The sequence below is a fragment of the Medicago sativa genome, chromosome 7 (assembly GCF_051527215.1).
Source record: "Medicago sativa cultivar Bolivia chromosome 7, Bolivia_mono, whole genome shotgun sequence".
In the NCBI taxonomy this organism is placed as follows: Eukaryota; Viridiplantae; Streptophyta; class Magnoliopsida; order Fabales; family Fabaceae; genus Medicago; species Medicago sativa.
This window is the reverse complement of record NC_140755.1, coordinates 72058496-72130584: the sequence shown is the minus strand read 5'-3', so window position 1 is coordinate 72130584 and position 72089 is coordinate 72058496. Positions and strand designations below refer to the sequence as shown.

Sequence of the window (72089 nt, the reverse complement as noted above, 5' to 3'; positions counted from 1 at the left end):
GGTTTAGGGTTTAAGGTTTGGGAGAGTTGATATTTAATGGTAGGTACCAATGAAGTACATTAGTTTCATGTGCTTATATATATTAAGCATTTGTCATCAACCTCTTCCGTGATTTAAGGTAGGTACCAAAAGTAATTTTTCCTTCGTACAGTATAACATATCCACATGAATATACGCTTTAATTTACAACCACGTGACATGGACCAATTTGTCTCGTGAGAGGCGAGACACACGAGTATCACGAAGTGCTTGGTACCAAAATGTGCATATTATGTTTCTTTCCCACAAACCTTTTTTTTAACTAGTCAAAATAGAATTTTTTTTTTTTTTTTGGTGTACTGAACCTCGGACCTTGCATATATTATATTATCCTACCAACTCATTTAAGCTCACAGGGACACAGACAAAGTAGAATATATGTTACCAACTACGAGCTTGTTTGTTATGGATTAAAATAAAAGTGATTTTCACGTAAAATTATTTAGCGATTATTTTGTAGAGATTGTATGAAAAATCAGAATCTATTTTGCTTTTTTTTTTTTTTGAAACCATTTTTAAAAAAAAAATAATAATTTGGTTTGTTTAGATACAGCTATATAAAAAGAATTTTTTGTTATAAAATTAGTTAAATCTTTTGACTCGTATTTTCTCTCCCCTATAAAAAAAAATCTAGTTTTTGATAATCTTAACAGCTTCTCGTTTGAAATTGTTTTTAGATTCTGATTTTTTTTTAAAAAGTTAAAACAAATGGATGCAATACTTTTAAAAGTGATTATTTAAAAAAAAAGATTATTTTCTTAAAAAAAAAAATATAACAAACGGGCTGTAAAAAGCATTCTACCTAACATAAGATGCACCAAAATAGAACACCAATTATGATAACCTAAAACAAGATTTACATGTTTTGTCTTAGCAACCAAAATGATAGTAGCTTTATTTTGTTCAAAAATTGATGAATTGTTTCTTCCTTATGATTGCAGGGGCGGACCCATCGTATGGTTGAGTGTGGTTATAGCCACACCAGATTATTACCCATTTTTTTATATAATAAACCTAAAAAAATCATTATATATAATATATGTTGTTAGTATATCCTTATATATACTGTTCACACAGCCTAGCGGTAGATTCTCTCTTAATATGAATAGTGTGTTCGCAGTTCAGCTCCTCCGCACCCCTCCCTTTAGCCTGTGTTTGGTTGAGGTGAAAAAGAGAAGAGAGAAGTTGGTGAGAGAGAAATTGAAGAGAGAATGCCAACTTCTCTTGTTTGGAAGACCAAAGAAATAGGGGAGAGATGCTAATTTGGTGTGGGTCCCACGCTTTTGATCTTCTCCCCAAACCTGCGAAGAAAGATGAGAGAAGTTTTACTTTTCAATTTTTTTCCATTTTTGCCCTTACCTTCTAAATTAGCGGATGGATGGCAAAATCATAATCAGTCTACACAACTTGTTCATGTGCTGGTTGGTGAGTCGGTGACATTTTCTATCTATTATTTGTTTCCTTTTCTTTGATACATGACAGGTATCATAATCAGATCTATGTGTTAAAGAGTGAGCTGAATTGTTGAAGCATGGGAGTATAGTGAGCTGATATTCATTTGATTTTAAATTTAAAAATACGTGGAGGTGGAGAATGGAATGGATAATTGAGGATTGAATTGGTGAGGATGCTGATGTAAGATTTTTCCTACACGTCATATAACTATGTACACGTGAGTATATATAGGATCGTTTCCACAGGGAGTTACGTTTAATCATAAGCATTTACACAATCGTTCACATTAAGGGTTTGGATATAATTTGTTTGTGTGTAACACTATATCCATGTTTGACACTAAAGTAAAAACGAGAGGGGATCGAACTATTTCGCTTACGGTATAAGATAACGAGCAAGCATAACAGCAGCAATCTCTCGATCAATTAACAGACTCTAGCTTTATAACCAATATTATTACAATCATTTCTACAACATCCTTCGTGTCCAAAGCGACATCGTTGTTTCCAAGTTATCGTTTAAACATTCGTGTCCAAATTCCTTAAACGATAACAAAGTCGATCGGATGACTTAATCGACCGTGTCCAGCCTGATTAAGTATCCGAAAGCATTAAAAGCTTGATTAAAAGTAATTATCAAAGGTTTACAAACTTGTCAAGAGTGATATAACATAAGATAGATTGTTATTCTAGTTCTAGATTCAAGGGTTTGTGTCCAAATCATCTTGAATCTCTTTGAAAGCATTAAAAGCAAGAATAACAACAATATTGAATCATTAAGCTAGAACCTTATATATTAAAAGATCAAAAGATTACATAATAGCTTGATAGTTACCTCAATACTACAAAGAAGGTGATAGTTACATATAGACATGTAAACTAATGCAAGGAAGGAAGGAAAGATGAAGATTCCATGCCAAGATCCTTGATGTCTCAATGAATCTAGGGTTGAATCTACTCCTTAATCACTTGCTTTGTGTTTCTCTCTATGAAATAGCTCTAACCTCTCTCTAGAAATGTATAAAATGTTTTAATGGAATAGTGAATAGTCCTAGAGAGAGGGAAAACTTGTATTTAAATGGGCTGAAAACGTGCAATCTCGCTTAAGCGAGCTGCATCTCGCGCAAGCGAGATGCCTAAATATCTAACAAAAACCAATGAAGTCTTGCCACGTAGCCCTGCTCCTTGATGAAGTTGTATCTCGCGTAAGCGAGTGGGACCTCGCGTAAGCGAAGTTGCTTGAAACTTAAACCGCCTTAGAATCCTGCTTGAGCGACATGGAAGCGAGATAGAAAGCGAGATGCTCATCTGTTCCCTGGAGAAATCTCGCGTAAGCGAGATGATCTCGCGTAAGCGAGATTCTAAAATTCACAAGCGACCCTGGAAGCGAGATGCAAGCGAAGGTTGAGCTTCTCCCTGGAGGAATCTCGCTTAAGCGAGATGACCTCGCGTAAGCGAGATCTGCTTGGTTCACACAACTTGAGTTTTGGTCCTTGCTTGTCATTTCCTGCATAAATTGGGTAGAATTAGGCATATAAAGCATAAATGGTATAATTACAACAATTGGTTGCTTTTCCATAGATAACTTGCATAACAAGTCACTAAAAATGCCTCTTTTAACACATGAAATATATTACTTTTGAGCACTTATCAAACTCTCCCCAACTTAGCTTTTTGTTTGTCCTCAAACAAAAGAATCAAAAGGAAACTCACAAGGCTTTGGACAAGCTTTCTAGCACACTACCAAACAATTCAAATCAAATAAAAATTTTCAAGTGGTGATTCAAATGTGAAAGCACCGGCAAGCATGAAGTTTCCCATTATTCCTAGCACAGCTATAAATATGAAACAAGTCCTAAACACAAAATACACATCATAAACTTCAAAGTATAAACATATCTATCTATGAACCACACCTAACACACTTCTTTGAAAGTAAATGCAATATAATGATAACAATGAATGAGGTAATGAACACACATCCAACAATCATGCTAACATCCTATTTAAGTTAGGTGTCCATCCAAATATCATCTCAAAAAGCATAAAAGCATGGATCAAAAGGTCTTGCAAGGGTTATAACTTGGCCGGGCTACAAAAGAAATGTCATATGTGGGGCAATTGATCAGAAAGCCTATCAAAGAGGAACATTTTTTTGTATCACAACTTGAAATCCATATACTTCCCTACCAAGAATTAAAACCTTTGGTGATTAACAATCAAACTTATAACCTTGACAACTTATTCTATTTTTGATTTTTCTCTTTCTTTTTCTTTTCTTTTCTTTTCAAATGTACAATTTTTTTTTCTTTGATTCAATGTTGTCAGGTTATTTTACAACTTCACCAGAACTTAACATATAATGCCTCCTTTTTCTCCCCAACTTGAATACAACAAAACTCTAATTGAATGTTCCCCTATCCTAAGGCAAGGGACAAAGTACAAAAAGGTTAAGGGTTCAACAAAGTAAAAATATCAAAGTCCTATAAGATTCAACCATGAACTGGATTTTTGAAAAATTTCAGGCAAATTCAACAAGCATTTTGCTTATGAATATTGACAGTTCATGTTTGAGGACTTGATTCATTAGGCTCAGATTGGGGTATCAGATACTCGCTCTTCTCACAGGTAGGCTTTATGTGGTCAAGTAGGTTACTCTCAAATCAAAAAGTGCCTTGATCCTTTCCATGCTTTCAAACAATTCAAAATAGTTATCAGATTTAACATAACTGAAACAAGTTAGACGATGATTATCGGTCTCCAGCATATATACAACAGATTGAAGCTACCTCACATTTAGGTTAAGTACTAAGTGGTTCAAAGATATTCATGTTTATGAAAAGACTTAAATGATCTATATTTTATGCACAGTACAAATTTCAAATTCATAGCAACACCTAGAATAACAGGAAACCAATACCTTGGCAATGCGCTTTCTCACAATTCATATCATTATCACTCACCTGCTTTTGCTCAATAATTGGCTCCAAAGAGCACTTTAAACTTTGATGTTCATGAGCATTATTTTTCTTTTGACTAAACACAAGCAAGATTAATCAAAAATTTCATCCAAAGCAATAAGTTAAAAACCAAACAACAAGCTAAGCTATTTAACCCAAAACGAAATTAAAATTAAACCAAAGTATTGAACACCCAAAACCGTGCTCAAAAAGTATAAGTTCAAAAGCGATAAAATTGTTCCAACATAAAAATAAAAACATAAACTAAAAAGTCAAAGAAGAAGTCAAAGTAAACTAAGCATCAAAAGAATGCGGTCAGTGTGCCGCATCATCATCCATATCATCCTGCTGAGATAAATGGACACTGGCTGTCCTCTCTGGATCATCATCGACACCATGCACACTAGCTGTCCCATGTACACTAGCTGTCCCATGTACACTAGCTGTCCTCACCGCATCACCCCCAATGTGGACACTGGCTGTCCTAGTAAAGTCATCAGCTGCTCCACCAAATGCTGCACCACTGCCCCCTCCTGGGTAGATTGGCCTGTCCCCAGGCCACATGCAAGAATCATAGTACTGTGCAGGAGTGAACATAAAACACCGGGGATCCATGTGAGCATCGTAAAGATGCGAGTAGATGCCCTGGTTGCTGCGGAAGATAGCAGCCTGCTGATCCATTATGTGATTCTCTCTCAGCTCCTGTGCCTGAGCTAACTGAAAGGCTTGCTGCTGCTGTGCCTGAGCTCTCTCAACTGCTCGCTGCTCATACTGAGCCATATATGCCTGAAAAGATGAAAAATCAAAAGTGGCTGACTGCTGAGGTGGTGGCATAGTCTGGTGAGGATCTTCATGCTCTGGAAAGTCCTCAGGTTGGGGTGCATCCTCAGGTTGGGGTACATCCTCAGGTTGGGGTACTTGAGAAGAAGAAGCAACACCCTTAGATAGTGCTCTAGAAATGTAACCCCGAATGTACTTGTCATCAATGGGAGATACCAGCTCTTCTGAAAAAGGCTCGGTGACTGGTACCTGATGGTGCCTAAGTAAGCCCATAATAAAGCCCGGAAAAGCGAGTCTGGTCTCTGGTCCTGCTACACCACCGAGAGCTACATGCTTCAGCTCTCTTGAAATAATTGCAGCCACATCCACTGCCCTTCCTTTGCAAATATGCCAAATCAGAGGAGGCATCACTTTCTTTGGAGTTGTGGTGACATGGCTTTTTGGCCAGACATTATGAACCAAGAACTTAAAAATAATACCAGCTTTTGGCCTCATATCAGAGAAAGCTGCCAAATTTCGGTTACCCGCTTTGGACTCAGTGTAAGTCCTTCCTGGGAGCAAAATTTCCCTCTCTATCTTACCAAGATTCCAATCAGCAGCTTCTTCTCTTTCCCCATAAGGACACAAGGCAGGTGTGTCAGGGTCATCGGACTCGGGTAAAGTGTAAGGTTTGCCTAGGTAATCATTAATAGCATCCCTATCGAAGCGGATGGTTTTTCCTCTCACCATGGTGGTATAGGAAAATGCAGCTTGCATTTCCTTAGCATCACAATCTGGTAAGGCATTTGCATAAAACTCACACAGAAGGTCCAGGTTGATTTTGGGGTACGGGTTAAGGAGTTTCTCCCATTTTCTCTCAGTGAAAACGGCTGCTATGTCAGCATACTCTCCCTCAGGGTTAATCCGGAAAATTTTATCATGCCAGGTTTTCTCTTTTTTCAGCTCGAGAAACCTGGCATAGGTTTTGTTGGATGTGTAAATGGTACGGTCCGGGTTTCTAGGTAAGGGTGCAGGACGGTTTACAACACCGGCTGAGGAAGCAGTGGTTTTACGTTTCTTGGTTGGTTGATTTTTAGGGGCCATCTGCAAAACAACCAGAAAAACCATATACAGTATAGCAACAATTGATCAGCACAGTATGGTATCAAATGGAAGTACACAGATTAGATTAACACAAAAGTCAGAAAGAACAAGAAGGCACTGGGCTATCTCGCTTGCAACTCGCTTAAGCGAGGTCAGAAGCGAGATATTGAAGAAAAATCTGGGCAAAAATATGAAGTCTCGCTTAAGCGAGAAAATTAGTTAAGAACTTCGCTTAAGCGAGATTCTCCAGAACCTGCGAAAATCAACCCCAATTCCAGAATTTTCAACCAAACCCACAATATTTTCAACCAAAATTCAACCTCAATCCTCTACTCATAAAACCAACTCATGAAAAGAAACCAAAATCAAGACTTGTGTTCAACATTAAATCAAAACCCTTATTTTCCAAAGATTCCAAAATGGGTCAAAATTTACACAATTGAATGTTGAATAAAAACAGTGATGATTTTGATTCATTTTCATTGTTATGAACCTAAGGAAACAGTCTCTAGTCACAAACACCTACATCTAACCCTAGCCATTCTAAATTTGCATAAAGCATGAATTTTGAAATTGAAAAGCATGGCACAAAAATATAAATCAAACCTGTTGAAATGATGATGAATGAAGCAAGCAAATGATGATGAATGAAGAAATATGCAAGTGCTTGACTATGGTTGAATTGGTTTTGATTTTAGGGTTAAAGTTTGTGAAGAAAAGAAAAGTTTAGAGAGAATGGAGAAAAGGAAAGTTGGAAAACGTAAATGAGGGGAAATGAGTGGATGGGGGAGTGGTTAAGGGGAGTTAATCCCCTTGGAAACCGTTACCATTTTTGAATAAAAAAAATTCATCTCGCTTGCGCGAAATAATCTCGCTTACGCGAGATTTCTCCAGAACCAACAATTCGAAAATGCAACAATATCGCTTAAGCGAGATTAACTTCGCTTGAGCGAGATTTCTCCAGATATGTTTCTTACTTTGCTCTGCAATGTTCATGATATTCTACATGCTATAAAACATAAAAATACTTACAAAACTGGGTGTGCCTCCCAGCAAGAGCTTGTTTTACGTCCTGAGCTTGACGCATTTTGAAGAAATCATGGCTCGATTAGTGAAATTGTCGTCAAACACCGATCAATTTCACCACCGAAGTAGGGCTTAAGCCTTTGCCCATTAACAGTCCAGTTGGCTTTGGTGACTGGGTCCTCAAGTTCGACAGCTCCGTACGGTTTGACCTCTTTAACCATGAAAGGTCCGGACCACTTAGACTTCAATTTGCCCGGAAACAACCTCAGTCTTGAATTGAAAAGTAATACCATTTGTCCCGGCATGAATTGTCTCAGAGTGATCTTCTTGTCATGATACTTCTTGGTCCTTTCTTTGTAGAGCTTTGAAGATTCATAAGCTTGATTTCTCAATTCTTCAAGCTCATGCATTTGAACTTTTCTTCTTTCACCGGCTTTCTCTTGATCGAAGTTTAGGAACTTCAATGCCCAAAAGGCTTTATGTTCGAGCTCGACCGGTAAGTGACAAGATTTGCCATAAACCATTTGGAAAGGAGTGAGGCCTATAGGAGACTTGTATGCAGTCCTATATGCCCACAAAGCTTCATCAAGTTTAGCCGACCAATCCTTCCGAGATGTAGAGACCGTCTTCTCAAGTATGCGTTTGACCTCCCGGTTAGAAACTTCGGCTTGTCCATTCGTTTGCGGATGATACGGTGATGCTACTTTGTGCTTGACTCCATAATGATCTAGGGCCTTGGCAAGTTGTGTGTTGCAAAAGTGTGACCCTCCATCACTAATGAGAACTCTTGGTGTACCAAACCGGGTGAAAATATTCTTCTTTAGGAACTTCACCACCGTCTTGCTATCGGCTTTAGGCGATGCTACGGCTTCCACCCACTTTGACACATAATCAACAGCGACCAAGATATACTCATTTGAATATGATGAAGGAAAAGGGCCAACAAAATCTATACCCCAACAATCAAACACTTCCACTTCAAGGATGAGTTGTAGAGGCATCTCATTTCTTTTTGACATTGATCCGGTTCTTTGGCATTCATCACAATACTTGCAATGTAAATTGGCATCTTTGAATAAAGTTGGCCAATAGAACCCGGATTGAAGTACCTTTGCGGCTGTTCTCTCCCCGTTGAAGTGACCTCCATAGGGCGAATTATGACATTGCCATAGGATCTTCTTTGCCTCTTCATCATCCACACACCTACGCAAGAGATTGTCCGCTCCAATTTTGAACAAATAAGGCTCATCCCACACAAAGTGGTTAGCATCATGAAGGAACTTCTTGCGTTGTTGCCATTCAAAATCTTCCGGAATGAACCCGGTTGCTTTGTAGTTCACCATGTCGGCAAACCACGGTCTCACATTGATTGCTAGCAACCGTTCATCTGGAAATTCTTCACGAACCTCCGGTTCATTCTTGGTTACCTCATTGTTTGTCAACCTTGAAAGGTGATCAGCTACAAGATTCTCCGTGCCTTTCTTATCCTTGATCTCTAAGTCAAACTCTTGAAGCAACAACATCCACCGGATGAGTCTAGGCTTTGAGTCGGACTTAGTAAGGAGATACTTGATAGCTGCATGGTCAGTATAAACAACAATTTTGGAACCTACAAAGTAAGAACGAAATTTCTCCATTGCATATACTATTGCAAGTAACTCTTTTTCAGTTGTGGCATAATTAATTTGTGCCTCATTTAAAACCTTACTTGCATAGTGAATAGCATGAAAAATTTTGTCCTTACGTTGACCCAAGACCGCACCAACAGCATAATCACTTGCATCACACATTAATTCAAAATTTAAATCCCAATTAGGAGCAATGATTATTGGTGCGGTGGTCAACTTTTCTTTTAAAGATTCAAATGCATCAAGACATTCATTATCAAAAACAAAAGACTTATCTTTGTTGAGCAAGTTGCTCATAGGCTTTGCGATCTTTGAGAAGTCTTTGATGAACCTCCGGTAGAAACCGGCATGACCAAGAAAACTCCGCACACCTTTGACATTTACCGGTGGAGGAAGCTTTCCTATGACATCAACCTTTGCTTGGTCTACCTCAATACCCTTAGCAGAAATCTTATGACCAAGGACAATACCCTCGGTAACCATGAAGTGACATTTCTCCCAATTGAGCACCAAGCTAGTTTCAATACACCGCTTCAGCACGGTATCCAAGCTATTCAAACACGTATCAAATGACGAACCGAAAACCGAGAAATCATCCATGAACACCTCCATGCATTTTCCAATAAGTTTGGAGAAGATTGCTTGAACACACCGTTGAAAAGTTGCGGGTGCATTACACAAGCCAAATGGCATTCTTCGATAAGCAAAAATACCAAAGGGGCAAGTGAAAGCCGTCTTCTCGTGATCATCTGGGTTCATGGCGATTTGATTGTAACCGGAGTAACCATCTAGGAAGCAATAAAAGGATTGACCGGAGAGTCTTTCAAGCATTTGGTCCATGAAGGGCAAGGGAAAGTGATCCTTCCTTGTTGCTTGATTGAGTCTTCTATAATCTATACACATCCTCCATCCGGTGACGGTTCTAGTTGGGATCAACTCATCTTTATCATTAGTGATCACCGTCATTCCTCCTTTCTTGGGAACTACTTGAACCGGGCTTACCCAAGCACTATCCGAGATAGGATAGATCATGCCGGCTTCAAGCAACTTCACTACTTCCTTTCGCACCACCTCTTTCATGTTTGGATTCAAGCGGCGTTGCGGTTGTGCTACCGGTTTAAAGTTTTCTTCCATCATGATCTTGTGCATACAATAAGATGGACTTATCCCTTTCAAGTCGGATAGCTTCCACCCTATTGCTTCCTTGTTGGCCTTGAGAACCTCTACCAACTTTGTTTCTTCATCGATGGACAAGGAGCTACTAATGATCACCGGTTTTGTACCATCTTTCTCAAGAAAAACATATTTCAAATTAGATGGTAAAACTTTTAATTCTACCTTGGTGTCATCAACTTTGGCTTCTTCCTTGGATTCTTCTTTCAAATCTTCAAGTATGGCTTGATTAGGAAGAACCTCCTTCAAGGAATCTAGCTCCTTTAAACACTCTTCAATGGCACTTGCTTCGTCTTCATCAATAGCATTGAGTGCATCCACCAAAGCACTCTCAAGGGGTGTTCTATTGTGCATTTGCTTCCGAGTAGTCAAGATGACTTCTTCGGTTGCATCCATTTTGAAACATGCACCCTTGTCTTTCGAGTACTTCAAAGCTTCTCGGATGTTGAAGGTAACCTCTTCATCATTTACCTTAACCTTCATGATGTTATCATCAAGATCAATCATCATCCGAGCCGTTTGCATGAAATTCCTTCCCATTAAGATAGGCACATCCTCATCTTCTTCGACATCCATAACCACAAAATCAGCCGGAAAAATAAATTTGTCCACTTTTACAAGAACATCTTCGGCCATACCTAATGGTTTTGCAAAGGATTTGTCGGCCAATTGCAACATCATCCTCGTCCGCTTTATACAAAGGTCACCAACTCTTTTGGCAACGGACAAAGGCATGAGATTGATGCTTGATCCAAGATCAAGTAGTGCTTTACCTACATGTGTTGTGCCAATAGCTACCGGTAGAGTGACTCTTCCCGGATCTTGCTCTTTCTTTGGCATTGTTCTTTGAATAATAGCACTACAATTGGCATCGATTTGGATCGTCTCTTCATCGTTGATTCTTCTTTTCTTGGAAAGGATATCTTTCATGAACTTCGCATAGACCGGCATTTGCTCCAAGGCTTCTGAGAATGGTATATCAATTTGCAACTTCTTGAAGAGTTCAAGAAACCTTGCGTATTGCCGCTCTTTGTCTTTCTTCGATGGAGCATGTGGGTATGGTAAGCGTTGAGCCACCACTTGCTTCTCAACTACTTGTTTCTTCCCTTTATCTTCCCCCACATCTTTATTCTTCCTCTCCATCTCCACTTGTACCTCTAGATCTCTTTTTTGATTTTTTTTCTTTTTCAACTAATGCTTCTTTATTCTTTATATACACTTCCTCCTCTATCTCTACCCTATCCTCCTCGAACTTCTCTTTGTCCTCCTCATTGACAACTTCATCATCCTTCTCTTCAACAACAATATCATCACCTACCCCTATACCTACTACTCTCCCACTCCTAGTAGCTATAGCTTTTGACTGCTATGCCTTGTTGTGCTCCTTAGGATTTGGTTGAGTGTTAGCGGTGAAAGCTCCACCTTGCGGAGGACCTTGAGCCATTTGTTGAGCTAACTGACCAACTTGCGTTTCAAGGCCTTTGATGGACGCGTCGGTGTTTTTCTGGTTAGCCATGGACACTTGCATGAATTGTTTCAAGATCTCCTCGGTGTTTTGGGAATTATTCGGTTGTTGGGGGTTATTTGGTGGTGGATTTTGGTATTGATTATTGAATGGTTGTTGGTAAGGTTGTTGGTAGTAGTTTGATGGTGGATATTGATAGTTATTGTTTTACGGTGTTCTCCAAGGTCTTTGTTGGTTTTGGTTGGCCGGATACCTTCCTTGGAAGTTGGAAGTACCCGGATTTTGTTGTGAGGTTCCGGCTTGTTGTGATTGGTTAGGCCTTTGTTGATTTCCCACATAGTTGACCTCTTCCCCTTCAAAAGAACCGGGCTCGGGACAATAACCGGTGGGATGATCCCCCGTACAAAGTCCACAAGTATAGACTTGAGCGGTTCCTCCTTCTTGCTTGAGAGATTCAAGAATTTGTTTAGGCAAAGCTTTCATCTCCTTTTGCATAGCTTCTAATTGTTGAGTGAGAAGCTTATTTTGAGCTAAGACCGCATCATTTGCTTCTAATTCCAGAATACCGACTTTCCTTTGATTAGGATTCCGGTTGTGAGAGGATTTTCTTGTGTTGAGAGCCATTTGATTAATGATTTTGACAGCTTCAGCTGGGTTTTTCAAAGCAATAGAACCTCCAGCACTTGCATCTAGCATCGTCTTGGACATGTCTTGTAGCCCTTGACGAAAAAGATATAGTTGCATTTGGCTATCAAAACCATGCTTTGGACAATTCCTTAGCAATGATTTATAGCGCTCCCAAGCTTCACAAAGAGTCTCACTTTGGCCTTGAGCAAAAGTTGTAATTGAAGTTTTAGCCTCAAGATGCCTATCCTCCGGAAAGAACCGTTCTTGAAATGCTTTCTCTAGCTCACCCCAATTTTCCATCAAAGAAGTTGGTTGATCAAGATACCACTCCTTAGCCTTCCCGATCAAAGAATGAGGGAACAATTGCACAAACACACCTTCTTCCTCATCTTCTTTCATACCAAGTGTACCAGCGGTAACATAGAAGTTGGTAAGATGTTTATATGGATCCTCATGATCCATACCGGTAAACTGGTTATGAGTTATCAAGTTTATCAACCCCGACTTCAGCTCAATTGATTTGGCATTACGATTGCCAAGATTAGCTAGCCTCCTCGGACTAATCCACATAGGTAGAGCATCATTATCATTTTCTTGAGCCATGACTACTTCTGGTTCACTCTTCGGAGATGAATGTGGTGAAGAATGTGAAGAATCACCAAGCGAAATAGTATGCACCGAACCTGACGGAGAAGGAATAAAAAGTAAAGATTCCGGCTGAGCCAGCCTGGCTAATCTCCTAGCTTCCTTTGCTTGCTTTCTAAGTAACCTAGCAGTTTTCTCAATTTCAGGATCAAATTGTAGGTCTTCTTTATCAACGGTACCTCGCATAAACAAAGTTCACCAAGACTATACCAGGTGGTTAGCATAAAAAAAATAATGAATGATATATGTGTATAAGTATATGCATGAAAGAATTTTGTGCAAAATTGACTTAACATGACAAAATTGTTTCGATACTTATGATAAAAATTTCCGTTACTCCCCGGCAACGGCGCCATTTTGATGTAAGATTTTTCCTACACGTCATATAACTATGTACACGTGAGTATATATAGGATCGTTTCCACAGGGAGTTACGTTTAATCATAAGCATTTACACAATCGTTCACATTAAGGGTTTGGATATAATTTGTTTGTGTGTAACACTATATCCATGTTTGACACTAAAGTAAAAACGAGAGGGGATCGAACTATTTCGCTTGCGGTATAAGATAACGAGCAAGCATAACAGCAGCAATCTCTCGATCAATTAACAGACTCTAGCTTTATAACCAATATTATTACAATCATTTCTACAACATCCTTCGTGTCCAAAGCGACATCGTTGTTTCCAAGTTATCGTTTAAACATTCGTGTCCAAATTCCTTAAACGATAACAAAGTCGATCGGATGACTTAATCGACCGTGTCCAGCCTGATTAAGTATCCGAAAGCATTAAAAGCTTGATTAAAAGTAATTATCAAAGGTTTACAAACTTGTCAAGAGTGATATAACATAAGATAGATTGTTATTCTAGTTCTAGATTCAAGGGTTTGTGTCCAAATCATCTTGAATCTCTTTGAAAGCATTAAAAGCAAGAATAACAACAATATTGAATCATTAAGCTAGAACCTTATATATTAAAAGATCAAAAGATTACATAATAGCTTGATAGTTACCTCAATACTACAAAGAAGGTGATAGTTACATATAGACATGTAAACTAATGCAAGGAAGGAAGGAAAGATGAAGATTCCATGCCAAGATCCTTGATGTCTCAATGAATCTAGGGTTGAATCTACTCCTTAATCACTTGCTTTGTGTTTCTCTCTATGAAATAGCTCTAACCTCTCTCTAGAAATGTATAAAATGTTTTAATGGAATAGTGAATAGTCCTAGAGAGAGGGAAAACTTGTATTTAAATGGGCTGAAAACGTGCAATCTCGCTTAAGCGAGCTGCATCTCGCGCAAGCGAGATGCCTAAATATCTAACAAAAACCAATGAAGTCTTGCCACGTAGCCCTGCTCCTTGATGAAGTTGTATCTCGCGTAAGCGAGTGGGACCTCGCGTAAGCGAAGTTGCTTGAAACTTAAACCGCCTTAGAATCCTGCTTGAGCGACATGGAAGCGAGATAGAAAGCGAGATGCTCATCTGTTCCCTGGAGAAATCTCGCGTAAGCGAGATTCTAAAATTCACAAGCGACCCTGGAAGCGAGATGCAAGCGAAGGTTGAGCTTCTCCCTGGAGGAATCTCGCTTAAGCGAGATGACCTCGCGTAAGCGAGATCTGCTTGGTTCACACAACTTGAGTTTTGGTCCTTGCTTGTCATTTCCTGCATAAATTGGGTAGAATTAGGCATATAAAGCATAAATGGTATAATTACAACAATTGGTTGCTTTTCCATAGATAACTTGCATAACAAGTCACTAAAAATGCCTCTTTTAACACATGAAATATATTACTTTTGAGCACTTATCAGATGCCGACATGCCGTTACGGTGGGGGAGTGTAAACAGTGCATTGTTGAATTTTCTTGTATTATTTTTTTAACGTGATTTGGGATTTAAAAAATCAGGGGTATTTTAGTATTTTCAAAAATAACCAACACTTCTCTCTTCTCTATTTCTTCTCTCTTTCTCTCATACCAAACCATACCTCAAATTTACTCTATTTCTCACTTTTTTCTCTCTTACTAACTTCTCTCTCACCTATTTCTCTCTTCACAACTTCTCTTCTAAACCAAACACACACTTAATGTTATTTTTAAAATATTAATATAAAATAGTTAATCATAAAATGTGGTTGATGGGAATCAAACCTTTAACCATTCGAACAGATTATACTCGCCTAAACCAATTTGTTGTACGGCTTAACATATCAAAATTTCATCTTATTAATATATTAATATATATAGTAATATAATTTGCATCATAGTTTAACTAGCCACATCAATATAAAATGTCTGGGTCCGCCCCTGTATGGTTGGGTTGAAGATTAAGTTATTCCTTGCTTTTCAAATTACCCATAGACATTGAGAACCAAATGACATGCAAAATAGAACACTCCAATTTAGAACCACTTGCTGAATGACCAAATTGAACAAAATGATCTAAAATACTCAAAGGGTGGTCTGAATCAAACTAAAACCATTGTCGAATAAAGTACCAAATAGCATTGAAAAAGTTACACTCCAAAAAAAATGGTTTGTTGTCTCAAAAGCGCTACAACCACTCACACAAGGCATTGATTCATGATTAATAATTTTCCTCCTAATCAAATTATCATTGGTAGGAATTTGATTTTAAAGAAGATTCCATACAAGTAACGAGATCTTTAGAAGAATCTCCTTATGCCAATTCAGCTCTGAAATAGGTGAAAAAAGCTCTCAGTTGAGTGGAAGAAGGCAACTGATAAGCTCAGCTGACTATATAATCAACAAGGTCTAACTGTCATTGCCACTGATCCACATTGTCGACCTGCAAAATAATGTTACGAAGTAAAGCCTTACATTCACCTAAAAACTCTTTCTCCCACGCAAACAACCTCTGCCTCCAATTTCAAGCCTATCTACCCTCATCCCAACCCAAAACATATTTGCCCACCGACCTCCACTGATTTCCAGTCAACTAAAAAATCCTCCCAAACTTGTCTCTGAAAGGAATACCCCTTAATCAAGGGTCCGTCCATGAAAAGGTATCATCTCTATTAACAACCTTCCTCTGAAAAATTGTATTCAAACTAACTACCCACACTTAAACAAACGCCATATGAATCCTCACCATATCCTTCCACCACACCGACACAACCATGCCACCCTCCTTCAGTCGCCCCCTCCTCACCATATCAAGCCCGCAACACTCTGTACCACATACCCCCATCAATCCACCATCAACCTCTAACACCATTTTCCTATCTGAGCCATATTAAACTCCCTCGTCCACCTAGAAATTTTTCTATGATCCTCACATCCTCTAGAAAAAAAAACATTTAAATATAGATTCAATGGAAGAGATAATATTTGTGGGAGCCTTGATAAAGGAAAGGAAGGAGACCAAAAGAGAAGACATGACAGACTTTAGAAAAACCAACCAACCACACCCAAAGATAACTTCATGCTTTTTCAACACAACAACCATTTTACAATTCATACAAGAGTCTACCTCTGCCAACCAAGAATTAACAACATTAACTCCGACCAGTATACTTTTATTAAAATGAGCTTTCAGCCTAGAAATAACCTAAAAAAGAATAAGGAAAACTCTTGTTGCTCTAACATATTATTAAAAATATAAATTACTGTAAAAAAAAAGAAATTAAGGATTTAATACTATATGATTATTTTACGAATATATCCAATCATGTGTTGTCACATCATTAAAACTCAAAAGTACAATAGGGTTTCACTACCGGTGTGACTTGGATAAACCTGATGAAAATCGGTGAACCAACGATTTTGGTGTCACTAGTTTTCATAAAAATCATAGCTACTTTTTTTATATCGGTATATGAAAATTTTCTTCCTGAGATATCAACACATAAATCAATGAGATTGAATGAGTATGATAGATTTCCTAATCGAGCACTTCAATAAATTATAATAGTTTTTTGAGGGAAATAAATTATAATAGTTAGGGAAATGTTAACTTGTGCCCTTAAGGCACAGGTTAATGAATCAAATATGGAAATGGTTTATTGGAAGATGTGCATTATATTTAATTTTTAATTTTTTTTAATGAGTTGAATGCACGCAATTTCAAAGAATATTTCTTCTTTTGGATTTCTTAACATGTGCCCTAAGGGCACAAGTTAACACTACCCTAATAGTTATTATTCTTCTTCTTATTGATATTATTATTATAACATATGCATACACATAAATGAAAAATTCTACAATTTTAATGTACAAACAGTACTATACTTTTCATTATAACAAACAATGTTCTCTTTTTTTTTTTGGCTTAAATTCACTATTCATCCACCTATTTTTAATTTTTTTTTTATGTTTTGGTCCTTGTATTTTAAAATTCATCTTTTTATTTGCCCTATTTCAATTCTTAATAACTTTTGAACCAAACTGCCCTTTATCTAGCTCAATACTCTCTTCATATTTCAGATTGTATATGGATTGAAGATACACCACCTTATATTTTTGCAGTCTTGGTTTTTGATTTATTTATAGACTTTTGTTAACGAAATTTTATTTAACGTCAAAAAAATAACTTTTGATTCTCCACCCTATTTTGAGGTCTTTGATGATGTGTGATGGTCGGTTTTATGCAAGTGTACTAAATCGTTTACCAAATAATAAAGTGTAAGTAGAGTATCGTATCCACATGAATGGTCATATAAATATTTTGTTACTGCTCTTGATGACAATAGCCGTTTTACTTGGATTATACTTTGCAAATCAAAATCTGAAGTGATCACTAATCTTGTGCGAAATTTCATTTATATGATAGAAAACCAATATGCTTTAAAACTAAAAAATGTTAGGACAAACAATGGCCATGAAACACCCAACAAACCCTGTTTTATCTTGGTTTTCGGGTGTCAAACATTGATTACGTTTGAACCTTTTAAACCGGTGATATCTTATTTTTTCTTGGGAAGGGAAAAAGTAAGCAAAACCCTTGAGAATCGAGGTCCGGGAGTTGTTTTCGCTACGGGAAGGTGTTAGGCACCCATAACGACTATAGTATCCTATAGGAACCGTCTTTAATTTCTACGTGCGCGCTTTATTTTTAAATGCTATTTTGAAAGGAAATATTAAGCCTAAGAGTTTCTAAGTGAAGAATTGGAGGGAGAAGAATGTTTTTGGATTTTTGTTTTAGTTGAATTGAAGGAATTTTGTTCCTTGCCTACGTACCCGTTTAAGGGATCAAATCCACCGTAGTTCTCTCTCAAAAAATGTTTTTGTTTTTGTTGGTTGATTTTAAGTTTGAAAATGGATTTTGAAGAATAGAAGGAGGCCTCAAGGGCATGAGATTAGGAAATTGTGAGGTTTGATTAGTGATTTGCAAAATGTGGTCTAAGTTTGATTATTTTCATTGAAATTTGATTAAGAAAATGGAAAAGAAAATGCAATGGGATGTTGGATCCCAAGGTTTATTTGGAAAAGCTTTGAGTGAAGTTGTTCATATTTTTTTGGAAAATAATTTTTCTAAGTATAAAGCCTAAACATACATCTAAACATACAATCCTAAACATACATCTAAACATGCATATTCTAGCTATAGTGATTGTGTGTGCATGTGTCGGTGCTTGTGTCGGTGTACATCATTAGAGTCCATTGTCCTTTACATCATACCCTAGATACATTCTATGGCCTCTTTGCCAAGAAAATTAAAAGCATGAAAGTAAAATATTACAAAAAAACTCCTAAATTTTTACATTCTAAGTCTTGGTACAAATTTCAAAGTGTAAGAAAATAAAAGGATGAAAATGTGAGATGGAAGATGAAATGCTCATGATGTATGAAATAATGAACAAATGGTTAGTAATATAAAGCAAAGAGTGGTAGAAGATGTAAACAAGAGAAGTACTAGGAACAAATGCAATGTTATCAAGCAAGGAAATAAAACCTAATCAAGAAAGAATGGTAAAATGTGCCTAATACTCATTACAATACCAAGGCAAGGCTATGTCCTATAATTCTCATGTTGTGACAAGCTTTTCAAAAGGTGTATTTCAGCCACAACATGAGAACTACAAAGCCATATCAAGCTCTTAAAGATTATGAATCATCATAAGCCTATTTTACCATTTATTCACATATTAAAGCATACACATAACTTGCATCCCAAGAAATCAATCAAATTGCATTCTCTAATCAGTAAAGAAAAGACCATTCAGAAGCTAACATGTTCACCAATTTGCAAACCAACATCCATATCAATTTAACAAAGTATCATACGAAACTATAGCAAACAAATCACAAGAAAAGTAAACAAAACACAAGCGACAAGTATACACATTTTTTTTACCAATTTTAAGATGTAAAACACTCACAAAAATACCAAAAACGCCTTGAAAACACACAAGAATTTTAGATGTTTCTATGAAAAGATTTTTTTGAGTCAAAAGAGGTGTGAAAAGCAAGAATAACGTGCAAAATAGCAGGAAACATGGAGGGGAAACATTCTGCGCAGAAGTCCAAACCTAGGCCCAAAAGGATATGGACCCTGGATCATCCAAACGCATCAGAAGCGTTGGATTGATCCAGGTCCAACTAAACCTAGATCTGATGGTGGAAAGGGAACTTAGAGCGAACCAGAATTGAACCGGTCCGGTTCAGCAGCCTTTATAAAGGCTGGACGACCGGTCCAATTCATTCTGCAACTATCTTTCTCTCTCTATGTTGTTCTAGTGAGAGAAGCTCTCACTTCTCTCTTCCTCTCTGTCGTCTTCTCCGACGGACACAACGGAGGAGGTGCGGTGGCTCGCCGGTGGCGCCGCCGCACCTGAGCACCTTTTCTAAAAACTTTACACCGTTGTGTTCGTCTTGACTCTCTCTCTACGATTCTGATACTGATTTTTCAAAATTAAGCATGGATTCGAACAGATCTACACTTGAACTTACGACTTAGGGTTTTGAAAATTTCTTCTGATTTCTTTGAAACTAAACCCTATCCTGGCTTATTTTACATGCTGATGATGAATTCATGCTTTAAATCGAAGAACAAACGGTGAACTTTCGTGATTTTTGAAATTAGGGTTTCGTTTTCACTTTTTCGAATCTTTTCGAAGTTTTCACTTCGATTCACCGTTCAAATTCACTTTTAATCCTTCGATGATGATGACAAACTAAACGAGAAGGATTTGCGTACTTACCTGAGTTGATTTGGAGATTCGGACGAACTTCTTCAGAAAACTTTGAATCTTGGATGTTCTTGATGCTTCTGGTAAGTTCTTGCGCAGAAACTGAAAATAAATCAGTTCTTCACCTCTTCTTCTTCACTGATCGAACTCAATCTTTGATTTCTTCGTCTTTCTCCACTGTGATCGTGTGGATTTGCTGCTTTGGTGGCGGATTCACACTGGAATTGCAGTGTTTCAAGTTCGATGATGAGGATTCAGTGATGAATCTCTGAGAACTTCATTGAATTCACCTCAATTCTTCATTCTGGTGAAGCTAGGGTTCATCAATGTTCTTTGTGTTCTTTGTTATTTCTGGCTTTTGATCGTAACTGAATAGAGAGAGAAAGAGAAAATCTGTTTCTGTGTGTTTGATGTGTTGGCAAATTGTGAATGGTGATTCTGACACATTGCAGTGAATGCTCCTTTTATAGGGAGCCATGTGGCCTTTGACCCTATGAGTGGCTGACACGTGGTATTGGACTGACTTGGACTGGATTCTGGACTTGTTGTTTGAGGGACTAATCTGCAATTTGCGAAAATTGGAGGACTGACCTGTAAAATAAAAAAACTTAAAAAGAAAAAAACCTGGACAAAAAGGACTATCTTGCAATATTTGGGACTTTGGGACTAAAGTGCAATTGACCAAAAACTTGAACGAAGTTTGACCTAAAAAACTTAAAATAAGATGAAATCACATGAAGGACCAAAGTGCAATTTTTAGGAACTTTAGGACTTAAAAAAATACTAAAAATAAAATTGGAATAAAAAATGGTATTTTGACTAAACGTAAAGTGAAACGTCTAAAATTTGACAAAACGGACTAAAACGAACCAATGGCCTAAATGAGGTACTTTAAAGTACCTCTCTGCCGAAATTTCGTGTGAAATGACCAAAATGCCCCTGGGGCTGAAAACGACTAAAAATGACTCAGATGCATTTGAAAAATGGATTTTTTAACAGAATTTGAAGCAAAGACTCATACAAGCAAGATAAGAAGACTCAGAGACAAATTTTAGGATTTGAACAGAGTTTTGACACTTGAAAAGACTAAAATGCCCCTAGGGGCAAAACTGACCTAAAATGACTTCAAATGCAACTTTTGAAATGGATTCTGACATAGAATGAAACAAAGACTTACTCACACTATTTGAAAGGACTCAAACAAAATTTTGAAAGACTGAGGGGAATTTGACACAGGAAATGACTAAAATACCCTTGCATGTGAATTTTGCAAATAACATTGAAATAAAATGCAGAGGGAGATGCAATTGATCAGAGACAGTTCAAATAGCTTATAATGTAAGAAAAGAAAAGTTGACTAGTATTTTTAGGTCCAAAATTAGGGTATAACAAACCCCACATACATTATTAAATTATAAATGCAACAATTATTCATATATCTTTAAGATGTTACTACTTCATTAATCCAAAACATGCATCGTCATGTAAATAAACAGCTGTGATGGAAATAACATCTCAAAACAAAATAAAGTCATCATATCAAATTAGATACATCATCAGTGTGAACACAAAGGTTCCTCAAACATAAATCTGAAACATAAATGAAATCCCCAACATCCTAATCAAAGCCTACTAGACACGACTCCGAAATCAAATCATAAAAAGGCTAGTAGGTGCCAAGCCGTCGTTGGAAACTCACACCGACTAAGCGTCATCAACCTGCACGTCTACACCACAAGGATGTAGGTGACCAAAAAGTCATTGAAGGGTAAGATATATGTTTAACATAAAGAATATATGAACTCATGCATAGTATATTAGGGTCACACATCATATAAATACACATATTCATTTCCTAACAATACTATAATCACATGTAATCTCATTCAATCAATTAAATTGATACAACAACTCTCAAATCATCATCACAAGGTGACTTTATCACCAAGTCGAATACATATCATTCACACTTCATCACCATCGTCATAATTACGCAATTACCTCACGAATGATGACATGTCATGTTGCGTTATTCTAAGCATATTTTTCAGTCTATTTTAGTAGGTTTTACCAGCAAAATAGACGAGTATTAGATCAATTGTCTATGATTTTGAGACATTTGTAATGTTTTCTATATTTGAGTCTGTAATTCTATTTTTCCCAAAACATAGCAATTTTAGGGGGTTCTTGATGTAATTCACGAAGAAATCAAGCAAATCAGGCAAAACAATACATCCGAAATGGGGCGCTAGGCGCCCAAAAGAAGGTCAGAAGCGCCCAAAGCACATACAGAGAGGCGCCAGGTGCCTGACGCTGCAAGGCACATGCGCCTAGCGCATGGCCCAGGTGCCTGGCGCGTGGTGACTTACGAAAAAAAGTCACTTTTTGTTAGTTTTGCGCCCCTGAAAGCCCCTGATTTTAGCCCAAGTTAGGTGGAAACTTTCCATATAAATACCGCCTTCCACATTCACAATTTCTCGTTCAGAACTGGAGCAGTTCAAGAGGAACGTGATTCTAGGAAGACAAGGAGGGGTTCTATCTTCTCATATCTTTTCTAGGGTATGCTTTTATCTTTTAGTATTTTTGTCTTAGTTATCATGTGTAACTAGATATTTATAGGTTAGGGTTCTAAGATGAACCTCTGTTTATTTTTGTTGGATATTTATTTAATTTAATGTCGTTTTATTTTACTTTATTTTCTGTTCGCTATTAAGTTTTATTAAGATTAATTTATTTTGGCGAAGTGCAACCCTAGATTAGGTACTTAGGTTGTGACAAGGCTTAATATTGTTATTACTATCTGGATACTTATATTTTGATATTTATATCCTTATACTAATAACTACCTATCTAGGAAGTAAATGATTAGTAAAGTAGACGAAAGATATCAAAAGCGAGTTAACCCTAGTAGTAAGTACTTAAGAGGTGACATTACTAATATTGAGTAAAATATGTTGGACATAGTATGTACCTAGTTTATTAATTAGGGAAAGAAGCACCAAGGGGAATAAACTTAGTAAGACCATTATCCTCGACCTCTAGGTAAGGTAGACGCTGATTGAGCTACCCGTTTGTAGAACTACTTAGGAGGGAAGGAGAGTATGCTGAATTTCTAAGATTCATAGATGGGCCGACCTATAGGAACATTGGCCTTCATTGCCTTTGGAAATTTTGGAACGTCAATTTAAGTCTATGTTTCAATTAACTTTGAATTAGCAAGACCCCGCACGTAATGATCGTCGTACGATTAGCAGGTGCAGCTAGCCATCGGAGAAATAGACCTAGATCAACTGAGATAGTAGAGACCCCGCACGTAAGGATCACCATGCGATCAGCAGGTGCAGCATGACAACCGACTGCGATAGAACGTCCCAACTGTCTCATCACTTTTATACTCTACTTAACATAACTAAACACGACATGACTATTATATAATATTCAGCAAAATAAATAGGGGGATTCAAAGAGTCCTAACCGTTGTTACTTTTTTGCAACCAAAAATAGGTAACTTGCTCTGTTGCAAACATATAAAAATATCTCTATCCCTTATCTCTTTTATTTTATATCGTCAACTTAAAATAAGTAACGCGAGCTATTTAGATGAAACGGCAATCCATGTGGAAACGATTTGGTACAGTTGCCTAATATGAGCGTCAAGTTTTTGACACCGTTGTCGGGGATTGTTGATATTTTCGACTAAGCAATTCAAATTACTTATTCATATTTGGTTTGGCCTGAAAACCTATTTTCATGCGTATTTTACGTTAAGGCCATTAAATTTTCCATTTTACCGACTTCTAAATAGGCTAAACGGACATTTAAGCCTATTAAAAGTCTATTTCAATGTAAGGCATGTCCATCATTATAAGGATTTAAAGACTTATTTCATTGTAAGACCTTAAAGCCTATTTAAATTGTCCACCAATTGAGTTTCATTTTTTATTTTTTAAAGGGAGTTCATTGTTTGAGTTGTTCCTTGATTTTTATGTTTAATATAAATTATATTTTAATATAAATTAAAAAATAAGTATAAGAGATATGCATAAACGGGCTGTCCTATCAGGCTTCTTAGGATTTTTTTTTACAGCCTATGCCTGACTATTTACTTAAATATGCTTTTTAAAAAATCTAAGCCTAACTTTTTTAATAAACATGCCAAATCAAGCCTAAACAAACTAGACCGTGGACCCCTATACGTCAACTTGGCCTATTTTCACTCTTAGTTGTACGAAGACATCTTCATAATAACACCCTAAAATGTAAAACTCAATCATTTATTCTCCTCTGTTGAGTTCTACAACTAAATTTTAATTTTATTAGACTATATACCAAACACGCATGTCATATTTAAGCATTTCTACACCATTTCACAAGTAAATGAAGACAACAACAAATTTATAATATATTTTACATGATTCTTCTTTAAATGTCGTTATATTGTCTTGAATTTGTTTGAGTAGCCCATGTACTCCTTTCTTTTTTATATATACATATATTTAAACTATTTGATACATAATTATATAATTTTAAATGACCATATAATATGCATTTTAAAAACATAAGTAAATGTTATCCCGGGGTTCGAATCTCAAATTCGTCACATATTCACCTTAAAAAAGTTAATTTCTAACCGCTATACTATTGGACCAAAAAATGTAAATTGTAAGATTGCACAGCTACAAATTTGGGATTTATATAAAAGTTTGTCTTTCATCGTCAACAATAATCAACAGTTGGATTATTAATGGATTAAATATCAATGCATCCCCATTTACATAAATATACCATTAAAAAAAATGTAAAATGCTTTCAAGGCTATCGAAGAAATAATAAGTTAGGAGAAATATATGAAAGTGTGAAAGAGGTTATAAAAGTAATACAATTATGATGAACAAAGAAAATCAAAGGCTTAGGGGTAATAGATCAATATTTTGTTTACCTTAATTAGTAATAAATCCCAGTAATATGACATTTCTTTTCAATGCACGTCATAACTATAAAATGGGGAACTGGAAACATCGTATAACAATCGGACTCCGAAGCACATTTTTCTGTAATGTAAAATAATAATAAATAAATGTTAATAAAAAATGGGTGGAAAATTGTGTAGAAGATAAACAAAACAAAAAAGAAGAGAATGAGCTTACTTTTACCGCTGACTACACCAAAACTTAGAGAAACAAAAAGGATTGCAATATAGACAAACTTGAGGATTTCTGCCATTTTTTTCACCTTTGTATTTAAAAAATATAAAATTGGTTTTTAATCTGTGTGTTTACCTTAATTATATAATTTATAATAATTATGGTTTTTCAAGAAATTCTTCAGTAAATTTCGAATAATTATTTGCACAAAAAATAGATGGATTATTAAATATCTAAAGTATATTGATGAATATTTTTGTCCCTTTTCCTTCAAAAGATTGTTGCCCCTTTAGCCCATGGAATAGATCTCACATAAAAATATTTGTAATTCGAATTCATTATTTTTTTACGAATCTTTTATTATTTTTCTTCTAGCCTTTCATAATAGACATCGGGAAAAAAAGAGGTGGCTTGTTTCAAATTAAATATTGCTTTTTAGCAACAAAAGAAAAATATATCATTACTTTAACATTGGTGGATAGACTGTTTTCTCTTACACGAAAATAAACTATTTTTTAACTTTAATCTGTCAAAAAGTACATATGATGATGTTAAAATGCACACCATCATGACCATCGTCATGTATTTAGGGCCTCTTGATTATAATGTGTTTAGAATATCTAGCAATACTCCTAGATGAGATTCATCCCTCTTGCATAACAAAAGAAATATCATTGAACCTCTTGATGAAATATATGATTCTAAAATTGTATGACCATGCCGAATTAAGTCAAGGATGACACAATCTATGTTTTGTGTTCAATATTATAAGGGCAAATAGGTAATTATACATATGATTGTTATCACAGATAAAGTTTCGTCAGATCATATGACAATCTCATCCATTGGGTGACAATGACATATTGCTAGATATTTATTGTTGTTTATAATATGTTATAATATTATTACCAACGTGACAGTAACCTACAGGGTAACACACATATGACACATAGATGAGAGAAAATAAATAAATAAATGAGGGAGACTTATTTATAAATTAATAGTGAGAACTTATTTGTAATTAAGTTAATAAATAAGATTAATTAATTAAATTATAGAACATAGTACATTGTAATGTACAATGCGTTTTAAGTGGAAATTAATACGAAATTAATACACCATATAGGCTACGGTGTGTCCAAGTGAGTCTATAAATAGAACTAACTTGTACAGAATTGGTGTACCATTTTATAAAACCATAAAATGCAAACTACAAACCCTAGTTCTCTCTGAACCTCAGATCGCTAGGCTAGCACCGGGAAACAAAGGAGATATGTTCGTGTGAACACGTAGAGGAACTACTACATTGCTTTGCTGTGATCAAGAAATTGTTTCTCCACTTCAAAAGGTAACAATATTTTCACTAATTTATGTCAAATTCTTAATGATCCATAGAAAGGAAGTCAAAATTTTATATTTTCGCTGCCTTTTTTGGTCATGATTTCCCTTCACTTACTAGTTACTATTATTAAAAAATGATAAACGAGTGATGTTCACACGTAAGACCCATTTAAGTACCCAAAAATTGATATCTCCTTTGTGGATACTCGTAAAGTTAGATATAAGAAACACACAAGCACGTGAAACTTTCATGTGTGTCATGAATATTTTATATCACCAGTTAGCAACACCTATAAGTTGGTCGGATGTGGTCTCCGATGGTTGTTGTTTTACAAATCCAATTCCAACCATCATTAAGTGTGCGATGGTCGGATTTAGACAAGTGCACCAAATCGTTTACCAAGTAATAAAGTGTAAGTAGAGTATCGTATTCACATGGATTGTCATTTCAACTAGGCAATTCACGTTACTTATTTAAAACAAAAATAAATAAATAAATAAATAAATAAATAAATGAACAATAAAATAAAAATAAAAGGGGGGAGTTTGGCAATTTGATTGGTTTGCTCAGAGTGAGAGTCTAAAAGTAACCTATTTTTTATTACAGAATGTTAGCGGCAGTTAGAATTCTTTGAATGCCCTTTATTTATTTGTTGGAATTATGTAATAGTCAAGTTATTCAAGGATTGATTAAATGTTTCCCATTTAAGTCATGAGTTTGTGGGATTTTGTTCCCTTCCAACTATCGAGTTGAAACCATTACACAGGAGTTTCTATGCACGTCAATGCTTAGGGCCGTCAATCATATGGGGGTGCACCTTCGTACGTAGATTTACGTGTGGTTGTTACTCTCTCAGAGGTAATTGAAGTATATATTTAAATAAAAGTTCTTAAATTCTCAATGGTCCTAAAAGTTCACTCATCTATGAATCTTAGAAGTATAGCATCATACTCTCCCTCTCGGTAGTTCTACAAACGGGCAACCATATCTCGTCTACCTTACCAAGGATGAAAGAAGAGTAAAATTATTATGTTATTTTCTAGGTTCATTTAATGTTGTTATTACACTTTCCTTAATTTGGGTGGTTAACACCATTTTCTTAGTTACTTCTTGATTCGGGTAGGTTTTCACCAAACATTAGGTATGTCACTTCCCTAATTACCGTCATCTCAGAGTTGCCTCACTACGGGTGAAATTATTAAGAATTTTCATTATAAAATTAAACAGATTCATAAAATAACTGAATAAAAAGTGTTAAATTAAATAGATCCAACAAAATAAAACAGAGGTTCATCTTATAACCCTACCCTAATAGGGTTTAGTTACTCATGGTAACTAGACAAATTATAAAAGAAATAAAACATGCCCTAGAGTCTTAAAGTGAGGAGAGAGACTCCCCCCTTTAAACTCATAGTGTTTGCCTTTCTCTTGAACTGCTTTGTTCTGAATGAAAAATTATGAATGAGAGAAGTTGTATTTATAGACTAAGTTTCCACCTGGGTTTGAGGCTAAAAATTGGGTTTTTCCACCAAAAAGTAGCAAACAACAGTTAATTCCCAAAATACAACACCCGGGCTCGCGCGGGTCACCCCCGGGGGTGCATGAGTGTATTTTTGCGCACTCGGGAGCGCCTGGATCACACCCGTGTGTGCACCGGCACTATTTTTCGCGTGTAATCACATGTTTCTTTGTCTTTTGGATGTTTTCTTCCATATAACTTGTCTTGGGACTTGGATTAGAATTTCTCCATCTTGTAATGTCTTCAGAGGTCTCTTGAATCTTCATTCATTGTCTTCCCAAATCTTCACAAAATGTTTTGCTTTGTCGATTTGCATGATTTTGCCTTGAATTACATCAAAAACACCATAGAATTGCTTGATTTCAGGAAAAATATAATTACATTACTCTAAATGAAAACATTACAAAATGTCCTGAAAACCATATTGTTCTAAATCTCCTCTAACTTTGATCAAAACTGAATAAAAATGATTGAAAAATTAATACACTAAGAATACGTAAGATGACACGTCATCAATGTGTCAAACTGAATTTTCTAGTTTTAGAAACCCGTTGGCCGACTCGCAGCCTCCCTTACCTTTTATTTTTCATCGAGTTTATCGGATTTTGGTCGAATTCGGTAAATCTACTCATCCTTAAACTGAACTAGCAATCATATTTATGGTGAACTAATATAAACATATCATGATTTTCTTAAAAGAATGTGAAGTTGGAGTTAACTAAAGAATTTTTTTAAGTACAAATAATCCAAACCTCCATTTTTTGTGTTCTTTTCCCTTTTAGTTGGTATAAGAGTTTCAGCCCCTTGACAGAACACTTAACTGTATTTTGTTAATAATACAAATACAAAATAGAGAAAGAGAGAAAACAACAAAGACGGCTAGAGTTTCATTAGAATAACAATAGCTTAAATTACAAAAGGATACTAGAGAATATATATATATATATATATATAAAACCTAATGGACATAGCTCAATAACATAGCTCAATACTTTATTATTTAACACCTACCCTCAAACTCATGATGCATCACAAAGAAGCATTGTGAGTTTGTCAAACAAAATATGAAAAAACATACTAAATAATATAAAGTTCTAACACTACCCCTCAAGCTGAAGCTTATTAAGCTTTAAGCTTGTTACAAATTAACCCAGAAAAATAAACCAAATTAATTGATGGCATTACCAATGGAGAGCAACAACCAAAGTGAGTTATTATCGTAGAGGAGTGCAGCAAGAACCATCACCATTAACTAACCAAAGAGAGAAACCATCCATAACCAAATAGAAGAATCAGCAGGGAGAAGCAACGAAGACAGAAGAAACCAACACTTAGAGAGACAACCAATTAAAAGAAATTAATCAGAAGAACCAAAAAGGGGAAGAAACCAATCAGAAGAACCAAATAGAGAGAGGAGCAACCAAATAGAAGAATCAAAGGAGCGAGGAGAAACCAAACATAAGAATCAAAGGAGGGAGAAGCAACCAATAAGAAGAATCAAAGGAGGGAGAAGAAACCAAGTTGTGAGAACTTAACTCACCAAACTACCAAATTGTGAGCATTCGACTCACCAAAAGGGAAGAACCAATTAGGGAGAAGAGACCAATCAAACAACCAAATTATGAGCACACGACTCACCAAACAAAAGAAACCAAAGGAGGAGAAACAATCCAATCAATCAGAAGAATCAAAAGGGAGGAAGAAACCAAATTGTGAGTACTTAACACAACCAAAACGTGAGCACTCCAACTCACCAAAAAACTAAAGTTTGAGCACTTGACTCACCAAACAAACGTGAGTATTATCTTACTCACCTAACAACCAAACAGATTGAATCAAACGAAACCAAATCAAACTAAATCGAACGAAACTAAACCAAGACAAATTAAAGAACCAAAACGAACCGTGACAAACGAACCAAGACAAGTTGAACCAAACTAAACAAAATCAAACAGACTAAAGGAAGAAAATCATACTAAACCAAACGAACAAAATGAACCAAACTGCCACACTTAATCAGTATACCAAAGGAAACCAAAAATTAACCAACAAGACAAGATGAGTGTTGACTAACCAATACAAAAGTGTTAATCATGCCAATTCTTTTAAATAAGCCACTTACGGTGCTTCAAAATCTTGAATAAGCCACGTACCCTTACAATTGAGATCCATCAATATGCCACTAGTTACAAATACGACCTCGTACTAAATCCAAAATTGCAGCGAGAATATTACGTAATCTCATCAAAACACCAATATTCGACGAAGAACAAAACAAACAAATTCCCAAACTTTGGGAAATCAATAGCGGAAGCTATAAATAATTCAAGGAGGATCGAACCATGCTCTTGATGCCATGTTAACAATACAAATACAAAATAGAAAGAGAGAAAACAACAAAGACGGCTACGGTTTCATTAGAATAACAATAGCTTAAATTACAAAAGGATATTAGAGAATATATATAAAACCTAATGGACTCTAAACTAATAGGCTCCATAACATAGCTCAATACTTTATTATTTAACATATTTCTCCCTTTTTCAATGCATCTTTCCTCTTAACAGTGCTCGTACTACCATGCAGTCTCCTACGTGGGTTCTCATCGGTCCAAGCAGTAACCAACATAGAATCAGCACCACAATGACTTTTGTCTTCTTTTCAATGATGAATCAAACATAGATGAAGATGAAGCTATTGAATTTGCGATAAAATTTGGGATTATACACCCTCCGGTCACTATTATAAGCAAAAATCAACATTTCAGATTCATTCATTAAATGATGTATGTGGTCTATAATAAATACCATATGCATCATTAATTGAATGAATCTAAAATGCAAAGTTTTGCTTATAATAGTGACCGGAGGGTGTAAACCTTAAAATGTGGTTGTTGCACAAAATGTATTACTTCCCTGTTACAATTTGTTAGTAAGATTGCAATTGCATTATGACCAAAAAGTGTGTGATGATCGAGCTTTTGATACAACTATACAAGTGTGCTATGTGAAAATTGGAACAATGCAAACTCTGATGCTTTTGTAGCTTATATAGCACTGGATCACTTTGGAATACCTTCGTTCATTTTTACTACTACTAATTAAGGTAGAAATGTATATGGGCTATAGATATGGTAAAGGCCAAAGGATATTCTTAATATATTATTGATGTCGATTTATCAGTGTCATGTCCGTTATTTATGTTTATATCGGTGTTTCATAGTGAACTATTGGACCAATGGCAGCCAGGGAAGATTTACGATTCATCATTTTACAAGCATTGTTGCATTAGAAGAAATAACGAATAACGACATTTGTTGAGTTGATGGAACACTAAAATATTTTTAGCGATGAACCAATACGAGAATGAAGTATTACAAGGCAAACCATAGTAGGAAAGGAAATTTAATTCATCATGACATTATTTTCTTAGCTTAATATGAATTTTTATTATTTTTTTTAAAACTCGGTAGCCGATCCAAGAACCGACTAATCTGAGGGGACCAATTCCACCGCTCACTTGCGGGGGCCCCATTTAAAGCCAGAGGCAGCTTAATATGAATATTACTTAGTAAAATTAAAAACTAACGTCCTTTATCATCATTGCAATGCACAAGAATGATTGGATGTTCTTTATTGGACTCCAGATAAAAGCAAACAAAAGCAAGGAAAAAAATTGGATGTTCTCTCATCTTATTAAAAGCCTTCATCATATACACCTCCTGAAGCATCAAACATTACTCCTTCATTTGACTTGTCTAATCTACTTTCTCACCAAGTGCTTTGAACTTCTTCCCCTAACTGAATCAAGTCCTCAATCAAGTCGTTGTAAGAATGTCCACCTTCCTTTATAGCCATTGCTATCTCTTCCCTTTTCACCACTACGTCTTCACTTTCAGTGCTAGTCCGTAACTTGTTTTCTTTTGCTCCTACTGAAACGCCTATCTTGAAAACATCAACGAGCAAATTTTCATTGTAAAATTGATCGCCAAACCTTGGCCATGCGATCATTGGCAAACCAGAATTCAAGCTTTTGAGAGTTGAGTTCCAACCACAGTGAGTCACAATCCCTCCTGTTACAGGGTGATCCAATATCAGAAGTTGTGGTGCCCAATTCCAAGGCCGATTTTACAAATAATTTCTATTGAAGTTCCATCTTTCATGTTTTCAACACCATCAGGGAGACCAACTTGAGCTGAAGGGAACTGAATAAGTTGAGTTTTGATGGAGTATCCTGAACTGAATAAAATCGGTGAACCAATGATTTTGGTGTCATCGTTTTTCAAAAAAATCATAGATACTTTTTTATATCGGTATATGAAAATTTTCTTCCTCAGATATCAACATATAAATCAATGAGATTGAATAAGTATGAATCAGAACCAATAGATTTTATTTCTCCTCTCAAGCATTGTGGCTTTGGAGTGTTCTCCTCTCAAGGTCATAAGTTTGATTTCTTCCGACGTCAATTTTGGTGGGCTAGTTCATACGGGGCCACTGCAAATAGAAAATGGAATTAGACCCCTCAGATTTGTCGGTCCTTGGGCCATATACTGAACTAAAAAAAATTAATGTTTTTAAAATAGTCTGGAGCATAATAAACCAATTGATTTGTTCCCTAGTGTTTACCGATATCAGTGGCGTAGTTAGAACCTTAGCTTATGGGGAGATAAAATTTTAAATAAATTATAGTAGTTATTGATCGTACCTGATCAGAAGGTGACTGCCGATGCTGTTTTGTACAGTGGTTGTATGATGGGGGTATGCGTTACTTGACAGGGGGGGGGGTGTACTTGCAGACACTCCGACAATCAAGTTAGTAAGAGATCAGAATGAGGGTTCAGAGATAAGCGAGGGGGGTGTGTACCTGCAGACAATCCGACAATCAAGTCAGTAAGAGATCAGAATGAGGGTTCAGAGATAAGACAGGTTCTACCTTGGGAACTGCAATAGTCCCCTTTATATAGAGGTGGGTGTTTGTAGAGCCGTTGTACGACACACGTGTGTTGTAACACCCCGTTTTCCCAACGTAAAATTTTCATAAATAAAATCAGAGTTTTTCATCGTAAAACGGAATGTCACATTTCTTGAAAATCATAAATGGAATAAATAATAATTTATCCTTCAAAACATTCAAAAATATAATACTTAAAACTTCTCAGCGGAATAGTTTGACAACTTAAATAATCTTTGGCACAAGAGCCTCAATATAAAATCTCATAAAACTTAGTTCAACATCAATTCTTGAAAGATTCATAAAGTAATACGTAAGGAACAGAAAGTAAAGACATAATCTCATCCCGTTACGTATCAGAGCACCTAAGACACACACACTTGTGAGGAGTCCACTCACGACCGCAACTAATCTTGGTTACCTGCAAGTTACCCATACGAAGAGCAACATTTTCAAGCAGAAGGGGTGAGATTTCACAAAACAATAATATTAGGCATACAATTCAACAATTATATCTAACATCTTAAACTTCATTAACTATCATCATTAATCTTCCTACATTAGTCATAAACTTCATCATACATCATCAAAAATACAATCATAAACATCATCATATATCTTCATAAATATAATCATAAGACATCATCTTATAGCATCATAAGTACAAACATAAACGTCATCATATATCATCATAAATATATTCATAAAAGCATCATCACATATCATCAAATACTAATCGCAAACAATCATCACATATCATCAAATAATAAACATAACATTGTCACATATCATCAATTAATAATCATAACATCGTCACATATCATCATCTAATAGACATAGACATCATATCATAAATCATATAACATCATATCATAAATCATATAGCATCAACATAACATCATCACCATAAACCACTTCATAATCAATCATCATAAACAACTTCATAACCATTCATTATAAACAACTTCATAATCATTCATCATAAACAACTTCATAATCATTCATCTATAGTCACTTCGTTAAAACATCACAACTTAACATCTTGACTCGACAATGCATCTAAACTCGACTATGCAACTCTTAACGTCTTAAACCATCTCGAATCATCATGAAATGCAAATGCATGTGGTACCATTCTAGGGCATAAGCCCTCATCGTCGTTGAGCATAAATATACTCCTAGGGCATAAGCTCTCATCGTCGTCGGTTGAGCAAAAGCTCCTAGTGCATAAGCCCTCATCGTCGTGGGTTGAGCAAAAGCTCCAGGGCATAAGCCCTCATCTATAAATGAGTATGCATGGACTCAACATCTTACGTCTTAGAAACTTCATGAACATCTATGACATCTTAACAACTTGACGACTTCATAACGACTCGACGACTTAACAACTTCATATCATCTTAACGTCTTAACATCTTAACATCTTAGCATCTTAAAACATCATATATAATTCACATTAATACGCATATAACAATATCACATTGACAATATTAACAGCAATATGACAGCACACAATTAATTCATCATATATCATCGTATTCAAGTATCAACAAATCATCATGCATCTTTGTAAGAACATAAATAATCATGCATACCATATTTTCATGTCAAACCAAGGGTACTGGAAAGATATCACAATTATTAACAACTTTCATGTTTACAACAAAGATCAATTCAAAACAGAAACATATGAACAAAACGCAAAAACATGAAACAGAGAATGTTGTCATCGTACAATTTCGCTAAGACCTCCTTCGAGTATTTTCATCATAACTAAAAAACTAAAAATCATATTCACGTCAAACCAAAGCCATTGGAAAGCTAACAAAATTATCTAAAACTTTCATGTTTACGCCTAAGACCAATTCTGTACCGATCAATACCAGTTTTCATTTTAAATTCGGAAAAGTTGTGCTGAAAGTCCATAAAAATTCACTGTGACCTACGTGCAGTAATTTGACCAAAACTCAAGTTCTATAAATACTTTTGAAGTCAAACCAACGGCATTAGAAAGCTAACATCCATACCTACAACTTTCGTGTTTACACCTAAAGCCAATTCAAAACTGAAATGTGTGAAAAAATGCAAAAACATGAAACAGAGAATGCTGTCAGAGATAGCTATCGGGAAAACTCCATTTTTCATCCCAAAATCCCAATTTTGAATCCCCTAAGCCCAAATTTGGTCCCAAAGTTTGTTTAAACGTTTCTAAACATGAAAAGACACTCAAATCCATATAAAACTTGAACTAAAACACCCTTTCAACAAAAATCACCATTTGACCCATTTTTCATGAAAACTTTCAAGAACAACATAAATTCATTCAAGCTCTATGATTATGATTACCCATGGATTATCTAAGGTCTGTACACAATTTCTACATTAATCTAACAACTTCTCATCACCTAATCATCAATTCTCTCTCAGAACCCTAATTCGCAATTTCTCACAAACTAATCATGTTAATTGCAAATTCAGAATTACAGACTTAATATTACCGAATGATAGTCTCACCCTTACCTTAGAATTATCGATGCAGCCTCTTCTCTCTTCTCTTTGTCTTCTCTTCTCTTCTCTTCTCTTCTCTTCTCTCTAAATCTTGTTTTCTCCAAAAACTGATCGTACGTTCTATGTCTTTCTAAACCTAACTTCTCTTATTTATAACCCCTCATCTAATTTCTCTTACACCTCAAAATTACTCTTTTCCTCATAATCTTATTTATTTCTAAATTAAATATATATCTCTCCCACTTAATAATATTAATACACCAAATAACACATAATAGCATATTTCATCACAATATATATGTATATAATATTTTAACACCAAATAACAAATATACCTCTTCACTGAATAACAAATATATTTCTACACCAGATAACATATATATTTCCACACAAAATAACAAATATATTTCTACACTAAATAACATATATATTTCTACGCAAAATAACAAATATATTTCTACACAAAATAACATATATATATTTCTACACAAAATAACAAATATATCTCTACATCAAATAACAAATATATTTCTACACAAAATAACCCCACAACTTAATATTTATTTTATTTTCGAATCTTATTTTATCAAACAATAAAATAAGTCACATCGTCTCATAAATTTCTTTCAAATCATATAAATCACATAAATCTTATAAATCACACTAATCATATAAATATATTCTAAAACTCATTAAAATAATTAAATAATCAACGGCCGTTACATGTGTCTGGCGGTTATGAATTTGTAGGAAGTGTAACCGTCGGGGAGATTCGCGGGAATGTGGAAAGAGAGTCTCTATTGCTCCAAGCCCCCCCCGGTGGGGAAGGGTGTGTTGCGAGTAATGTTGCCAAATGTAGATTTGGGTTTTATTTGTATTGGGCCTAGGTCTTTGGCAGGTCCAGAATAGTAGCCCCTAAGTCGTTTCTCCTAGTTAAAAGTGATGACTTTGAATGAGCGAGGAGACCGCTCGTGGAGGCCTTTTGAAGGTGTTACCTTGTTCAGGCTAACAAAATTGTGAGAGCGATATACCCATTTTGATGGTAAAGTCTTTTTGGCATGACTACAATGGAACTGTATAGTTTGCAAGAGGATGCCTCGCAAGTTCCATCATGAGTAAGTTGATTGGGTAGAGAACATAAATGTGCCTCATACCTATCATATCGGTGACTATGTTCATATCAGGGTTAACGATGTTGTTCACAAGGATGTTCCCGCTAGTATTTTGGATATGCCTGATAGATAATATGAGGCGAGCATATTATTTCGTATAAGATGTGCTCATCTTACATATGTTCGTCTATTATGTTGAGAAGTGGAAAGATTCCCCCGTCAGGGAATTGGTCGTTTGTCACTCAACAATTATCGTTTCTTTATTTTTCCTTTATTTTAACAAAAATCGTTAATTCCATTCTCCAATATCCCATAACAATAATATCAACATAAACACGTCAATTTTCAAAAACCCTAATTTAATTAAAATTTATTTTTCCTTCAATCTCTAGAGCAACAATAACTATAGTTCACATTAGAGACTAACACTACCAAAAAAACATTAGAGACAAAAATATTAGCAACTAAAATAAAAATTAATTTGTTTCAAAGAAAATGTGATTTACAAATTAGATGAGGAGTATTAAAATTGGAGTTTCAATAAAATTATATAGCTTTTTAAGTTAATTTCAAAATATGAGTGAAAATATAAATTTAACAACACAAACATAATCTATTCCTACAATAGGTGATATTCCAATTGGAAAAGAAAAGAAAAGAGTAAATTATAGTTTTTTTTTTCATTCTAAAAATGTGGTCTTATGATTTAATATTCAAAATCAATGTCAAGACCTATATAAAAATTTATTGAGATTTGTACTTGCTAAAAAGTACAATAATCGTATTAGGGTTTGTATTGTATTGGTCATGCCTTGAGAAGGCTCTCAAGGGTTGTATTTATAGCCCTCTATGGGCCTGATTTATGATTACTTAGGCAACAAGTAATAGGGTCAATTAAGTAATTTAGGCAGCTTCTAGAGGTTTCTAGAAGCTGTTTAAGGCGGTGTCGCAAGGAGGACGCGCCTTGGGCCTAAAAGCCCAATTAAAGGGCGTTTAAGGCTTTACAAGGGACACTGAGGCCTCTGGGAGGATCTGAGAGCCCTTCTTAGGGTCTCTTGGGTCTTTAGGAATATATTAACGGTCCAAGACCAAAATATATTACAAATAAATGTTAAATTCGGATTCGGGAGAGAATAAAAATTTGGGCTTCTCAATTTTAATGTATTGTATAATCTATGGAACAAAAGAAATTAGAAGACTCGCCCTTGAAACCATCCTCACTGCTTCTATCATAAATTAATTTTGTTCTTCAACATTAAAAACATAGACTAATGGTGATATCAATCACAATATAATTATATAAATTAATTTTGTTCTTCAACATTAAAAACATAGACTAATGGTGATATCAATCACAATATAATTATAGTTAACAATTTCACTCACAAGAGCCTTTAAAAAAAAACAATTTCACTCACAAGAGATATCATCTTAATCAAATCAAGCTCTTTCTTAACTTCAACTCCAACCACTGAAAGAGCGAAATAAAGAGATTGAAAGTAAAAGATGCCAATTGATGTAACTAAATTATTTTTGTTTCATTTTGTTCATTTCATATGAGCGTGTCCAATTAATATTGATTTGGGGTTGTGTTCATGGAAGACTTTTTTTCAATAAATATTTTAGTTGTTTTAAAAAAAAAGATCTTACTAATTAAATTAAAATATTATTTATCACTTTCGTTAGAAAAATAATTAAATACGTGCAATATAAATTAATTTCAGGAGAAAATTTGCAGAATTGAAATGATTGCTTTTACAACAGTAAATTTTATTAAGCAAACAAACCCATTTTTGAATAGAATTTTTTTTCTTTTAAACCAAGTTATACAAACTGAAAATAAAAGTACCACGATGGTCTAAAAATAAACAGAACAAGTTCTAAATCCTTGTTATCTTCCCATTATTCTTGAAATCCTTCTAAATAAGTTGCACCTAAAATGCTGTACAAGGGTCAGTTTATGACAAGTTATACAAAGCTAAGAACATGAAATCTACTCTACATAAAGATGATCAACACACTTATTTGCACATTTAATTAATAACATCAAGAAAATATCACATTAAAATCCTTGTACCCCATTGCATGCAAGCAAATTCCTTCTTGAATTCACCTTAAAATCACTCAATTAGGAAGAGGGGATTAAAATGGCATTCAAAGTATTCTCTAAATTCTTCCTCAACCCTTTATTAATTGGTGAAGTCATGATTTATAGTTTAGGCTTAGGATAGAAAATGTGATTTTGAGTGGGAAAGAACCTATGAATGAATGTTGATGTTAGGGATGAATAGGGAAGGAAATGTGAAATTGTAAGAGTAAAACTAGTGCTTGAAGTATTCTTAGTTTTTGTATGAAGTAATTGAAACCTGGGAATTTGATTAGTTGAGTTAGGAGGTATGCCTTAGAAATCGTTCATTTAACCTTCATTGATTTAGTTTTATTTAAGAAATTGAGTTGGATTGAAAGAGAAAAACTAATTTGGTTCTGAACTTGGGTGCATTACAAATGTGAACCCATTAGAATTTTATTGTTTGAGATATTTCTCTGTTTATACTTTAATGTGAACTGGATTGCATCATGTTGCATCTAGCTATCATGTGATTTGTTGGTAAATAATTATTCTAGTGAATACTCTCAAAAAAAATTATTCTAGTGAATACATTGTGGTTAGGAATTTGATGCTAATGTTAAAAGACAATTGAGGTTAAACTTAATTGATAATCGAATGAAATATAATATCTTATCGAATGTCTACATTCAACGGTAAATTAGATCATGAAATGATAAATATTACTTTACGCACATAGTTGTATATAGGATGAACAAGATTCTCATTCTATGAATAATAATAATAATAATAATAATAATAATAATAATAATAATAATAATAATAATAATAATAATAATAATAATAATAATAATAATAAAATAATAATAATAATAATAATAATAATAATAATAATAATAATAATAATAATAATAAAATTATGAGCATTTTTAAGATAAAGGTAGATAAGAGTTACACCACTTACATTTTACTTTGACAGTAGGTAGATAATTGTGGGCACACTCACGCTTGGGGGTCCTGTAGTAAAAATCAACCAGGATTATACTGTGTGATACACCTTTTGTAGTTGGTTATATATGTGATTATATAAAGTTTAAAAGAGTTATTCATGATTTCTGGTATGGGTGCATATTTAGTTTTTGTTTAGATTAAGGAACTCATTCCGTTCAGTTTTTATTTTATATATGAATAGATGACTATGTGTAAGGACAGGGCGTTTTAGCTTACGAAGACTTGTCAATGGGAAACTATCTAGTAATTACGAAGACTAATGGAAAGAACAATTTCTTGTATTGCCTAAAATTTGTACCTTGTACTTGATTTTAAGGCAAGTTTATGGTTTGAACTTGTATTGTAGACTAAATTTCTATACCGTCCAATATTGAAATATGGCACCTTAAATGTTAGTCTATATAATTAGTTTTAGTGTTTCATTAAATAATACAATCCACACATATCAAGTATAAAAAAAAAATTACACATAGGGTTAGCATGCATGATCATGCAAGAATCCATGACCGTAATATAAAATTGCTCATATCAATATGGAAAATTTAGTTCTCAGTTAATGACAACACTTCTACAATGACCTCCACCTAGTGACATATGGTATATATATATATATATATATATATATATATATATATATATATATATATATATATATATATATATAACATCCATACCAAAAGACTAACAGTCACCCCACATCCTTCCAGAATATCACACAATAAGTATATATGTCATGATATGCAACTTGATCTCATCATCATCTACACACACTTCACCATAACAAGTGTTCCTTTGAAGCCTATACTTTAAGATCAAAAAACAACTTGGTGGTAAATCTCTAATTTTATGTAAGGGTGAGATGCCTTTCGACTGAAGTAGGTATATAATGACGAATGGTGATAAATAGGGAATATCTAATTTCTCATTATCTATGATTTGACCAGCTATCGATTCATATAGAGTAGATTAGATGTTTAAATATGATAATTGACAAGTGATGAATAAAATATTAAATTATAAATAATATTCACTTGTTATGTTGCTAATTATGTGATATATGTTGAATTGAATGATGTTATATTGTGAAATTGATGTGGCTTATATGTAACTGGTGATATGGTGATATGTATTCTAATTGTCTAATGTGTTCAATATGATATCTTAATGTGAATAAATATGATGTGTAAAATTGTGAAATCATATTGTGTGAATTATCCGAACCTTGAAATGTGAACTATGTTAGTCTTGAGTCGTGAATTATGTGAACCTTGAGATAGGAATATTGTGTTTGTTGTGAAAAACATGCATTGTGTCATACATGTGAAAAGTGTTGGTCCTTCTTCTCATGGTTAATTACTCACCAAAAATTTCTCCCTGCTAATTTTTCATGCATTACCTTTGTCTCCTGTTTATCTCGGTTACTATTTCATTTGTCGAAGTGATATTACTCTTTCTACTATGTCATGTTGGTATTAGGTGATCAAGTTTTCCCTATTGTCGAGTTTAGCAGCTATAACAGCACTGATCAAGTTTCTTATATATTTACCCTGATTTTTTTTTCAATTTCGGTATTATTTTATATTTGTTTGAAAATCAATCCTATTCTTAACGTAGTGAATAAAACAGATGAAATGTAAATTTAGATTAAATAATAATTACATTTCAATAAATTTATCCAACAACAACAATAGCTTGTGTTATTCAAAATGAACATTAGCATTGCTGCAAATTAAGTTTATGCAAATATCAAATTCAAAAAATTAAGAAGTGGTAGTAATTGAGAAATGATCGATGGAAGAGATGAAGGCGAATATTTTGGTATAGAAATAAAAGGGCATACAAGAGAAAATAAATTCACTCTTGAGTGTAAAATCATCAATTATTAAAGGAAACATATAGCAAGATAAATCAAGAAATATTTGACCATTTTAACTCTCTCTCTCTCTCTCTCTCTCTCTCTCTCTATATATATATATATATATATATATATATATATATATTTGTGTGTGTGAGAGATATAATAAGATTAATAACATTACGTTGAACAAAAAGAATGAAATGCTTAGACATAATAGATAAATAGTTTTTACCTCAAATCCAAGAAAGTGACATCGATTTTCAATGCACTTCATAATTACATGATGGGGCAAAGGAAAAATTTCATAACAATCGGAGTCAGAAACACAATTTTCTGTAATGTAAAATAAGAAAAAGAAATATTACTTGTTTTATCTTGGTTTTCGGGTGTCAAACATTGATTACGTTTGAACCTTTTTTACCGGTGATATCTTATTTTTTTCTTGGGAAGGGAAAAAGTAAGCAAAACCCTTGAGAATCGAGGTCCGGGAGTTGTTTTCGCTACGGGAAGGTGTTAGGCACCCACAACGACTATAGTATCCTATAGGAACCGTCTTTATTTTCTATGCGCGCGCTTCATTTTTAAATGCTATTTGAAAGATGTTATTTACACCTAAAGGTTTACTAAGTCAAGAATTGGAGGGAGAAGAATGTGTTTGAATTTTTATTTTAATTGAATTGAAGGAATTTTGATTCCTTGCCTACGTACCCGTTTAAAGGATCAAATCCACCGTAGTTCTCTTCCAAAAAAAATGTTTTTGTTTTTGTTGGTTGATTTTAGGTTTGAAAATTGGAATTTTGAAGAATGGAGATTGAGAGGCCTTAAAGGCATGAGATTGTGAAATTGTGAGGTTGAATTAGTTATTTTGCAAAAAAGTCTAAGTATGATTAATTTTCATTGAAATTTGATTAAGAAAATAAAAGAGAAAATGCAAAGGAGTTTTGACTCCTATATTTTTTGGAAAAGGTTTTCAAGTGATGTTGTTCAAATTTTTTGGAAAATTGATTTTTCTAAGTGTAAATCCTAAGCATTCATCTAAACATGCAATCCTAAACATACATCTAAACATGCATAACCTAAGCATGCATCTAAAAATATCTATGTGATGTGTGTGCATGTGTCGGTGCTTGTGTCGGTGTACATCGTTAGAGTCCATAGTCCATATTACATCATTGGCCTAGATACATTCTATGATCTTGCAAGAATTAAAAATTGCATAAAAGGAAATTACAAAGTCTCTAATTTTTACATGCTAAATCTTGGCAAGAATTAAATTGCAAGAAAATAGAGATGAACATGAGGTGAGAGGAGCTTATGGGATGCATGAAATATGAAATGAAATGGTTAGTGGTATGAAGTGTAATATGGTAAAGATAAAGCAAGCACAATACTATAGCAAGAACATGGGAATTGACACAAGACATGGCCAAAATAATGCAAGATATAACTAGAATCCAACCACAAAAAGATGCAAGAGGCATGTGGCCTATAATTCTCACAATTCAATCTATTTTAAAGGTATAAACCCTGGTTCTAAGATGAGAATCAAGGCAACATGATGGACTTGACATTTTTTTGAGGTGAATTTAAACACATTTGCATTATTTATTCACAAACATAACTTGTAAACCAAGCAATTAAGCAAAATTCACACACATGCAGCAAAATCAATTACAAACAGTAACAATAAACTCACAAAATTCAAGTGATATGTACCACAAACAACTATCAAGAAAATAAAATGGAATTAGGTGTTTTTTTTGCAGGAATTTTCACATCAATTCAAGAAATAAAGCAAAAAAAATGTACTAATATTTTTTACCAAGATTTTCAGTAAACAAATTGCATAAAAACATTACAAAATTGGCAAGAAACATACAAAATTTTTTATAGAATTTTCTAGACAAATTTGAACATGATCAGAGGTGTAAAAAGCCAAAACAAAGTGTTAGAATAGCAAAAGAAACAGGGAGCATCAAAGTCTGCGAAATAGAGGCCCAAGCCCAGGGTTACTGATGGATCTTGGACTATCCAAGCACCACAGAGGCGTTGGATTGATCCAACTCCATCAAAACCCTAGATCCAAGGGTTGAAAGTTCGCAGTCCATGGTAAAAGGGTTCAGGTGCATGGAAGCAAGAAATCCTAAGCCTACACGTGTCAAGCCATAAATCAGACGGTCAAGGGGAGGGGACAGGGTGAACCGAAGCTAAACCGGCCTGGCTCTCAAGAACCGGCCTGGTTTACGTTCTATAAAAGAACGTGAACCGGTTTAGACTTCATTCTAAACCTCTCCTTCTCTCTCTAAGGGAAAACTAGAGAGAGAGAGTCTGCAACAGACTCATCCTCTCCGTCCTACTTCTGGTCGTCTTCCTCCCTTCTCCGACGTGGTGGCCGATGGTGGCGCCGCCGCGTCGGAGCTTCAAACTGCCTCGATCCTAAATCTAACTACATATTCTTGAAGCTCTTCCTCTCCTCTTTTCAATTCCGAAGCTAGTTTTCTAAAATAAAGCTTGAATCAAAGTAGATCGGAGAAATCCTTTCACGGCGTTGATGCTTTTTCTCTTGTTGATTCTTTTTTTAAACGGTTCTTTGAAGAAAAGCTTAAAAACTCTCCGATCTACGTTGATTTGTGGTAACAAACACACATACGAAACATGCAACCTAGATTTATGAAGAAAAAGCGAAAAGGAAGGGAAGAAAGAACTGGTACCTGTACCTAGATCGGAGGTAATACGAACGAAAGAGGATGTGAGCTCTTCAGTTGTTCTTCTTCTGGTGAGCTTCGAATTCGATCTTCTTCTCTTCTCTCCCAAACCCTTCGTGATCACGTTGGACTCGTCGTCGTTGATGATGATCCTTCGTTTGAATTGCGAAGGTGAAACTCAATGATGATGATTCTTTTGAGATCTCTGAGAGTTTTCGTCTTGTTGCTTCAAACTGTTTTTGTTGATCTTCGTGAATTTGAAAGGAGTTTTGATGCTGTGATGATTCTGTGGTATTGAATTTGGTAAAAATTGAAGGATTCTGTGATGAATTTGTGATTTGGAGGTGAAATTGGATCGGTTAGGGTTTGAAGATTCGTTGAGTCTTCAAACTGTTCTTGAGTTTTCTGGATTTTGATCTGTTAATTTTGGAGAGAGAAATGGAAAGGTGTTTGTTGAGTTGGCGGTTAGAGAATGGATGTGTTGGCACTGAACATTGATGATATGGCCTTTTATAGGCTGACACTTGGACCTGTAAGCCAATGAGATAGCGCCACCTGTGCTTGGAGCTCTAACAAACTCGGCCTTGACTGATTTTTGGACCTTGGGACCTTTTTTGCAATTTTGAGAAATAAGAGGACCATTCTGCAATAATAAAAAAAACTAAAAACAAAACCTGGCATTAATGAGGACTGTTCTGTAATTATTAAAAAATAAAGGACTAAGAAAAAACAAAAAATAATAAGAGGGACTAAAATGCAAATATTAAAAATTGAAGGACTAAAAATTTTTTTTTAGGGTTTTTAGGACTAAAATAATAAAATTTGGAATAAAATTTGGTAAATTGAAAAAAACGTAAAGTGAAACCAATAAAAGACACAAAATGGACTAAAATGAACCAACTACTTAAATGAGGTACTTCAAAGTAACCTCTCTCTGCCAAAATTTCGTATGAAATGACCAAAACGCCCCTGGGGACTAAAACGACTAAAAATGACCCAGATGCAATTTTAAAATGATTTTTTAACAGGAAATTAAGCAAAAGTTTATACAAGTACATTGAAAAGACTCAGAGACAACTTTTAGGAACTAAACAGAGTTTAACACATGAAAAGACTAAAATGCCCCTAGGGCTAAACTGACTCAAACTGACTTCAAATGCAATTTTTGAAATGGATTTTGACATGGAATTGAAATAAAACTTATTCAAACTTTTTGAAAGGACTTAAACCATTTTTAAAAGATTGAATGAAATTTTAACATAGGAAATGACTAAAATGCCCTTTTATATGAAATTTGCAAGTAATATTGAAATAAAATGCAAAGAAGGATGTAATTGATCAGAGACATATCAAGTGACTTGAAATACAAGAAAAGAAGAATTGAGTTAGTATTTTTAGGTCCAAAATTAGGGTATAACATTACTGAAATGTGGTGAAATGTTGTGCAAAATTTAATCTAAAAAATGATAACGAGCGTACTTTCATCATTGGCTACAACAAGAAATTGATAAACAAATAGGATCACAATATACACAAACTTGAGATCGTCAAGCATTTTTTTTTTCAACTTTGCAATGTAACAAACATAAATTTGTTTTATCACTTTATATAGTAAAAAACTCTCATGATATATTTAACTAAATTAATTAAATAGTTTTTATCAGTTAAGTTATTGTAAGAAATTCTTCATTATATTTAGAATAATGATTAAATATCTCTTTAGTGTATTGATGTATCATGTTTGTCTATTTAACTCATCGAATAGATGGCTCTCACCTTCTTTGGCCAGATCTTCCAACCTTTTGACAATTACAGTTCACCGCGCCCTTTAAAATTACATGAAAATATTGGTTGTAATTATAGTACATTCTTTTTTTTTTTTACCAACCTTTTATAAAATGACAACGAGCGTGTACTTTCATCATTGGTTACAACAAGAAATTGATAAATAAATAGGATCACAATATACACAAACTTTATACACAAACTTGAGAACGTCAGGCATTTTTTTTTTTCAACTTTGCAATGTAACAAACATAAATTTGTTTTATCACTTTATATAGTAAAAAACTCTCATGATATATTTAACTAAATTAATTAAATAGTTTTTATCAGTTAAGTTATTGTAAGAAATTCTTCATTATATTTAGAATAATGATTAAATATCTCTTTAGTGTATTGATGTATCATGTTTGTCCATTTAACTCATCGAATAGATCTTACATGAAAATATTGGTTGTAATTATAGTACATTCTTTTTTTTTACCAACCTTTTATTTTTCTATTTTTTATTTCATATCCAGACTTTCGTAACAGGGAGAGGACAACCAACATTATATATGTTGGTATGGGTGTAACTAGACTCACATGTCTTAAACAAGGTAGCGTGTTCATATCTTGTGGTTACACAAAATATGGTTAGAAAGGGATACCCTGTTAAAGATGACAAATATGATTCTCGCGTTGAGATTAGTCATTGATTGCCAATGGATACACTGCATTTGTAATATGGTAAAGAAATACAACGAAAATCACAAAATAGTAAATATAGTAGATAATGGTAACAAATTTCGTTTTAGGAATAATATGAGATGATAATAGCTTTATGTATTAATTGAAAATCTTGATAATTATCCATCATATGTGTTTTTTTTTTTTTTATCGTTTTTGTCTTTAGTTATTTTAATTGTCTTTAGTCATTAGTCAATTTTGGATTTATTTGATATAGTTTATTTATTTTTATTTCTTGGATTTATTAAGATCTATGTTGTCGTTTTCTTTATTAACTAGAAATTTTTCATATGTAGTTTTGTTTTGTTTTATTTCTTTAGTTTAACGCAGTGCTGAGATTTGTTGACAAATCAACATGGCCTTTATGTGGTACTAGTATGGACAAAATATACAAAATATAAATTAAATATGAATTTTTAACAGCCAAATATATAAAAATTCATATTTAATTCATGTAATGTTTAAAAATTCTAAATTTTTTTGGGAGAGATTCTTATAATATTATAAAAAATTGCAAAATTTCATTTAAAAATATGAATTATGCGTATGAGTTTACTTTAAAGGAATGACCAAAAGTGAAGATGAAAATTTTTTGGAGGACTAAAAGTTGAAGAAATTTTTTAGAGGGAGTAAAACGAAAAGTTGACATATTTATTGATACCAAAAACATATTTAACCCAAAAATAATTGATTTCCTCGTGCTACTCACAAAATCAACAAATTTGTGTTTGTTTATTCCTTTAGATTTTTATCCTTTTAGATTTGAGTTGTGATAGGTTAACACCTTAGGTGGCAAACCCCATTGTACAACCCCTATGTGGCAATTTTTTATTAATTATATTAGGGCTAATTTTGTCTATTTACACTCACTTCTCTCTCTTCCTTCCCATCTCTTTCTGAAGTCAGTCTCCTCCAATCCTCTTCCACCCCATCATCTTTTTCTTTCGTGCTGACCACCGACGTCTCCCACCACCACCGTCCACTGTCGATGCTCTTCCTCACCCATAATCCACGTCGTCATCTCACCATCTCTCACGTTCTCATCTCGTCGTCACCATCACCACATACGCCCTCCGTATCACCGTTCACCATCACGACTACCCTCGCTCGCCGTATCACTGTCGGATCTCACCACCACAACATCGCACCGTCATATCTCATCACAACCTTCGTCACCCGTCGTCTGATCCTTAGATCTCACAAACACCACTGTCGCCCTCCATCTCATCTCCGATCTCACCACCATCTCCGTCATTTTGTCAGCAGAAAGAAGCAAAATCGTGAACACAGAGATAGAGAGAGCTGTGAGAGAGAGAGAGAGAGATGCAGATAGAGATATGTTTGAAGAGAGAGAGAGAGGATGGTTTATTGGAATAAGAGAGATACCGTGCTGTTTTGTTTTTCTCTTTTTTTTTTTTGCTTATTTACACTTTTAGTCCGTGCAAATAAGGCGATTTTAAGTTTGGTCCATGTATTTCTTAATTATTTCAATTCCACATTGCAAAATTTAATCACTTAAAATTTGGTCCCTCAACCCAGTTAATCTCTGTCACGTCACTAAACTACTGACGTGTCAATGTTGATTGGTCAATGACTCAGCAAAAGGACGCATGAAGTGATGAAAATGCCCCTCAACTTATCAGACAACTACGAAACGACCAAAATACCCCTGAACTCTTTCTTCAATCCATAAACTCAATCCAACAATTCATCTTCAACCTAACTTAATCTTCAACCCAAAAAAAATATTGCATTAAAACCCTCACTTAGTTTTGAACTTTAAAACATGTGTCCGAAAACTTAATAATTTTTTTTAAGTCATTATCCCTTCTTTATTCTTCCATTTTTTTCACAAACATCACGAATCCCCTTTCTCCAATCTCCTATAACAACAATATCAACATAAACACGTCAATATTCAAAAACCCTGATTTAAAATTTAGTTTTCCTTCAATCTCTAGAGCAACAATAACTATAGTTCAAGTTAGAGACAAAAAAATATTAGCCACTAAAATAAAAATGAATTTGTTTCAGAGGAAGTGAGGCGTAAGAAAATTGGAGTTTCAATAAAAGTATATAACCTTCTAAGTTTAAGTTCAAAATATGAGGGAAAATATAAATTTAACAACACAAACATAATATACTCTCTTTTTTTAACAAGCCAAAATGAAATTATATTAACACTGCTATAGCATTCCCCACAGCACAAGGCGTACCGAAGAGAACACTAAAAATTACAAGCAGTTCAAGAAGTACACAAAGTGGACTAGCCAATGCCTAAACACGACAAAGGACTTGCCCACATCAAATGTTCACCAAATACAAACACAGTCTGTTTAGCTTTCAGCCACCATAAAGAATAAGACTTAATAATTTTTTATAATAGCTGAAAAATAGAGCTTTCTCTATTGTTAAACAACCTATTGTTTCGCTTATTCCACAATGTCCAAACAGTAAGGAGCCAAACAAGCTGGAGGAAAGACCTCCTAGATTTCAATCCACCTGTGGAGAAGATAAACTGAGTAAAATGGTCGGTAATAAAGTGATGATCTGCACCTTCAAAACCAATCCACGACCGCAATAAAGGCCAAATGGAGCCAAAAAATCTGCACGACAAAAACAAATGACTTGTGTCCTCCACCTGACCATAACCAGACACACAAAGGAACGTCTCAGATGAAAGAACACCGCGGGTCGCCAATTTCACTTTTGTAGGGAGACGATCACGAAGAAGCCGCCAAGCAAAAATGGAAACTCCAATTGGAATAGAAAAGAGTAAATTAGAGTGTTTCTTAAAAAAAAAGTAAATTAGAGTGTTTTTTTCCTTATAAAAATGTGGTGTTATGATTTAATATTCTGTTGTTGGAAACTTTGTCCGTTGAATTTAATCAACAATTGGCATCAACGTTTTGGAGTATTTGGAAGCACCGAAATCTTCGAGTTTGGGATGATGTCACAGAGGTAAGCGCCACGGTTGTTGAGCGAGCTAAGAATTTGGTCGTTGATTGGCAGTTTGCTAATGTACCCATAGCTGATCCTATTCCCCAACAACAACTGCAGCCATCCGTTGGAGGGGGAAAATTCGACCGCAGTTGGCACCTCGACATCCGTGACACCGTCTAGCTGGCAACACCTTTTGCCGGGAAGGTATAAGTGTAATATTGATACTGCGTTTTCCTCTCATCTTAACCGTACTGGCGTGGGTATCTGTGTTCGGGATTCAGAAGGTACATTTGTCTTGGCTAAGGTTGTTAGTTACCCATGTTTTTATTCTGTGGACGTTGGTGAAGCGTTGGGTCTTCATTCCGCCTTGCAATGGCTAAGTGACATGCAATTTGACAACGTCGATTTTGAAACGGATTCCAACCTTACTTGTGATGCCTTCCATGCTAATCGAGACGACACTTCTGAATTTGGGTGCATTATCTCATCATGTCGGTCTCTGTTCCGTTCTTTGTTTACCAACTCTAGGGTGGAGTTTGTTAGGCGACAAGCAAACGGGGTTGCTCATGTTCTTGCAAGAGAAGTCACGTTACTAGCTAGTCCCGTTGTTTATTTTCATATACCCGATTGTATTGAATCTCTTATTATTAATGAAATGCTATAAGCATATTTCCTTAAAAAAAAAATTACAAATTAATGTTAAATTCGGATTCGGGGGAGAATAAAAATTGGGGTTCAATTAAAATTTGGCCTTTTTCAATTTTTTAATGTATAAACTATGGAACAAAGAAATTAGAAGACTCGCCCTTGAAACCATCCTCGCTGCTTCTGTCATGAATTAATGTTGTTCTTCAACAATAAAAACATAGACGAAACCATATATAAAGAGCATTACTTGTAGTGTAGGAGAAATTAGTATTTGTAGTAAAGATTATTTATGGACGAGGATGAATAGCATTGTGGTGACAATTACAGACAAAGACTTACGGCATGGAGATGCAAGAACGATAAAGGTGGTTTATGGTTTTACTAATGTTTTTTCTTTTAGTTATTATTCCAAAAACTACAAAAATTGCAATGTCCCATCATCTTAGACTTTGTTTGCGAGTTTGAAAGGAAAGGGAGGGGAGATTTTTGAAAATAAAAAAGAAGAAGCAAGTAGAATAAATTGAGTACCTTGGAAGGGGATGACTTTAATTGGGAGGTTAATTTTTCTTTATATGCAAAACCTTCCTACGTTTGGAGGAGCTAAAAAGTTGAATTGGAGAAGGGTTTTGAGGGATTTTGGAGGGATTTATATGAATCTTCAAATTTTTTCTATGTTGTTATAATATTTTTTCCTTAAAAAAAATGTTGTTATAATATTTTAATATTAAAAATATTTTTTTTTGTTACTAATATTAAAAATATATGAATCATAAGCATTAATTTTTTTTAGGGAGAATCATAAGCATTAATTTATCTCAATATTCCCCAAACTCCCAAACAAAATCATTATCTTATTGTCTTAATGTATTCAATGGGTTAAAATATTAAAGAAAGATAGGAAAAATCTCATGCACTAAAGATAATAGATTTGCGTCCAAAGAAAGAAGGAAGAGCTCTTGTATGATCGAGTTTCTTTTATCACCTAGTTATGAGAGATAAGTAATAAAAAAAAAAGGCTTAAATGTGTCATTGGTCCTTGCATTTGCACCATTTTTTGGTTTTAATCCCTGCACTTTTTTTTGTTTGATTTAAGTCCTTGCAGTTTGTAAAAAAATTGCTATTTGTCCTTCTGTTAAACTGCTGTTAAAAAAACAAACAGAGTACCACGTGGACCAGTTGTTGCACGCCACGTGGCATACTAAATGACAAAATCTTAAATATCTTTTAACAATACATCCTCTGTAACTGTGTTCATCAGCAATGGCCTTTTCCTCAGCAGTCCATGAACGACTCGTACCAATGGATTGCACTCAAATTCAACGACTCTTTCTACTTTAATAAGTTCACTTCAATTTATCTTCCACTCCCTTTGAGCATCCAATTTTAAGACCTGCATATCAATTCTCAAGCTGAGAAAGAATTGCAATCGCACAAATCTTGGATTCTATCTTCAAAGATTGAAAATATCAGAGCCATGGAACAGAGGTGTTCACTGATTGATTGTAAAAATAACATTGCAGAATTTCGACATTCTATTTCTCATGCCTCAAATTGAGAACCTCGAAGCCAAATCTGATAGGTGGAGGAGATTACACTGAAGTAGAATCATGGAAGCTCAAAACACATAGAAGATAGCTCAAAACACAACTCAATCAAACAAAAACACAACTCAAATTGAACTGATATCACACCGAAACGAGAAGGGAATCGCAAAATGGAATTGATTTGTAGTTTAATTTGATTCCCTGAAATTCATTCCCAACCCCTTTCTCTTTGTATCGTGTTTCTCTTACGATACATCCCCTTTCTTTACTTTTTTATTTCTAATTTAATAATAATAGGGTTAATTATGTTTCTAGTCCCTATAAAATAGCGACCTTGTAAGTTTAGTCCCTACTTAATTTTAATAGCATTTTTAGTCCCTAATTTTGTTTTTCTGCACTAAGTATTAGTCCCTACTCAATTCAAATTTGTTTAATTTATGCTTAAACTCTTAAATTTTTGAACAATTTTTTGCAGACATGTTTAGAACATTACTAAAAGTTCGTCCGCAAAAAATTATCGTAAAATTTGATTTCTACATCCAGATTTTATTACTTTTTATCTTTAACTTTTGTCGTTTTAAAAAATTCATATTTAATTCATTTCATGTCAGAAAATTCTAAATTTTAGTAAACGAACCTTTCATAGTGTTCTAATCTTGTCTCAAAAAAATCGTTCAAAAATTTAAGAGTTTAAGGATAATTAATCAAACTTTGTTTTAGCAGGGACTAAAATTATAAGTAAATTTTTTTTTATAGGGACTAAAAATGCTATTAAAATTAAGTAGGGACTAAACTTACAAGGCCGCTATTTTATAGGGACTAGAAACATAATTAACCCATAATAATAAAACTAATTAAAAACTATTTCTTTATTTTAATTCTAAAATTTTGTTTTTAATGTGCCACGTGGCATGCAATAACAGGTCCACGTGGCACTCCGTTTGTTTTTTTAACAGCAGTTTAACAGAAGGACAAATAGCAATTTTTTTACAAACTGCAGGGACTTAAGCCAAACAAAAAAAAGTGCAGGGACTGAAACCAAAAAATGGTGTAAACGCAGGGACCAATGACACATTTAAGCCAAAAAAAAATTAGAAAGGCTGTTTTGGTGGGGAAGAAGCTTTTCAAGTTAAAAAGAGAGACAAAGATAAATATATGGTTGAAGGAAAAACAAATAAATGGTTGAAGGAAGGTCCACATGAGAAAAATGAAACAGAATTTAGAAGTAAAAAAAAGTGTGATTTTTAGTGTATGTACGTAGTTGAGAGAAAGAATTGAGAGGAAAAGAAAATATTTTAGTCCACTTAGTATGCTTAATGTGAAAGGGGTTAAAATAACCACGCAAAAATTTAAATATGGCATGCAAGCAAAAGAAATAATTTCTGTCAAAGATTCATGCACAGTTTTCAAAAATCATTTTTCAAGAATCTTAATAATCAAAGTTCAAAATCAACATGCAATATTTTAAATTGCAATGCAAACACAAAAATTGATTTTTCCTCAAAGATCTGGTAACACCCTAATTTTCGTCCAAGGCGTTAGCCAATTCCCTGATTTTAAACTGAAAAAATTATTCTTTGCTTTCATAAACAGTGCAAGACTTACTAATTAAATTAAAATATTATTTATCACTTTTGTTAGAAAAATAATTAAATACGTGCACTATAAATTAATTTCAGGAGAAAATTTGCAGAATTGAAATGATTGCATTTACAACAGTAAATTTTATTAAGCACACAAACCCATTTCCGAATAGAATTTTTTTCTTTAAACCAAGTTATATTATACAAACTGAAAATAAAAGTACCGTGATTGTCTAAAAATAAACAGAGCAAGTTCTAAATCCCTGTTATCTTCCCATTATTCTTGAAATCCTTCTAAATAAGTTGCACCTAAAATGTTGCACAAGGGTCAGTTTATGACAAGTTATACAAAGCTAATAACATGGACTCAACATTAAGAAAATGATAACTTCAAAAAAAATATCACATTAAATGTAACATCCCAAAATTTAATTTACCAATTTATACTCATTTACCATATTCTCTTCATTTCATTCTATTTGTAACAATTAGTACCATGGGTAAAATAGGAATTAGTCATTATAACTAAGGGTATTTTGGAAACTTAGCAGCATGGCTCTACACTTAAAAGAGGAAAATAGTCAACTTGGTCAAAAAGTTAGATTAAAACTAGTGCTTAAAGTATTCTTAGTTTTTGTATAAGTAATTGAAACCTAGGAATTTAATTAATTGAGTTAGGAGTTATGCCATAGAAATCATTCATTTAACCTTTATTGATGTAGTTTATTTAAGAAATCGATTTGGATTGAAAGAGAAAAATTGATTTGGTTCGGAACTTGGGTGCGCTACAAATGTGAACCCATTGAAATATTACTGTTTGAGATATTTCTATGTTTCTACTTTAATGTAAACTGGATTGCATCATGTTGCATCTAGCTAACATGCGATTTGTTAGTAAATGGAATGGAAGTAATTATTCTAGTGAATAGCGTACTTGCAAAAAGCACAATAAGGGATACTAGGGTTCAGTATCGTATGCTAGGGTTTTTACTGACTATCGGATGCTTTGAGAAGGCTCTCAAGGGTGGTATTTATAGTCTTCTATGGGCTTGGGTTTCGGTTGCTTAGTCTCCAAGCAATAGGGGTATTTGTGTATTTTGGGCGGTTTCTAGAGGATTCTAGAGATTACTGAGGCGGCACCCTGGATAAGGCGCGCCCAAGGCCTTTAGGGCCCTTTTGGAGTGGTCTAAAAGTCCTTTTGGAGGTTTTTCAAGTACTTAGGAATATTATGACGGTTCAAATAGCATGTGGTTAGGAATTTGATGTTAATGTTAAATGACAATTGAGGTTGAACTTAATAGATAATTGAATGAAATATATAATATCTTATAGAATGCGTACATTCAAGGGTAAAATAGATCATGAAATGATGGGAAATGCTAAAGAGTTCTCTTGGGGCATTGATTAAGGGAACAAAAATAGAAAAATCATGTTGGAGAGTGATGAAAAGTGGTGAATTCAACTTTTTAAAAGTTTTCAATATAAAGTTACTATTTTCCGATTCCTTAACAAATGTACTAAAGACACTTGTTATCAAGACCCGAAATGATAAGTATTACTTTGCGCACATAGTTGTATTTAGGCCGAACAAGATTCCCATTCTAGAATTAATAATAATAATAATAATAAAAATTTATGAGCATTTTTTAGATAAAGGTAGGTAAGAGGGATATCACTTACATTTTACTTTGCTATAGGTAGATAATTGTGGGCACACTCATGCTTGGGGGCCCTGTAGTAAAAATTGATCAAGATTATACTGTGTGATACACATTTTGTAGTTGGTTATATATGTGATTATATAAAGTTAAAAAGAGTTCCCAAGAGTTATTCATGATTTCCGATATGGGTGCATATCCAGTTTTGGTTTAGATTTATATTTTTTATATATATGAATAGGTGGCTAAGGGTAAGGACAATGCATTTTAGCTTACGAAGACTAAGGGTAAGCGCTAGTTTACTGTTTGTATTGTGGACTAAATTTCTATATTGTCTAAATCGAAATATGGCACCTTAAATGATAGTCTAGCTAATTAGTTATGGTGTTTCATTAAATAACACAATCCTCACATATCAAATATCAAAAAAATTACATATAAGGTTAACATGCGTGCTCATGCAAGAATCCATGAACGTAATATAAAATTGTAATATCAATATGGAAAATGTAGTTGTCACATATGGTCTATATATAACGTACATAAAATGACTAACAATCACCTACATCCTTCAAGAATATGACAATAAGACTAACTAATAACTATCATCTTAGCTTAACATATTAAGATAGAGATAGAAAATTGTTGAGTTATGTTATAGAAATTAACGCACAATTAAAACCTTTAACAGTTACGTATGCACTTAAGAGATTGATGTATTGTAACCTTAGAAGAAGGTTCTGAGTCAAGAGATTGACCAGAACCATTTGTTAATTCATCGTTAAATTAGGTGAGTAATTTTAGAGAATAGGTGCAATTTACCAATCAGTAATGAACAAATGATTCGATAGAACCGGTCATTTTTCTCCTTAATTCTTTACCACTTATTTACATTTTCGCTATTTGTTTTATGATTGTTAAACCAACTTCATGTGCAACCCCTCATTTTAACACATCCTTAATTTTAACGCTTTTGTCGAGTAGAAATTGAAACAGTCCATGTGGATACGAACTTATAAATTTTATTACTTCGATTCATTTTTAGTACACTTGCTAAAAGTATATCATTATACAAAAGGAACATTAGCATTGCTACAAATATCAATTTCAAAAAATTAAGAAGTGGTGGCAATAGAGAAATGATCAATGGAAGAGATAAAGACAAATATTTTGATATAGAAATGGAAGGGCATATATGAGAAAATAAATTCAGTATTGAGTGTAAATTTAACTATTAAATGAAGGAAGATTCTATGGTGAAGTCATAAGAATGACTTTTTTGGTGAAGTTAACACTATAACATAAAAAACGTAATGAGTAACACCCCACTATTTGTATAATGGCATCAAAAGTTCAGTTCTTATAGTATCATCAATTCATCAGATTAACAAAACTACACTTAATCTAATTTTATCCTACCTTGTTATAAGCGTAACACCTCTCAAAGTGTAACACTTAAAACTATCACATAATATCATCAACTTTGTTTGCATGTTAAAGATTCCAACGATAAAATAGTACCTGTAAGTCTAAGATGTTGCAAGTATTACTAGATGAATTACCATTGATCATTAATCACTAATCAACAATTTAAAAATGAATCAAACATTAAAATCAAAATTAACTTTTTCAAAAAAGTCAGTTTCTTGACTGCACCGTAGAAGCTCCCTTAAATGAAACATATAGCAAGATAAATCAAGAAATATGTGACTATTTAATTATTTTAGTGATTGTTTCAAGTCTTTAGGTTAATCAAATTGAATGGATGAGATTAATTAGTGTGATATCTTATTTGACATATTGGTGTTATTTGATATATCTCTCCACACACACACACACACATATATATATATATATATATATATATATATATTAAAAAAAAAATGTAACATGCTTTTAAGGCTATCAAAGAATTTGCAAGCTCATAGAAATATATGAAAGTGTGAGAGAAAAATAATAATATTGTGATGAACAAAAAGAATGAAAGGCTTAGACATAATAGATAAATAGATTTTACCTTAAATTCAAACAAAAGTACATCGATTGTTAATGCACTTCATAATTATATGACGGGGACGAGGAAATTTTTCATAACAATCGGAGTCAGAAACACAATTTTCTGTAAAATAAATAAGGAAAAGAAATATTATTGAAAAGGGGTGAAATATTGTGCATAATATAATCTAAAAAAATCATAAAGAGCGTACTTTCATTGTTGTTGGGTTCAACACAAAATTGAGAAACAAATAAGAACATGATATACACAACCTTGAGAACGTCAGCCATATTATTTTTTTCAACTTTTCAATGTAACAAACATAAATGTGTTTTATTACTTTATACTGTAAAAACCCTCATGATATATTTAACTAAATTACTTAAATAATTTTTTTATATATATTTTTTAGGAAAATTAGTTTTTGATAGTTATGTTGTTGCAAGAAAGCCTTCATTATATTTAGAATAATAATCAAATATATCTTTAGTATATTGATGTATCATGTTTGTCCCTTTAACTCATCGAATAGATCTCAAATGAAAATATTGGTTGTAATTATAGTTAATTCTTTTTTTTTTTTACAAACCTTTTATTTTTCTAGGTTTTATTTCATGTCCAGACTTTCGTAATAGGGAGAGGACACCCAACATTATATATGTTGGTATGGGTGTGACTAGACTCACATGTCTGAAATAACGTAGTGTGTTCAAATCTCGTGGTTACATAAAATATGGTTAGAAAGGGAGACCCTGTTAAAGAGGACCAATAAGATTCTCGTGTTCAGATTAGTCATTGATTGCCAATGGATACTCTGCATATGTAATATGGTAAAGAAATACAACGAAACTCACAAAATAGTAAATATAGTGTATAATGGGAACAAAATTTGTTTTAGGAATAATATGAGATTGATAATTATCCATCATATGTGTATTTTTTTATTGTTTTTGTCTTTACTTATTTTAATTGTCTTTAGTCATTAGTCAATTTTGGGATTTATTTGATATAGTTTATTTATTTTTATTCTTGAATTTATTCATATGTATGTTGTCGTTTCCTTTATTAACTAGAAATTTTTCATACGTAGTTTTGTTTTATTTCTTTAGTTTAACGTAATGCTGAGATTTATTGAGAAATCAACATGGATTTTATGTGGTATTTCAATCATATCTAAAATTAAAGATGTCCAAATGAAGTCCAATAATTGAAGATTTTGTTTCTCAAATGTTTTTGTCACAGGGGTTTTCAGATTATAGAATTTGAAATTAGTAAAACACTTTCAAGCTGTATATTTTGAAACACATGAGCACCAAAGCATAACCAAATTCAGATTTTTTTTTTTTATGAATTTTAACACATGATTATACTCTGAATGTCCAATTTAATGTTTATGATTACACTATGAAGGTACATATGCAAATGCAGTTTCGTCACTTTGCTTTTCCAGAAACAAACTCAATGTGTCCAACTCCAAAAAAAAAAAATATACAAAGGTGCACTAAAGAGGGATAGTCTGCTCAAGATGATTGTTTTGAACAGTCAATCAAGTGATCACCGTCTTTCTTTGATAATTTAAAATTTTTGCATTCAGATACACCAGTTTCACAATCCAAGTTATCATGTCCAACTAGAAAGAGTAAGAGTGGGTGTCTAAGGGGTTTGGATCCTCTTCATTGAAAATTTTCTCAAGTTTTCTCCATTGAAAATCTCCTCCATTAAAACCCACTAACCACTTTTCTTTATAATTTAACACTCACTTTCTCTCTCATATTTGATGGTTGAGATTTCAATGGAGAAAACTTGAGAAAATTTTCAATGGAGAGAATCCAAATCCGGTGTCTAATTAGTCTACTAATCTTTCTTCAGTTCAACACAACTTTCCAAAAATGAATTAGTCGCCTCTATTCATGCAATGGATGTCTCTAATGATGGTCATTGTGAATTTTGTACTATTTATGGCCTATTTTTACTGTCTTGAGTTGTGTTCCATTATTCGTTTTGATCTTACATGAGATCTAAATAGTAACTGTTAGGGTTATGTCCAACTATTTGGATTATAGACATGATTCAGATAGGTAAAACATGCTCTGACTTCTTATGGAGTCAGCCTAACACTTGAATATAAATGGATAATTCTACTAGATATGGGCCTTCTTATTGCACACAAGTATGTACACCCTCCGGTCACTAATATAAGCAAAAATCCATTTTTTAGATACATTCAATTAATGATGTATGTAGTCTTTATTATATGTCACATACATCATTAATTGAATGTATCTAAAAAGTGAATTTTTGCTTATATTAGTGATCGGAGGGTGTATGTGGTAGTTCTCCTGACCATAAACGGAGTCTCGAAAACATATTTTCCTTTACGTGGTGCAATATGATATGGTAACCAATTCATGTGCATTGGTCATGTGAATAACAACCATTTTATGTAGGTAAAGTTTCTTCTGGAATACTTTTTTTAGTTTATATTAAGTGTTGTTTTTGTTTGCGTGTAACTTTATAATTATTGCAGGTATATACTCCCTCCGGTCCTATTTACAAAAGACGATTTACTTTTTAGATACATTAAATAATTTATGTATTTGGTTTAGGTTCTTGACTAGATACATACATTATTCAATGTATCTAAAAAGTCAACTTTCTCTTGTAAATGGGGAGGGAGTATTAAAGATGACGGTCCAATTCCTCCTACGTCTTGACTATAGGATCGACACTGCCAAAAGCCCAAAATGGTGTATCGGATTGGGAGCCTAGTTATAATTAGCTCAATCATGTTTAGGGTGATGTCATAGTTGAAGATTTTTTTAAGGATGAAGATGCTAATAAATTTGAAGATGATATAAAAAGGTTGTAGATGTTGTAAAAGTTGAAAACGATAGTCTTGGAAGTGTCGAGGGTGATATCATAGATCTCGCCACAAATTAGTTCAAATATATTTGATTAGGGAACTAGACACGTTCAAAAATATATAGGGCACATGAAAGCCTGGGATGCAAACGAATTTCAGAAAAAAGAAAAGGAAGTGATAAAAACAAGCTAAATGTGGCCAAATTGACCCAAAAAAAAAGAAGCTAGAATGTGGCCAATGTTTCTAAGCATCGTCAAGACCGTTCTGAGGGTAAGGCCACTAAAACTCTTACTTTTAGACCTACGAACAAAAAGAATAATTTTTCAAATTTTATAATAAAAAGGCTTCATATGCATATAAATAAAGGCCTTATATATCAAAATATGTTTTAGCCTCGCTTAAATTTGAAGATTATGGGACATGTCATGCATGTTGCTAGATACACAATATATTTATGTGACTATCTATGAATCTTTGGCATGTACTACCACACAAATGTATGTATCCATTCAAAAAAATTGAAGGATAAGACTTGACGACTTGGATGATTAATTTTTTTTAAACAAAAACAAAATGATATTCATTCATTTAAATTGATAGACAACATCAGATACAATAACATGTTCAACATCGCTAAAAACGTAAAGGGTGAATTTGCAAAGAAATTCACGTCACTCAAGTTAATAGCAAATAACGTGAAAAGACCTACACATAATATGTTAAAATCTACGTCACCGGAATACTCATGTTTCGGGATCTGCAACGTTGACACTCAAATCATTTATGAATTTGTAGTTGACTGAAGTCGATGTTTCAATAGAAACCAAATAAACGAACACTGCAACAAGATGTGAAATCAAGCAACGTCGCACAAGAGGACGAAAAACACAAACGAACACTGCAACAAGAAAAAAGAACTTGATATATGTGAAAACCACTTATTTAAATGAAAAGAAAGGGAAAAAAAATTTAGAGGGGTGACGTAGGTCAAAAAATGACTTAAAACCACCCATCCTCGATGTGTTAAGGCAAAAGAGAATTTAAAGAGAAGATGACTTGGATGATCAATAAATGGTGGTTAAATACAGTTTGGTCTACAAATGTTTCAATTTCTCATTTTAATCTCTATGAAAAAATTGATTTTTAGTACTTCAAAAGTTTTTTCTTTATACTTTTGGTGTCTAGATTTAAGTCAAGTCATGTGTACCCTTCTAATTTTTTAATGAATTTTTGCATAAATTTTTAGAAGATTATAAGAATGTCCCTGGAAAAAATGATTTTCTATAACAAAACATTAGTTAAATATAAATTTTTAGACACCAGAAACATAAGAATTCATATTTAATTCATGTTTTCTTAAAAACTTCTATTTTTTTTTGGAGTGTGATTCTTATAATATTTTAAACATGACTTATATCTATTTTTTTTAATTTTAAATGCTACACATGGGTTGACTTTTAAGTAAAGACCACAAGTGGTGATGAAAACCTTTTAGGAGACTAAAATCTGAAGAAAAACAATAAAAGACTTGAACTAAAAGTTTAAATATACATATAGTAATCAAAAGTTACATTTATCATTCATCATTATCATATTTAACACGCTTTAGCAAGCTGCAATGAGTTGAGAAATATTTCATTATCTCCAGAATGTTCTCTAAGTACTGCCAGACTTGAGAAATATTTGACACGCTTTTGCAAGCTGTAATGAGTTGTTCTCTTGATTGTAGAAGCTTGGAAGCCACTTATGAGGATGTAATCTTGATGTCATTGCATGATGTCTTTGATGATGTCATATGGTAGTAACTTTGGAGACATATTCCTTAAGAGATTTACTATTCCCACCCAACTGCCTTCTCGCGCGCCCTGCAAAATTTCCAAAAATACCCCTGGTCCGGATTATATAATCCGGACAAGATTGTTAGTGAATTCCGGAATATGAAATCCGAACCAGATGTTGTGTGCTCTTTTGTGTCTTTCTGTACTTGCCAAAAAGTACGGTAAGGGATTCTAGGGTTCAGAATCGTTTGCTAGGGTTTGGACCAATGATTAGATGATCTGAGACTATTCTCAAGAGAGGTATTTATAGCCTGTTATGGGCTTGGGCTTTGGTTGCTTGGGAACCAAGCAACAGGGGTATTTACGTATTTTGGGTGGTTTTAGAGGGTTCTGGAGACTAGCGAGGCGGCGCCCTCATGGAAGACGCGCCTGGGCCTGGATAGCCTTTCCGAAGGTGTCCTGTCCCTTTTAGTGGGCGACTTGGCCCTTCAGGAGGGCGCCTAGACCCTTATGGAGGGATTTTGAGCCTTTGGTATATTATGACGGTCCACAGCCCCCCAAGCACGAGTCTTGGGACAAGGCGAAGTGTTGATGACATAGACTGGATTTTCCTGAGTTTCAGCAAGTCTTCTGGGAAGGTTATGACGGTCCACAACCCCCCAAGCACGAGTCTTGGGACAAGGCGAAGTGTTTGGGATACGTCATGAGGCGTTGTTGCCTTATGGAGCTAGTACTCCCTTGTCTTACTTCTCGAGGGCGTTCGTGTGATTGGTGTGCGGAGCACGCCCTTATGACTGTGATGGGACATTCCAATATTTCCTGAGGATGGGTATATCATGCTTAACTCGTTCAGGTAACGTCCATGCCCCCCAAGCACGAGTCTTGGGGAACACGAGGCGAAGTGTTTGAGTCGCGTTATGAACGCGTAAACGCCGAGGGTATGACCTTACGACGCCGGGGGCGTGATAGACATTCGCGGCGCGTTCAACTTAACGGTGACCATTTCGTATTCTGCTTCACTGATGAATGCCACGTGTCACGATCCTATGACTTAACCCTACTCAATCGTCTGCGACACGCTTCCCAAAAACGAACGTCTCGCCTCCCTATAAGAAGGTTGTGTTTGGCTTTTCCAACATTTTTCCATTTCTCTTCCTCTTTATTTCGCTATTCTAGCTGCCTGAAGCTTCGACGATTTGTGCTAAACTCCTATACAGGTATTTTTCGTCCTCTCGTCACTTCTTCTCGTATTATTTTCATTTTTACTTTTAGTGCGATCATAGTTTCTAGGGGGATGGTTTTAATTAGGGATTGTGACGCGGATGGTAAATTAATTTGCCCTACTGACCCAAACGAAAGGGATCAGCTGAGGAAGGAATGTTTGCGACATGCCACCGGGCCAGATGGGATTATTGACTGGGATAAGTACTATTTCGGGTTACACGGAGAGGAGTTGTTTAGTGACTTGTCTAGTGATTCTAGCGTTGATTCGGGTAGGGATAGTGACTGTGTGATTCTGTCTGCTACTCCAGGAACTCAGGGTACACAGGACGATTTCCAGGACAACCTACCACCTCGAGAACTCTTACCAGGATCCGAAGACGAGGGTTCCTTCGCTAGCTCAGTAGAAATGGTTTCTTTTGCGGATGAAGTGCGTATGGAGGAGTCGCTATACGTTGATGTCTCGGCTGTAGATCTGTTTAGGAGTAAGTTTGATATTTCCGCAACTGCGAGTGAGGAGGATGTGGTGTTGTTATCTTGCGATCCTGACGAACGAGTCTGTGATCAGGAGATGGCTGGTGAGGGTGACGAGTCGTACTTTGTTTATACTACCGTTCTCGAAGAGTTTGGCGTGAAGATACCGTTCACGCCCTTTGAAATGGACGTCTTGAAGTTCTTAAACGTGGCTCTGACCCAAATTTGGCCTAATAGTTGGGCGTTTATCAGGGCTTTCGAGATACTGTGTAAGGCTTTAGGTTTGGAGCCTTCAGTTGGCGCGTTCCTTTGTTTCTATGGGACGAAAGACGTCAATAAAGGTATGTGGATCGCCATTTCTGCTCATTCAGGGAAACGACTTTTTCCTCAATACGCCTGCAACTTTAAGAAGGAGTGGCGCGATACCTTCGTTAGAGTTCAGGGATTGCCTGGGTGTTCAACTTCGTCAGTGTTGTTGGATGGCAAGCCCAAGTTTCCTCTCAGGTGGACAAATAATCCTCTGGCGGTGGGAGGATATGACTTGGACGCCATGTCTCCCTATGAACGAACCTTGGTACAATTCCTTGAAGAGGTTCCTCTGACCAAGATTCATGAACTGTTGAATAGGGAAGGTGATGAGAAACGCTTGACGGCTTACTTGCGTGAGTGTCCTACTTGGCCTTGTTTGTCGTATTCTGCTGGTTCCTATTTTGCTTTCACTGACCTTCCTCTTTTTGCTTCTTTTTCCTTTGCAGAAGAGATGCTGCCTTTAACTGGAGCGGAGATGAGGAAGTACCTTGTAGAGCTGGAGGCGAGCAAGAACCCTGAAGGGTATGTGACGAGTGATCCAGCGGGAATGTCTTTGAGGAAGCTAAAAAGGAAGGAGGCTTCTTCGAAGGGTGATGCTGGGGGTACCGAAGCTGATGAGCCGGAGTTAGTTGCTGATGGGAACGCCGTTGTTCATCTTGATTCGCCATCTTCCAAGAAGGCGAGAACCGGCAAGGGCGCCAGATCAGGAGGTAGTCGCCCTTCGACGCGTGTTAATGTTGGGGGTACTTCTCTGAACGACCAAGCCATGGAGTCGTTCTGGCACTCAGAGTTTGACTTTCGCCGGTAAACTTCCTTTCCTTATTGTCTTCTGGATCCTGACTTTGGTTATTATAATCTAAAACGAGCTTGGTTGTATGTTTCGCAGGTACATGGCAGAGAAGGTTCCATTTGCCCAGGTTGATGTTGAAGCGGCGGTGAAGGCAAAGTCCAGTGACTTGGTCGCCGATGTTGGCACGGCCGCCCTTCGTACTCTGCTGTTGAGTCATGCCTGGGAGTTGAAGTATGGATCATTGGAGAAGAAACACCTGGATGCTGCAGAGGACGTGGAGAAACGGAAGCACAAAGCTGTTGGTTTGGAGGGGCGACTATCGGATGCGTTGAAAGAAAAGAAAGCTGCAGAGAAGGCTTTGGAGGAGATGAAGCGAGCAAAGGAAGCTGCTGAGAACGATAGAGATGAGAAGGACGCGGCTCTGAAGAAGTCTAATTTGGCGGTGGATGAGGGGAGGCGCTCCCTAGCTCTGTATTTTCAGAACGAATTCAAGCTGGCTACCGAACAAGTTTTACTTTTTAATCCAGAGGCCAAGATGGAGGAGCTTGATCCTTTCAAAGTCATTGTGGATGGTCAACTGGTAGATGATGAGTGAATTTCATGTTGTAACTAACTATGGCGGTTATGGCGTCTTTGACTTATACTTCTGCGAATTTTATACTACTTTTGTTCAAACAATGCTTGTGTTGGCGGCCTAGGTTATATTTATTTCGATTTAAGGACGATTGATCTTGCCCTTATTTTGTTGTGTCTTACTGACGCCTTCTATACTGTTTGTTGGTCGAGAAATCGTTCGTTTATGTTTGCAATTTTTCTTTCGACTGTCTATGATTTCTGTGCGGAAGATCATGGCGACCTTGGAGTTTGTGGCGCCTTAATATTTTTGTTGGTGTAAATTTCTTTTTATGGCGTGCGCAGTTTATTTGATTGTCTGGCGATTTATCTTTCATCGACCTCGTTTTAGGGCGATTACGTTTCTTCTTTCTTTCGACGACTTATTTAGTCGAACCCTTTTTAGGGTGGTCGCCTATTTTGTTGCTGGCGACTTATTTAGTCGAACCCTCTACAGGGGTGGTCGCGATATCTTATCTCTTTCGGCGACTTATTTAGTTGAACCCTTTTTAGGGTGGCCGCCTATTTTGTTGCTAGCGACTTATTTAGTCGAACCCTCTACAGGGGTGGTCGCGATATCTTTATGTCTTTCGGCGACTTATTTAGTCGAACCCTTTTTAGGGTGGCCGCCTATTTTGTTGCTAGCGACTTATTTAGTCGAACCCTCTACAGGGTGGTCGCGATATCTTTATTTCTTTCGGCGACTTATTTAGTCGAACCCTTTTTAGGGTGGCCGCCTATTTTGTTGCTAGCGACTTATTTAGTCGAACCCTCTACAGGGTTTCTTTCGGCGACTTATTTAGTCGAACCCTTTTTAGGGTGGCCGCCTAGTTTGTTGCTAGCGACTTATTTAGTCGAACCCTCTACAGGGTGGTCGCGATATCTTTATTTATCCGTGTTGCGTCGTCGCCTTTCTATTTGATTTTTGGTCTGTTAAAAAATGAAAATAACAAGTAACATGTGCAGAGGCAATCATATATGAAAAGGAGAGGGCGCCTCGTTAAAAACCCCTGCCCTTGCAGGGGAAAAGAGTGCTACCCTAACCTCATGTTCTTTTAATAACTTGAAAAAAATAACAATATTCATAGCGGTGGCTGTATGCCAACCTTATTCATAAATCAATAAGACATTAACTATAATAATGGCGTAGATTAGCTATATTCCAGGTGCGGGGAATAGCCACCCCACTCAACTCTTCCAGCTTGTATGCACCATGCGAGCACTTCTCTCGGATTCTGTAGGGGCCCTCCCAATTGGGAAATAGCTTGCCAATCCTTGTTGGGGCGACAACTTGCTTTAGTACCAGATCGCCCTCCTTCATTTCCCTGGGCGCCAATTTAGAATTGTAGCGGCGAGCCGCTCTTTGTTTGGCGGCGAAATCTCGAATGTGGGCCTGCTCCCTGACCTCGTCAATGATATCCATGCTGACTGCCATACCTACTTCATTTTCTTTTTCAAAGAAATAAACAACGTAAATTGGAGAAACAATTCTGTAAATTCGTCTGAAGTAAAGTTTGTTTTCCTGCACAAAAAATGTGTTAGATGGTCTAATAACAATGCAATACCTTCTTCTGAAAACGCGTCTCGCCGCCACGTGGGAGTATCTATTTCCACGGGTAGCATGGCATCCGCGCCGTAAACCATTGTGAAGGGTGTTTCCTTGGTAGTGGAGTGCGGAGTAGTGTGATATGACCATAGTACCTGTACTTACGTGGACGTGGCATTTATTGTAATCTTTTCACGGCATATTTCAAAACAAATGAGTTTAATTTTGATAGTTTAGATTAATTTGACCATTATACTTACCTCATGTAGCTGTTCTGTCCAAAGACTCTTGGCCGCCTCTAGCTTTTTCTTGATTCCGTTCAGAATGACTTTGTTTGCTGACTCGACCTGCCCATTAGCCTGCGGATGGATTACTGAAGCGAAGTTCGTTTGGATTCCCAAGTGCTTGCAGAAGTCTACGACAGTTGAGCTTGCGAACTGAGTTCCGTTGTCTGATACTATGCATCTGGGGAGCCCAAAGCGACAAATGATCTTTTTCCAGTAGAATTTCTTGACCCTTTTGGCTGTTATTTTGGCGACTGCTTCCGCCTCGATGCATTTAGTGAAGTAGTCCACGCCTACGATAAGAAACTTCAGCTGTCCTGGGGCGAGAGGAAAAGGTCCGACTATGTCCACCGCCCATTTGTGGAAGGGCCATGGAGAATAGACAGAGGTTAACTCCTGGGCTGGGGCGTGCTTTTTGTCGGAGAATCTTTGGCACTTGTCACATTTTTCCACGAAGTCTGAGCTGTCCTGAAGCATGGTGGGCCAATAGTATCCTGCGCGGAGGAGCTTTGCCGCCAACGCCCGCCCTCCAATGTGGCTGCCACAAACGCCTTCATGTACTTCAAGCAAAACTAATTGGGTCTCATCCTCTCCCAGGCAGCGCAGCAATGGATTCGTTCGCCCTCGCTTGTAAAGTTTTCCTGCCACGACGACAAATTTGGATGCTCTTTTCCGCACTGTCTGTTCTTCTTCGCTGTTTTCAGGCGTGAATGACCCCGTTAAGTATCTTAGCAATGGTTCCATCCATCCCTCCTTTCCCTCAACGATGTGATGCACGCTTTCGATATTGGTGCTGGGTGTCATAATAACTTCTTGGATGACAGTCCTGTTGTTGCCTGGTCGTTTGGTGCTGGCGAGTTTGGCCAGTAGGTCAGCCCTGGCGTTTTGCTCTCGTGGTACGTAAACTACTTCGAAGAACACAAACCTTTTGGCGAGGTTTTGTACTTTTGCTAAATACTTGATGAGTTGGGGGTCCTTAGTCTGATATTCGCCCGTAATCTGACTCATCACTAGCTGAGAATCACTCTTTGCTCTCAGGTTTTCCGCTCCCATTTCTTGCCCCAAAATCATGCCAGCAATTAGCGCTTCATACTCCGCTTGATTGTTGCTTGCTTTGAATTCAAATCTGAGGGATTGTTCTATGAGGATATCATCTGGTCCCTCCAAGACGACGCCAGCCCCGCTCCCTTTTAAATTAGAGGAGCCATCGACGGATAAAAGCCACACAAACGGGGGGCGTGCTTGTGCAGGTGATGTGAGCTCTGCGACAAAATCCGCTAAAACTTGGGACTTAATACTCCCTTTTGGTACGAACTGAACATCGTACTCTGATAGTTCTATAGACCAAGCGACCATCCGTCCAGCTAGGTCTGGCTTTCCGAGGACTTGTTTGATAGGATAATCTGATTTTACCACAACCTTATGACTTTGGAAGTACGGTCGGAGCTTCCTCGCCGTAGTTACCACCGCAAGGGCCAGGCGCTCAAGCTTCTGATATCGTAATTCAGCACCCTTGAAAACTCTGCTGACAAAATAGATTGGCCTTTCTCCTGCGTCTGAGTCTTCTACCAGGACTGAGCTCATGGCGTTCTCAGAAATAGCCAAGTATAGAAATAGGATGGCGTTCGGACTCGGTTGTTGAAGGATAGGCGGACTAGACAAGAACTGTTTGATCTGCTGGAAGGCGTCTTCACATTCTGGCGTCCACTCGAATTTCTCTTTCTTTCTGATGGATGCGAAAAAGGAGAAGGCTTTGTCGCCGGCACAGGATAGGAAACGAGATAGCGCTGCTAAACGTCCTGTTAGCTGCGGGACCTCTTTGATGCTGGAGGGGCTCCTCATGTTGATAACCGCCTGACACTTGTCTGGATTTGCTTCTATGCCCCGTCTTGTCAAGAGGAATCCTAAAAACTTTCCCGCCTGCACCCCGAAAGAACACTTAGCCGGGTTCAACCGAATTCTATACTTTCTTACTTGGGCCAAAATCTCTTCCAAGTCTTCGGTATGGCTGCGTCCCTCCTTTGTTTTTGCTACCAGATCGTCGATGTATACTTCCAGGTTTCTTCCTATTTGTTGGGCGAAAGCCATGTCCATAGATCTTTGAAAAGTGGCTCCGGCGTTTTTGAGGCCGAAGGACATGACTTCGTAGTGGTAGTTCTTCGTGTTAGTCATAAATGCAGTCTTGGGAGCATCCAAGGGGTCCATTCTAATTTGATTGTAACCAGAGTAGGCGTCCATAAAACTCAGAGTTTTGTAACCTGAGGCGTTGTCAATGAGATGGTCGATGTTCGGGAGTGGGTAAGGATCTTTGAGTCACGCCATGTTTAGGTCGGTATAGTCCACACACATTCTCCACTTACCATTCGCCTTTTTTAAGAGAACAGTATTAGCCAACCATGTGGGGTACTTGATTTCGCTAATGAAACGGGCGTCTACTAACTTCTTTACCTCTTCGTCCACGGCTTTCCTTCTTTCTTCGCCCATCTTTCGCTTTCGTTGTACAACTGGTTTTATTCCTGGCTTGATAGATAGGTGGTGGCAAGCGATGTCAGGATCCATCCCTGGCATTTCGGATGGATGCCAAGCGAAGAGATCTAGGTTCCTTTGGAGTAGACCGATGAGGGCGGCCTCTTCTTCTTCACTAAGCGACGTGCCAATCTTCGTCGTTTGATGGGCCTCAGGACCGAGGGAGATCTCTTTTAGGTCCTCGGTGGGTTCTATTCGTTCTTGTTGGAAATCTTACCTGGGGTCGAGATCTATCATGTTGACTTCGTGTGCCTCTTCGTCGGCGTATTTCTTCCGAGTCTTCTGCAGGCGCAGGCTATTGTGGTAGCATTCTCTGGCCAGCTTTTGGTCGCCTCTGATAGTGCCTATTTTTCCGTCATCGAGGGGGTACTTCATGACCAAGAATTTCGTTGATAGGAAACCGCCTAACAGGTTGAAAGCGGGACGCCCAATGATGATGTTGTAGGAACTTGGTGAGTTGACTACAAGGTACCGTACGCGAATAGTTTTGGCATGAGATCCGTGGCCAAACGTTGTTTTAAGAGTAATGTAGCCTCTGACATGGACTTGCTCGCCGGTGAAGCCCGCCAATGTGCCTCTGAAGGGTTGCAATTGCTCTGGATCCAACCCCATTCGATCGAAAGTGTCGTAGTAGAGGATGTCAGCGGAGCTCCCTGGGTCTATTAGCACTCTTTTTATATCCCATTTGAAGATTTGTAGTGTGACCACCATGGGATCGTCGTCATGTGGTACGACGTCTTTGTAATCCTTCGCAGTAAAGGATACGTCAGGTTTGTGCTCTGGGATTTGCTTCTCATATTCTTGGCAGAGCATGACCTGTCTTACATACTTCTTGCGGGATGAGCTCGATTCTCCTCCTCCAGAGAAGCCGCCAGAAATTGTGTTCAGTGTGTGCCTCTTTCCTTCTGGTGTTCCCTCCTTCTTGTTTTCCCCTCGTGTCTGTCCTCACCCCGGCGGTCTTGGGTGTATCCCCTCAGCTTGCCATTTTGTATTAACCTTTCAATTTCGCTTCGCAAATTTATGCACGAATCAGTATCATGACCCTTTATTCTGTGATACTTGCACCATTTGTCTTTGTCAGCTCCCATGGTGTTGAATCGTCGTGGGGGTGGTTCCCGAATTAGCTTGGTTTCGTAGACTTCCTTCATGATGCGTTCTGGTCTGGTGTTTAAAGGAGTGAAGTGCTCCGTGCGTGATTTGTAGGTGTAAGGCGCGTAGTTTCGTTTTTCCGCTCTCTGATAAGGGGCGCGGTCCCTGTTCGAAGGTGGTTGATAAGGTCGCCGTTCAGCATTGGTCGACGCCCGCTCCCTGACGTCCCTTGCTTTCTTTTCTGCGTTGGTTTCCTCTCCTTTGATATAGCAATCTGCTCTGGCGATTATTTCTTCCATGGAATCAGCAGGTTTCTGAGCTAGCGACTCGTTGAACTGGCCCGCCCGAAGGCCATTCTGAAAAGCACCCACAAATACTTCCTGATTGGGATTAACTACCTTTATAGTTGTTTCGTTGAACCTCGCCAGGTAGTCTCTGAGGGATTCACTGTGCCCCTGTCGTACGTTGAAAAGGCTGGTGGCGGGGACCTTACGGTGGCGACTTGCAGAGAACTGTTGGATAAGTTTTCTTGTCATATCTGGATAACTGAGGATGGAGAAGCGTGGGAAGTTCATATACCAGCGCAAGGCGGCATCAGAGAAAGTACCAGCCAATAATTTGCATTTGAGGGAATCAGGAGCTCCGACGACGGCCATGCGAGTGTTGAAGGCCGTGACGTGTTCCATGGGATCGCTTTTCCCATCGAAAACGGAGAGGTGAGGAGGCTTAAAGTTCTCTATGACTGGTGCGCCCCAAATCTCGGCGGACAAGGGTTGAGGCTCTGGATCATCCATCTCGCCATGGTTCGACTCATCTTTTTCTTCTTGCTGTTTTTGCTGTATGGTCTCCATCGAAGCCTGTAGGGCCTCGTTGTGTTCTTTTAACTGAGTGAGTTGAGTTCGCATGGTCTCTAATTCTTCGGTTGTCGCCATGGTGGGGCTTTTCTCTAAACCGTACGTGAGGTGCGGTTTAGGTTTGGTTGAACAGGGGAAGGGTTTCCAAATCGCAAGGGAGTTTTGACGATTTGGAGGTCTTGTTCAAGGTTTTCGAATCACGATTTGCGATCCAGAAATGTGGTCAAGGTTAGTTTTACCTTTTCCCACAGACGGCGCCAACTGTACTTGCCAAAAAGTACGGTAAGGGATTCTAGGGTTCAGAATCGTTTGCTAGGGTTTGGACCAATGATTAGAGACTATTCTCAAGAGAGGTATTTATAGCCTGTTATGGGCTTGGGCTTTGGTTGCTTGGGAACCAAGCAACAGGGGTATTTACGTATTTTGGGTGGTTTTAGAGGGTTCTGGAGACTAGCGAGGCGGCGCCCTCATGGAAGACGCGCCTGGGCCTGGATAGCCTTTCCAAAGGTGTCCTGTCCCTTCTAGTGGGCGACTTGGCCCTTCAGGAGGGCGCCTAGACCCTTATGGAGGGATTTTGAGCCTTTGGTATATTATGACGGTCCACT

At 35.9% G+C, this 72089-nt stretch overlaps 1 protein-coding gene, 5 long non-coding RNA genes and 1 pseudogene across 8 annotated transcripts in view; 2 read left to right on the top strand and 5 right to left on the bottom strand.

The window, feature by feature from the left end:
• LOC146908204 (soyasapogenol B glucuronide galactosyltransferase pseudogene) overlaps positions 1 to 51 on the bottom strand; it is a 1670-nt pseudogene extending 1619 nt beyond the window's left edge. Inside the window, exon 1 of the transcript XR_015019693.1 lies at positions 1 to 51. This exon is cut by the window's left edge and continues 1619 nt beyond it. The product of XR_015019693.1 is annotated as a soyasapogenol B glucuronide galactosyltransferase pseudogene (transcript).
• A 21420-nt stretch (positions 52 to 21471) lies between these two features.
• Positions 21472 to 25468, bottom strand: LOC146908203 (uncharacterized). Its single transcript, XR_015019228.1, has 3 exons — positions 25183 to 25468; positions 24975 to 25086; positions 21472 to 21762 (listed from the first exon to the last, which is right to left on the bottom strand). It is a non-coding gene; the product is annotated as an uncharacterized LOC146908203 (long non-coding RNA).
• Positions 25469 to 26317: 849 nt separating this feature from the next.
• LOC146908202 (uncharacterized) lies at positions 26318 to 31246 on the top strand. Its single transcript, XR_015017911.1, has 2 exons — positions 26318 to 26527; positions 30608 to 31246. It is a non-coding gene; the product is annotated as an uncharacterized LOC146908202 (long non-coding RNA).
• A 7066-nt stretch (positions 31247 to 38312) lies between these two features.
• Positions 38313 to 46904, bottom strand: LOC146908201 (uncharacterized). 2 transcript variants are annotated; one of them, XR_015017912.1, is made up of 5 exons: positions 46144 to 46904; positions 41783 to 41883; positions 39682 to 39698; positions 38980 to 39034; positions 38313 to 38547 (listed from the first exon to the last, which is right to left on the bottom strand). It is a non-coding gene; the product is annotated as an uncharacterized LOC146908201 (long non-coding RNA). The 2 variants fall into 2 exon arrangements; XR_015017913.1 differs by lacking the exons at positions 38980 to 39034; positions 39682 to 39698.
• A 6701-nt stretch (positions 46905 to 53605) lies between these two features.
• Positions 53606 to 55221, bottom strand: LOC146908200 (uncharacterized). Its single transcript, XR_015017910.1, has 2 exons — positions 55165 to 55221; positions 53606 to 53793 (listed from the first exon to the last, which is right to left on the bottom strand). It is a non-coding gene; the product is annotated as an uncharacterized LOC146908200 (long non-coding RNA).
• A 2537-nt stretch (positions 55222 to 57758) lies between these two features.
• On the top strand, positions 57759 to 59282 carry LOC146908199 (uncharacterized). Its single transcript, XR_015017914.1, has 2 exons — positions 57759 to 57968; positions 58549 to 59282. It is a non-coding gene; the product is annotated as an uncharacterized LOC146908199 (long non-coding RNA).
• An 11143-nt stretch (positions 59283 to 70425) lies between these two features.
• On the bottom strand, positions 70426 to 71562 carry LOC146908198 (uncharacterized). Its single transcript, XM_085729241.1, has one exon. The coding sequence runs from the start codon at positions 71560 to 71562 to the stop codon at positions 70426 to 70428; it is 1137 nt and encodes a 378-aa protein (XP_085585367.1).
• Between the last annotated feature and the right edge of the window lie 527 nt (positions 71563 to 72089).

Bases quoted from the DNA above. Each gene is read 5' to 3' on its own strand.
- LOC146908198 (XM_085729241.1), bottom strand. From the start codon at position 71,562: ATGGCGACAACCGAAGAATTAGAGACCATGCGAACTCAACTCACTCAG.